The sequence below is a fragment of the Solanum verrucosum genome, unplaced genomic scaffold (genome assembly GCF_900185275.1).
Source record: "Solanum verrucosum unplaced genomic scaffold, falcon-dt-bn FXZP01000115.1, whole genome shotgun sequence".
Taxonomy (NCBI): domain Eukaryota; kingdom Viridiplantae; phylum Streptophyta; class Magnoliopsida; order Solanales; family Solanaceae; genus Solanum; species Solanum verrucosum.
In genome coordinates this window covers 46,961-119,049 of record NW_026020680.1, presented here as the reverse complement: position 1 = coordinate 119,049, position 72,089 = coordinate 46,961, and the positions used below count along the sequence as shown (strand labels likewise).

Here is a 72,089-nt window from a genome sequence, read left to right as displayed (position 1 = left end):
ACATGGCATTCATCCAAAAGTTTTTTATTGATTATCATAACTCATGGATATTATGAAGAGCGTCTGATTATCAGCCATGAAAAAATTCATTTGCAACTCTTTATAAAAGAGGTTTCCAAGCAGTACCTGTTTGACACCCAATTTCGGACATCCACAATGCAAAATAATCATCGAGTTTCTTAAATTTCAAACGATTTAAAATAATTAGTTTTATAAAATTTCAAAAAAAAAAAAAAATACAGTTTGCAAGTTATTTTAAATAGTTGTATCATTTTTTTAAACTTTTAAATAATATATGTGTTTTATATAATTATGTATATAATTAGTATAGTTTTATAAATATTTGAAAGGCATAATACATAAAGAGGACCTTTAACTTGACATCAATTCACAACTATGACCCTAAACTTTGCCAGTGCACAAGTAGGCACTTCAACTATCCAAAAATTTAACAATTAAACACTCTAATCCTACATGGCAAATTCCGTGAAACACACTTCAATTAGGCGCGTCAGTGGTAAAAATAAAGGCCTCCAACGGTAAAAAAAGGCATAAATGACACTTCTACCCTTAATGAATCTCTTTCATATATATATATATATATATATATATATTTCCCTTTTTTAAATCAAAATCTCACTTTACTCTCTTCTTTCTAATTTCTTCAACAACTTTTGCAATTTTCCTCTCTTTCTTCACAATTTTCTGCTCATTGAAATGACATCAAATTTTTTTTGTCATTGTGGAAAAAGAGCTTTAATGAAGATTTCTTGGTCCGTAAATAACCCAGGTCGCTGGTTTCTTGGATGTGAAGATGGTCGGGTAAGGTTTCATTTTAGATGGCCTTTTTTTTTGTTTAAATTCTAGCATTCAAGATACAATTTTATGATTATTTTGTTGCTTCTTAAACAGGCTGGATGCAAGTTTTTCAAGTGGTGCGAAATTGATTATAACGAACAAGCTAGAACTGTTATTTCGGGATTACAAAAAAGGATAAGACAACATAATGAAGAAAAGGAAAAAATTAGGAGAAAGTATCGAGTTTTGTTGATCGTTGTGATCCTATCTTTGATTTATAGAGAGTTCTTTATGTAGTGATTGTTACGTATGTTGATTTTGGGTACTTTGGTTGGTTGCAGGAGTCATTTTGGGATCATAATGTAGTTTTTTTTGGGTTGATAACAGCCTACTGTAAAGAAGTTTTTAAGTAAATGGAAATGAAAGATTGTAAATTAGTTGTTGAATAATTGTATGTTAGTTTTGCAAACGTATCTTGATACTCTAAAATATTTGTAGACGTAACTTCTGCTGCTAATTGACAATTTTTGGATGTAATTGGAGAAGAACAAACACTAACGAAAACAAAAAGAACTATATTGACACAGGGACATGTAATAAAGGTGCTATGATATTCTTCAAAAGCTAGTATAATTGGCAAAACAATTGGCTCTTGAAGATGTTTATGTGGAGCACAAAAGCAACACCAATGTACAATTGGCAAAACTCATGTTTCTTGCTTCAATGCTGCTGTAACCTACAGATAATAGAGCAACTTGTATGCTTTTTGTTTTAACAGCAGAAATTAAAAGGAAAATCTTATAATATAACAGCAGCTCCGCACATATTACATCGATCAGTAAAATAGATCGCATCCACATACTACATCAATAAAATAGCTCATACCCATATGAAGCTATATCTAATAAAACAACTCAAACTCACATAGTATGTACTAAACATCAATAAGGTTTTCCATAACAAACACCAAAAAGCTTTACAAAATATCAACTTAACCTCCATAAAACATGCCTCATAGCCATGATAACCTTAAAAGAGTTGTCTAAAGGCAAATATACATCAAAATATCCAAAAGTACATCAAAATGATCAAAAGTGGAATAATTTATAGGCAAATCTAAATGCCACTAGCACTGTTTTACGTGAATTATGCCTTCAAAAAATATATATCAAAATAAGCAAAAACAGAGTTGTCCAAAGTGTAACGATATCACTAGCATAATTGAACTCTCATGGTACCCATTTAGATTTGATTTGAATTTTTTTTTGTTGTTGCATTTGTTGAAGCTGATTTCCCGTCATAGCTTCTTTTCCTTTCCATTTCAAACCAGGTGGCTTGAATCCAAGATCTACATTTGTTTGTGATGCATCCTTTAATGTTGTCCCACTTGAGATAACTCTTTCACTTGATCTCCCGGGCTATATAATTCATATACATTAGGTTACCTATACATTACTCTTTATATATAAATAAAGATGAAAAAAAAGCAAGTTAAGAACACACATACATTAATGACTTGTCTTCCAGATTGTATATCTGTGTAAACACCAAATCCAACATCTCTTCTACTCTTCCTTCCAAATGAAGAAGATGCCTTGTAGAAGAACTATTTTTCTGCTTTTTTCTTCCTTCAACTCTTGAAGTTTCTGGACATAAAGAAGTGGAATGTTGAGTGCTAGACTGACTCACTGATGGTTATGAGGGTTGTTGACGAGGTTGTTGAAAAGGCTGCTGATAGGGCTGTTGAAAAGGCTGTTGAGAGGGCTATACAATAAGAAAAAGATTTAGAAGTCTAAAAATGATTATGTAGAAAAAAATAATCAAATACAGTACTTACCACTGATTTACAGGTCCTTTTATTATGCCCAACTTGATGGCATTTGGAGCATGTCATTTTTACTCCATTTTTTGATGCTTTCCCCCACTTTTTTTTTCTTGGTTCATCTTTATCTTTTCTTCTACATCTGCCTGGTCTTCCGGGCATTGGCTTGACTTCAGGGGGCTCTATTTGTGGGTTATTGGTTTCCGGCCACATTTTCTTATTAGAGATAGGCTGTAAGAAGTACTTATAAGCACGTAGGAATGTATCTTTTCGGTACCAATGCTCTACATAATTTTCTGGTTCTTGTCCAATGTGATACAAGGCACAAACTAGATGTTGGCAAGGGATACCTTTCAACTGCCATAACCTGCAACTACATGTTTTATTAGCCATATTGACTATGTGCCTATATTCTCCTTCCAGAATCTCAAATCCAGTGTCATGGTTCCAATTCAGCTTTAGCTTCCTACCAATCTCTTTGTTTATTTCTAAAGTTAGTCTTGCCATGGGTGAAATGTCACTGATCCAAGTATCGACAAACTTGATCATATCTCCATGTCTATCCATCATTTTATGTCTAATATCTTCAAGCATACTAATCACAGATTTATGCCTAGGACCAACAATCCAAGAATTGAATGTTTCACACATATTATTTTCCACCACATCACACTTGGTTCTTTCACTAAAAAAAGCCCTACACCAATATTCTTTGTTATATTTAAGCAATGACTCACAAATGTTGTCACCAAGTTGTCCCAAATATGCAAATTGATCACTCAACTTTACTTCAAAACTAGCTTTGGAACACCTCCAAAATGCTTTTCTCCTTGCTTCACCTCTCCAAGTCTTTTGCCAATTTGCCCAAATGTGCCTTGCACACATTCTCCTTTCAACATTAGGAAGCAATCCATCAACAGCTGAATCAAGACCCTAGAAAATAAAATAAATAGATGAAGTTCAACATTAAACACCAAAGTAATAAGGGCATAAAAGCAGCACCTTCAAGTTCAAACTTAAAGAAAATACACATATGCTTCAACTTTCAAAGTAAATAGACATGACAAAGGATGTTACGTCATAAAGCTTAAGTCCAATTTTAACAAGAAATAAGGCAGAAAATTTAAAAAGCTGGCAGAAATCAGCTTCTTTTTTCAAATGATAAAAAAAAATTAGAAGAAGAAGAAGACAACAACACTATGTTTCTTGAATTTTAGATAGTGTTCTTGAGGTATTTATAATTTGTTTGTTAACAACAATAGTGTTTGTTTGTTCCCATTTATTTGCCTTAGGAGACTCTAGATATTAGAGGATAGATTAATAAGAGCTTCATACATTACTGATGGGACAGAAATATGAACAAATACACATAATTTTAACAGAGTGGATATATTGATGCTAGAAAGTTGCAAGCTTTCTATGTTCAGAAACACATTTTCCTAGTAGTTTAAAATGTGGTATGGTCATTCCCTGTTTCTATACTACAATATCATACATGCCTTATTTTTCTATACTACAATATCACATATCCCTCAACTGATTCAAAATTATAAATTGTAAATAAAAGATAAAACAAGTATAAAGAAGAAGAAGGCAGAAACAACTTATATAAACAAGTATAAACAGTTTAAAACAATACCTTTTACATATCAGACATGATTTTTATGCCATTTCCGTCACCAAGTTGCAAATCTTGAATGAGATAGCTCAAGAACCAACTCCAAGAGTGTTTAGTTTCTTGGTCAACCACTGCCCAAGCTATTGTATACATTTGTTGGTTTCCATTTTTTCCAACAGCCACTAATAATTCTCCTTTACAAGCACCCTTCAAAAAACATCCATCCAATCCTATAATCTTCCTACAACCTTCAAGCCATCCATTCTTCAATGCCCCAAAGCAAACATAGAAATATTTGAACAAGTATTTTCCGGGGATTGTTTCATTATCAGTTCTCACCCAACAAGAAGTCCCAGGATTCGTACTTTTAATCATATCAGCATAGTCTAACAACTTTGAAAACTCTAGCTTCCAATCACCCAAGAACTTGTTGATAACATTCATCTTTGCCCTATAACATATTGATCTTCCCACTTTTAAACCCCACTTCTTTCGTATTGTCTCTTGAAGCTTATGAACTCTAATATCAGGTTGGGATATTATTCTTTCCCTCATCTTTCTTTCCACATATTTGGCTGAGCATAAGCTATTCATGTTCTTTGTAGGACATCTGTGAACAAGATAATAATTTTTCACAGAAAAGTTTCCTGTATCTTTATCCAAGCTAGCAAAGATTTCCCAGTTACATTTTCCTACACATCTTACCCTTACTCTATGAGGTTCATTAGGTTTAATTTTTAATTGAACCTTCTGTCGAACACCATAATCAGCAATAGCTTTTCTAAACTCAACTGCACTCTCAAATATCATACCCAATTCAAAGAAAGAAATGGAACAAGAATTATCATACCTCAATTTTTTGCTTTTTCTTCTTGAAGGTAAATCAACACCTGGTTGTGCTAAAACATCTAGCACTTCATCGCTATCTTCACTTGGTTCATCTGATGAACCAATGAACTCTTCATTACCTCCCAATCTACCAATATACTTGGCTGCCTTGTTCTTGAAAATATCCTCAAATCCTTTATCTATGCCAGCTTCTCCAATCTCAACCTCTTGATTCTTGAAAGATTTTTTAATTCTCTTTTTTGACGTTGCAGCTTCATTCCTCTTTTCTTGTCTCAGATTTTTTCTAAAGGCTCTCAATTCTTCATCAACTTCACTATCATCCTCATCCGGAACCCCATCTAAATCTTCCTCTTCAAAGGCAAGAGAGTCACTATTTTCTTCCTCATTATCATTACCATCTCCCTCGTCCTCAGGATGTGAAGCTTTAGAGGAATCCCCCAATTCTTGAATATTTTTTTCACCAGAAAATGTTCCCAAAACAGTGCTAGTAGTGGGCCCCCTTTCTTCAACAATCACATGCTTCAGATACAAATTGAAATAGGACCCACTCCACAATTCTTTAACACAATTGTATAGTTGGTTGTCACTTTCTAACTTCACAAATCTATGGATAGTAGGGTCTTCAATATAAAAAGCTTCAATTTCATCATACCCAGCATCTTTTGCATAAGATTTCATTTCGGTCAAAGAGAAGTGGTCCTTGTCTATGCTAAATATAATATTGTCCAATTTCGAAACATATCGACCTTTATAAAAGCTACCTCCATGGTGAAAAACAGCAATAATGTGACCCATATGTTCAATACTATGAAAAAAAGAGCAAATTTACAGTTGTGGTAAAAAAATCATAATTTTTATATAAAATTATCAAAAACGAATTTCAAAAGGGAAAATTAAACATACCTTAACTAAATTGAGGAAGAAGAATAGATTGACATCAAGTACGTGAAATTTCACCACAATTCTCGAACAATTTTATCTTTGATTCAAAGGATGAAATGTAGGAACTTAGGATTAGGGTTTTGTTGAGAAGAAAGAGGAAAATGTTGTTGCACGTTCTAAGCATAGGATCAAACATGTTAACTAATATTTATTTTCTATTTTTATTTTCAGTTTTTTAATTGAAAAATCCACGTGTATTTATTTTAATTAGTTGTCAGCCACGTAGAAGCATTTGTATATCACGCACTTTGCCTGGGATATACGAGTGTTTAATTGTTTAAATTTGTGATAGTTAAAGTGCCTACTTGTGCACTGGAAAAGTTTAGGGTCATAGTTATAAATTGATGCCAAGTTAAAGGTCCTCTTTATGTATTATGCCTATTTGAAAATCATCTCAAAATATTTTACATTTTTTTTAGTTAATTTAGTTTAGTTTAAGTGATGTTTATATTTTCGAGTAAATTAGTTTACAAGTAAATTAATTATTTTATTTGATTAAGATTAAGAAGTTTATTAATTAATTTATATTAATTCATCTTGTTCAACTTTTAGTTGAATTCACCAATTAATTCAAATCGGTTATGTCTTAACTTCACTTGGCCAAATTTGCAATCCATTTGATTATTTTTCAAGTTCAAATACGACCAATATATTACTCTAATTTTTGGACTATTTCTAGACCAACTTTGGTCCATCAATTTTATCAGTAATGTCAACTCTCTATTCAATACTCAACACCAACAATTCTTTACACCGACCCATGCCCAGTTCTTCCTCCAAATTTCAACCCAACAATACATTCAAAAATGCAATACCAACACAACCCAACGTCTTCTTCTCTAGCAAATTTGAGAACAACGACCCTGAACACTTTCTTTTCTTCTTCATCGCCATAGAAATTGTGTTGTAAACCTTGAAATTTAGCAATCCAAACCCACCCCCACCCCTACATCTTCTTCACGAAAAAACAGAGAAAGAAACCCAAAATCACACGCCTCTTCTTCTTTGCAAAAAATCGATACGTGACCCATATGCAAACCCATAACCCTGCAAAGTCTTTTTCCCCAGCAGAGTCGTTATTTTTGTTATGGCGTAATTTTACTATATTTAGAAAAATCAATTTCGAAATGTTCTAAGTATAAAATAATTTGATAAAGTATTTAGAAAAGAGCCGCCACTTAATTTTTTAAAGAAATTAAGAAAACTTAATTTAAAAAGACTCTAACAGATTAAGTCTTTCTAAATTTAGAGAAAATGGATAATATGTTTTTATTTACGCTTCGAAAAAGTTTTTAAGGCATTTGAAGCGCCCGCTAACATGCGATTATCCTATGACTTGGTTAAAATATTTTTGATTATTTTTTAGAAAAATAATTATAAAAATAATAATATACAACATTCGATTAACTTTGAGAAAACATTTAAATAAAGAACAATTTTCAATTTTTTTAGAAAAGAGGACATTAATTGAAATATCTAAATTAAATTGCAAATGATTAAGATTTTAAAGAAATTAGGTTAATTATAATTTATTTGAATCATTTAGAAATAACAATTTGAATCAATTTGTGTCAACTAATGCATGAAGACTATTTGAAATTATTTGAAGAATAAAAAAAAATAAAGTTTTGACTAACCTTTGGGAAAGTGACAAAGTAAAGAAAAACTTTTTTTTAAAAAAGTTTATTTTTTCTTAAAAAGATATGGACAACATTCATAGTTAAATTCATCATATTCAAACCGTCAAGAGGTCCATTACATATTCAAACTGCCGAGAGTGCCATCATATTCAAACCGCCAAGAGGGCCATTACATATTTAAACTGCCGAGAGGGTCATCATATTCAAACCGCAAAGAGGGTCATTACATATTAAAACCGCTGAGAGAGCCATCATATTCAAACCGCCGAGAGGGCCATTGCATATTCAAACTGCCAAGAGGGCCATTGCATATTCAAACTACCGAGAGGGCTATCATATTCAAATTGCCAAGAGGGCCAATGCATATTCAAATCGCTGAGAGAGCCATTGCATATTCAAACTGCCAAGAGGGCCATTACATATTCAAACTGCCGAGAGGGCCATTACATATTCAAACTGTCGAGAGGACTATCATATTCAAACCACCAAAAGGGCCATTGCATATTCAAACTATCAAGAAGGTCATCATATTCAAACCGCCAAGAGGGCTATTGCATATTCAAACTGTCGAGAGTGTCATCATATTCAAACCGCCAAGAAGGCCATTACATATTCAAACTGCCGAAAGGGCCATCATATTCAAACCGCCAAGAGGGTCATTGCATATTCAAACCACCGAGAAGGCCATTGCATATTCAAAGCGCCAAGAGGGCCATCATATTCAAACCGCCGATAGGGCCATTGCATATTCAAACTGCTGAGAGGGCCATCATATTCAGACTGCTAAGAGGATCATCATATTTAGACCGCCGAGAGGGTCATCTATATTATATTATTAGAGGTGATAATATCATTGCTGAAAGGATCAACATCATCATCTCACCAACGGATCAACATCATTCTATCAATAGATCATCATCATCGTCATTTTATCAGTGAAACATCAACATCATCATCCTATCAATAAAGCATCGTCATCAACAATATTGCATTATCGAGAAAGTCATCATCATTGAAGCATCATATCAATTAATCATCTATTGTGTCAAAACCGACGAAGGCTAACATCAAAATATTTACAAAAAAAATATGTGTTGAATACGGTAAACATGTCACTTCTCTATATAAATTACAATTTCTACTAACAAGTTTATTTTAGTCTTTGCTGAGAGCATCCAAGGGGATGAATTCTCAAAATAAACCATAGGTGCGAATGATATAAAAATGGATGTAACACCACGTGAAACTTTTTCTTAGCAGTGAATTGAGACATAGTCCAAAGAGGAATGTCAAACTCTTAGAACGCGAGCTGAGCAGCGACTTCCACCACAATCAAACCACATATCAATAGGCATGTGGATTTTTCTTTGGGCTTATCGGTTTCAGTTTCACATTCGGGAAATTTTAATTCTTGTCGGGGGTAACTTTTCAATATGAGTGACAATGCTCCAAGAGCTTTGGAAATTATGTCCATGTAAGTTCTTAATTATGGGTGTGAAGCGCGCCACATTCATGGCTAAAAAGTTGCAAGAATCTTTTTCATACTCGACTTACTTGTCACTTCTCCAAAACCAAATGTTATCTTGCATAATAGATTTCTTTTTCAATCGATCTTGTCGAACTACAAACAACCTGATTCCTAAGGTTTAAGGATATGTAAGCGGACTCAATGTTAAAAACTCGGTTGCATTCTGACATCTCTCTCAAATCTTATTCTCGAGCATTTCATTCTCTTCATAATTCGATATCGGGATAGCTGTTGAATTCTTTCATAATCTTAAGTCAAATCAATTGTATAGAACTACAGTGACCTGAATTCTCATATAGCCTGAGATATGTAGGAAACCCAATATCGAGATTTTGCCATAATTCCTAAAGTCCGTACCAAAATCCCTTTCTAAAAAATGAATATGTAGTCGGTCAAAATTGGGTTCGTCAATTTCATTTGTCTCGAATTTCTTTCATTAATTCAAGTCAAACGAGGGACATCTGTTGACACCCATTTATGTCCTCAACAATGCAAACTAATCATTGAACTTCTTAAATTTCAAACGATTAGTTTTATAAAATTTCAAAAAAAAATATAATATACTTTGCAAGTTATTTCAAATAGTTGTATTATTTTTAAATTTTTTTAAATAATATATGTGTTTTATATAATTATGTATATAATTAGTATATTTTTATAAATATTTGAAAATCATCTCTAAAGATTTTACATTTTTTTTAGTTAATTTAGTTTAGTTTAAGTTATGTTTATATTTTACAAGTAAATTAATTATTTTAATTGATAAGATTAAGAAGTTTATTAATTAATTTATCTTAATTCGTCTTATTTAACTTTCAGTCGAATTCACCAATTAATTCAAATCGGCTATGTCCTTAATTTCACTTGGCCAAATTTGCAATCCATTTGGCTATTTTTCAAGTTCAAATAGGACCGATATATGACTCTAATTCTTGGACTATTTTTAGACAAACTTTGGCCCGTTATTCTTGGCCCATCACTTTCATCAGCAATGCCAATTCTGCAATACTCAACACCAACAATTTTTTACACCGACCTAAGATCAATTTTTCCTCCAAACTTCAGCCCAATAATACATTCAACAACGCATTACCAACCCGATCCAACCCTCAACGTCTTCTTCTCCAGCAAAAATTGAGAACAACGACCTTGTACGTTTTCTTTTCTTCTTCATCGCAGCAGAAATCGTGCTACTAACCTTGAAATTTAATAGTCCAAACCCGACCCCACCATTGCATTTTCTTCACGAAAATACAGAGAAAGAAACCCGGAATCACACGCCTCTTCTTCTTTGTGAAGAAAATCGACTGTGACCCATTTGCAAACCCATAACCCTGCAACGTCTTCTTCCCCAACAGAGTCGTCATTTCTATTATGTCGTAATTTTACTATCTTTAAAAAAATTATTCTAAATATAAAACAATTTGAGAAAAATACTTCGAAAAGAGTCGTCACTTAATTTTTTAAAGAAATTAAGCAAACTTAATTTAAAAAGACTCTAACAGATTAAGTCTTTAAAAATTTATAAAAAATAAGAGATTCTTATTTACGCTTCAAGAAGGTTTTTAAGGCATTTGAAGTAAACGCTAACACGCAGTTATCCTACGACTTGGTTAAAATATTTTTGACTATTTTTTAGGAAAATGATTATAAAAAATAATTATTTACAATATTCTATTAACTTTGAGAAAACAGTTAAATAAAGAACAATTTTAAATTTTTTAAGAAAGGAGCACATTAATTGAAACATTTGAATTAAATTGTAAATGATTAAGATTTTAATAAAATTAAGTTAATTATAATTTATTTGAATCAATATGGATCAACTAAAGCATGTAGACTATTTCAAATTAATTGAAGAATAAAAAAAATAAAGTTTTGACCAACTTTTGAGAAAGTGACAAAGTAAAGAAAAATATTCTTTTTAAAAAGTTTATTTGTTCGTAAAAAGATATGCTCTTTAATTAATAACATTTTTAGGAGAACCTATTGAGTGAAACATCTCTGCTTTATGACAACAACACTATGTTTCTTGAATTTTAGATAGTGTTCTTGAGGTGTTTATAGTTTGTTTGTTAACAACACCAGCGTCTTGGTGGCTATGCCAGATTCTCATGTTAGAGTAGATATTGGTCCTTCTTCACTTGCTAAGAGATCAAGCCTTGTCTTGACATATTAAAATCATGCTTAAGAATAGAATTCTGATTTCTTTCCTATGGTGCAATTTATACATCTTAATTGTCTAGTTGTGTCATTTCCTGTTTTTATACTACAATAGCACATATGCCTCATTTTTTCTATACTACAATATCACATATGCCTGTCAAAGGGGAAAGCAAGGAGGAATTCCACTTTGAAAAGGAAAAGGGCAGTTCCAAACGAAGGACCTTCCATCCATTGACGTACAACAGTGCGTTCAAGTATCTCCCGATCACCATTAAACACCAACCCTTCAGGAAAGAGTTGTAACTCCTTAGAACTGATTCAAAATTATAAATTGTAAATAAAAGATAAAATAAGTATAAGGAAGAAGAAGGCAGAAACAACTTATATAAACAAGTATAAACAGTTTAAAACAATACCTTTTACATGTCTGATTGTTATGCCATTTTCGTCACCAAGTTGCAAATCTTGAATGAGATAGCTCAAGAACCAACTCCAAGAGTGTTTAGTTTCTTGGTCAACCACTGCCCAAGCTATTGGATACATTTGTTGGTTTCCATTTTTTCCAACGGCCACTAATAATTCTCCTTCACAAGCACCCTTCAAAAAACATTCATCCAATCCTATAATCTTCCTACAACCTTCAAGCCATCCATTCTTCAATGCCCCAAAGCAAACATAGAAATATTTGAACAAATATTTTTCGGGGGCTGTTTCATTATCAGTTCTCACCCAACAAGAAGTCTCAAGATTTGTACTCTTAATCATATCAGCATAGTCTAACAACTTTGAAAACTCAAACTTCCAATCACCCAATAACTTGTTGATAACATTCATCTTTGCCCTGTAACATATTGATCTTCCCACTGTTAAACCCTACTTTATTCTTATTGTCTCTTGAAGCTTATGAACTTTAATATCAGGTTGGGATATTATTCTTTCCCTCATCTTTCTTTCCACATATTTGGCTGAGCATAATTTGTTCATGTTCTTTGTAGGACATTTATGAACAGGATAATAATTTTTCACAGAAAAATTTCCTGTATCTAGCAAAGATTTCCAATTACATTTTCCTACACATCTTACCCTTATTCTATGAGGTTCATTGGGTTTACTTTTTAATTGAATTTTTTGTCGAACACCATAATCAGCGATAACTTTTCTAAACTCAACTGCACTCTCAAATATCATACCCATTCAAAGAAACAAATGGAACAAGAATTATCGTACCTCAATTTTTTGTTTTTTCTTTTTGAAGGTAAATCAACACTTGATTGTGCTAAAACATCTAGCTCTTCATCGCTATCTTCACTTGGTTCATCTAATGAACCAATGAACTCTTCATTACCTCTCAATCTACCAATATACTTGGCTTCTTTATTCTTGAAAATATTCTCAAATCCCTTATCTATGTCAGCTTCTCCAAGCTCAACCTCTTGATTCTTGGAAGATTTTTTAATTCTCTTTTTTGACTTTGCAGCTTCATTCCTCTTTTCTTGTCTCAGATTTTCTCTAAAGGCTCTCAATTCTTCATCAACTTCATTGTCATCCTCATCCAAAACCCCATCTAAAACTTCTTCTTCAAAGTCAAGTGAGTAACTATTTTCTTCCTCATTATCATCACCAGCTCCCTCGTTTAAGGTCCCATTTATACCATCCTCAGGATGTGAAGCTCTAGAGGAATCCCCCAATTCTTGAATATATTTTTCAGCATAAAATGTTCCCAAGACAGTGCTAGTAGTAGGCCCCCCTTCTTCAACAATCACATGCTTCAAATACAAATTAAAATAGGACCCACTCCACCATTTTTTAACACAATTGTATAGTTGGTTGTCACTTTCTAACTTCACAAATCTATGGGTAGTAGGGTTTTCAACATAAAAAGCTTCAATTTCATCATACCTAGCATCTTTTGCATAAGATTTCATTTCGATCAAAGAGAAGTGGTCCTTGTCTATGTTAAATATAATATTTTCCAATTTCGAAATATATTGACCTCTATAAAAGTTACCTCCATGGTGAAAAACAATGATAATGTGACCCATATGTTTAATACAGTGAAAAAAAGATCAAATTTACAGTTGTGATATTTTAAAAGTATAAAATAGAGATTCATTGTGGCGCTGACACGTAAATTCTATCACTATATAGATTATTATTATTATATTATATAGATATTTCAAAGATAATATATTATTATTATGTATTTATTATGTAATTGTTTTTCAAAAACTGGAAATTAAAGACTATAACATGTCTTCTAAAACTGTAACGTTTTTTAAATTAAAAAAAAACTAACAATTTTAATTGGTTAAAAAACTGTAACTTTTCTTTTAAAACAATAACTTTTTTTTTCTTTGATTAAAATATTAAATTAATTCTAGTTGATAATTTAAAAGATATTAATTGTAATGTTGATATATAGACGCTATCACCTTTTCTATTATATAGATATATAGATGATTAAGACTTCCGGTCAGTTTTTCTTAATTTTGAAATTTCTTTAAATTAATTTTCACCCCACCGTAGGAACTAGGAAGCATTGATATTAAAAAAACCGCTAAACTTTTTCTATAAACCGCTCAAATTTCTCCCGCTCTCAACCATGGCGAACCAACTTCTACTCTGCACAATCTTAGTGCTTTTCATTTCTATCTTCCCCTCTTTTACTCATCAACTTTCATTATCAGGTAATTCAAACTCCTCAACCAACACTTCTACTGTATATCAGTCAATACAGAAAAAATTTAAAACAATCCTTTGATTTTCTTTTGGCAGAAGAAGATTCGGCAATTCCTAGTTTTGCATTCAGTTGGGTGAACAACAATGATACATTTATGGATTGGTCTGTTGCAACCTTAGTTAAATTCACCAATCAATTTAAATCGGCTATGTCCTTAACTTCACTTGGCAAAATTTGCAATCCATTTGGCTATTTTTCAAATTCAAATACGACCAATATATGACTCTAATTCTTGTACTATTTTTAGACCAACTTTGGCCCATTATTCTTGGCCCATCAATTTCATCATCAATGTCAATTCTCTCTTCAATACTCAACACCAACAAATTTTTACACCAACCCAGGCCCAATTTTTCCTCCAAACTTCAGCCCAACAATACATTCAACAATGCAATACCAACCCGACCCAACCCTGCAACATCTTCTACTCCAGTAAAAATCAAGAACAGTGATCCTGTACGCTTTCTTTTCTTCTTCATCGCAGCAGAAATCGCGCTGCAAACCCATAACCCTGCAACGTCTTCTTCTATTATGCCGTAATTTTACTATCTTAAGAAAAATCACTTTTGAAATGTTCTAAGTATAAAATAATTTAAAAAATACTTAGAAAAGAGTCGTCACTTAATTTTTTTTAAAGAAATTAAGAAAACTTAATTTAAAAACACTCTAACATATTAAGTCTTTATAAATTTAGAGAAAAATGGGTAAGAGGTTCTTATTTACGTTTCAAGAAGGTTTTTAAGGCACTTAAAGCATCCGCTGACACGAAGTTATCCTATGACTTGGTTAAAATATTTTTGACTATTTTTTAGAAAAATAATTATTTACAATATTCGATTAGCTTTGAGAAAACAGTTAAATAAAGAACAATTTTCAATTTTTTAAGAAAGGAGGACATTAATTGAAATATTTGAATTAAATTGTAAATGATTAAGATTTTAACAAAATTAGGTTAATTATAATTTATTTGAATCATTTATAAACAACAATTTGAATCAATTTGGATCAACTAAAGCATGTAGACTATTTCAAATTAATTGAAGAATAAAAAAAAACAAAGTTTTGATTAACCTTTGAGAAAGTGACAAAGTATAGAAAATCATTTTTAAAAAAAAGTTTATTTGTTCTTAAAAAGATTTGCTCTTTAATTAATAACATTTTTAATCATTTTTTAAAATTGTTTTAAGTTAGAGCATTTTCTCAAATAAGTCCTAATAGTATTTTAAACCCTTCTCCACACTAGTATTCGTGCCCGTGCGTTGTGCGGATATTTAAAATACAATAATATTAACTTAATTTATAATTGGAGAATTCTTATATTTTTCATTTATTTCAGTTTATTTAAAATGCTATTTTCCTACTTCTATCGGAAGGTTGTCATAATCTAACAAATAATAAAAGAAAACAAAGCAGACACTTGACTCAAAAATATTGTAACATCTTATATTATGTACAATAAATTTTTAGTTTATTTAAAATAATTCTTATAAATTTTCAAGAATTGATTTCATAAGAAATTTACATATAGTTAGTGATACAAAAAAAACTGAAATATAATATTACTTTAAAATAAACAGTAACGCAAGAGAGTAATTGTTAAATAAATGTCACGCCCCGATCTACACCCTGGACGTGGCCGGCACTCGAGAACCATTGCTGGTCCCAAGCGAGCCATTGGCCTTACTTACTTACTCAGCGAAAGACTCTAGGCATTATTACAATGATCAAATGCACTAAACTGAACTGAATAATAAGATACTGAGAATGTTTAAAGAGTCAAACATTCAAACTAGCCAAGATGGCAACTTAAATCTCAAAACATAAGTCAATAATAAAGTAGTGACAAATAAATTAACTAACTGATTGTCTATGAAGCCTCTAAACAACTGAGATGGATGTCGGGACAGGCCCACGACATCCTAATGAACTAAAGCTAATACTGAAAGCAATGAAAATAGATCCTCCGAAAAGCAAGGAGGCTCACCACAAGACTCTGAACTGCTCACTGGATCAACAATACATTGGATGCCGATCCTAGTTACCTCTGTCTGCATCATAAGACGATGCAGGCCAACTGACATCAGTACATTGAATGTACGAGTATGCGAGTTGGAATGCTAAATACGACATAGGCTTGAAAGAAATCTGAATAACTTATCTGGCTCAACTCAACTCAATATAACTGAACTCATTTCAATATAAAGCAGTTTAAAACAAGTGCAATATAAAGAAAAGTTGTTTAAAAACATGATGTCAACTCTGTGTGTATGCAAGGATACAACATAACTCTAAAATGTATGTAAAAATATAAATAACTGTGTATATAAGAATACAATAACTTATGTGGGAATTTCTCTAACCGACAACCATTACGTAAGAGCTATTGTGATGATACATCGATTTCCCTCACGCTGCCAGATCATCCTATACCTTGCCACGGGTATAAGACCTGAACTACTAAGTGGATCCACTAGTCTATGCTAAAAATCACTAAAGGAATCTTCTAAAAAGTATGACCATTTTCTACCCATGATGGCTACATAGTTTACGGGGGTTGTGAGTTGTCTGAACTCTCCTCCATGTCGGTGCTCAATACTACTCTCAAAAATATAATATTAGCTCTTATGTTTAAAAACATACTTCTTCTGTGATTTGAGATTAGTACTCAAAAACTTAGCTCAAAGGCTATCTCCGAAATCAAAGTTTCCCCTCTTGCTTCATTTAGAAAGCGATTACTCTTTTCTGAAAATTAGCCCGAAGACTCTTTGGAAATCGAGGTTTCCTTTCTTGTTTAGATGTGAAAACAATTTAAACCCTTTAATACATAGTCCACATATTCTTTCAAAGAAATGAACTTCAAACTTTACTTTTTAATCTCTACTCAACTGGAACTTTAAGTCTTTTAACAAAGTTAAAACATTTGGAAAAGACTTATGGAAGACTCTAAGAATTTCTCTTGACTTTGATCTTAACTGCTCTTGACTTGACTCTTAGCTGGTCCTTGAATTGAATTATGAATTCAAGGATTTTGATTTGTGATTGAAAAGATCTCATGATGTTTAGAAATGATTTTAGATAGCTAAACATGAGAAAATGATCAAAATCGATATATGAGGGTAAGTCCGCGACGCGGAGAAGCATTTAAAATTTTGTTTCGAAAATGACTTTCAAGGCAGGACCCTTCGTAACGGCTCCGCGACGCGAAACAAATTTCCCAAATCTGAGGAATCAGCTCCGCGATGGGCCACCACTACCCTGAATTATCTAACGAAATTTCTTCTTCATTTTCCAGCTCTAAACTCTCTAAACTCCATGGGTTCTTTCCCCAAACACTTAGAATAGATTAAATGTTCAAAGTACATCAGATTCTACTCGAATCAAACCTAAAATCACGGATTCGGATCAAACAACTCCTCAACGACTTCAACGAATCAAGAATTTAATAGGAATTCAACAAATCCATCAAGAACTCAATTTCTAAGCTTTCAAGAACTTAAATTCGCTGAAATAAATCATGATTGGCGCGTGGGTGAACTAACCCAACGCTATGTGATCTCACATACATTGCAGGGATCACCCCCGATGAAATCCACAAGCCAATCTCGACGAATCTTGAACGAATCTTTCTTCTTCTCCTCTTTTCTCCTCTTCTTTTCTCTTTTCTCCAAGTCCTAGCGTATTTTGGTAAAAGCGTAAATTGATCTAAGATTAGACCCTAACTTAACTACCAAAAATAAAATAATTGGGCAAGGAAAAGACCAAACTACCCTTTAAAAATTCGAATTGGACTTTCCTTATTCCAACAACCCAACTTCCAAAGGGCATAACTCGCTCATACAAACTCGGAATCACGTAAACGTAGCGGCGTTGAAAAGATCATTTCAAGAGCTTTCCAACCATATCTGGAAATATCTCTAAATCATCCTGAACTAGAAGTTATGGCAGTTTGAAGTTGACCAAAACTCAACTTTTCTTAACTTAAACAAATTTCCAGATTTTCATTATTTCCAAAAATGACTATTTTCAGTTTTTAAGCTTCTTCCTAGCTATTTCAAATTGCGAGATGTTACAAATATATGTTTATTATTTTAATGAATTATTATATTTTTTGAATTCTCACAATTTACTATTTGAAACAAATTTAAATTAAATTTAGATGAAAACAACTATGGTCGCTGCATGTTTGGTATACAAATTACAATTTAAATTTGGTTAACAAAATTTCTAATATATAACTTGTATTTTTTATTTACTTCTTGATAACAGTCAATCAAATATAAAGAAGTAAGAAACACTCACCCATATACCCTAATATGAGTGGAACATGTCAGTATAGTGTGTCGTTCATTTTTTTTTATTCTTTTCGTTCATGCCAATGCTCAGATGTCCTTTAATATGTGTCTTCAAGTTATAGTTGAAATATAAATAATTATTTCTTTAGTAAAATGTGTGATTCTTATTAAAACAAATACAATCAAAATTTTAGAGAAAAAAAGATACTTAAACATCCAAGTAAACCACATACAGCCCCCATTAGGGGTGTACAAAAACGAACCGAAAATCGAACCAAATCGCAAACCGAGTCAACCCAAAAAAAAATCCAACTAGTGGTTTGGTTTGGTTTTGAAAAAAAAACCCGACTATATTTGGGTTGGTTTGGTTTTAACTAAAAAAAATCAACCCGAGACCAAACCAACCCGACATTATATATATAATTTTAAAATTTTATTTTATACATAAAAATATTTACTTTGATATAATTTTTAAATATTTCTTATACTTTTTCATAGTTTTTATCTTTTAATATATTTTTTCAGGTTTGAAACTTAGAATTATGAATGGGCCAATAAAGATTATAGTCCACAAATGTTGGTAATTATAATAAAGCTTAAATCAAAATCAAATTAATACTAATGCAAAAAGAAAATCAATTCAACACTAAGAATGACAATAATATTGAATATTTGTTCTTTAGTTTTACATTGATTTAGACAATTAAAATACATAATCTAATTTTAATTTCCTTTAATATTTAGTCATGTAACTAATACTTATTAAACTTACTTTTAGCATGATTTAGTACTTTTAAATTATGATCATTTTCATTATGACTTGTTAATTTGCAATATTTGTTTTACGCGATTTCATTATTATTATTTTTGTTGGATATTTTAGTGTCATTAATCATATCATATTGTGTTATATTTTTAAGAAACATCTTAGATAGTTGTATTTTGGTAGGACTAAAGAAATATTTGAAGTACAAGTAAATTATATATTTGTATGAATACTTTACCGGAAAAATCCGAAACAACCTGAAAAACCCGAGGTTGAAAAACCCGAGTTTTATTGATTTGGTTTGGTTTATAAATTTAAAAATCCGACATAAATGGTTTGGTTTGATATTTGAAAAACCCGAACCAACCCGGCCATGTACACCCCTAGCCCACATAATGCAATAATTATAAATTAAGATATTAGAGAAAGGATTACTTAGCAAATATTGGGGACTAAGTTGTGATTAATAGAAGTTAGAAGTATTAGTTTGTAAGTTGTAGAATCTGTTGGAAAGTTAGTTAGAAAAAGTTAGCTAAGGAATATTGTATATAAACACATGTATTGTGATAGCCAAAATCAATTCAAGTTGAATAAAAAATTGTACTTAGTATACATCATCTTTCTTCTCTGTTAGCTTGAATAGGAATACCCTTCAATGGTGAAATCCAACATGATATCAGAGACAGTTGATCTTTGAATTGAGTGATCCAATTAGGCATGGCAACAGTCGATAATAAGTTGCCAGAGAAGCTTGGTCATAATCATCCCCTGTTTCTTAGCACCATTGATAATTCTGGTGCAATGTTGATCTCGATTCAACTGACAGGGGCAGAAAACTTTTATGTTTGTAGTCGTGCAATGAGAATCGCGATTCTTGGTCGAAATAAGCTTGGATTCATAGACGACACTTGCTTGAAGGAAGGGTTTGGCCCTAATCTAACAGATCAATGGGAACGGTGCAATGCAATTGTACTTTCTTGGATCATGAACTGTGTATCCAAGGAACTTCTTGGAGGAATTGTATACTCTACAAACGCAGCTGTTGTTTGGAGTGATCTCAAAGAGAGATATGACAAAGTTGATGGTTCACGAATTTTTCAGCTCCACAAAGAAATTGCCTCAATCAGTCAAGGTACAAACTCAATTTCTGTTTACTTTGCTCGATTGAGAGATCTCTGGGTTGAATTTGATAGTATTACTCCTGTACCTGGTTGTACTTGTGTGAAATCAAGAGATTTCATTCTGTTTGTTCAAAATCAGAAGTTACTGCAGTTTCTTATGGGGCTTAATGAGACATATGAACAGGCAAGAAGTCAGATTCTTATGATGATTCCTTTGCCATCATTAAACAAAGCTTACTCTATGTTAATTGAACGAGAGAGTCAAAGATCCATCTCTCAATCTCACAAATCTGGGGGTCAACCTAATATGAATGCATTAGTGTCAATTAGATCTGGTACAAATCCTGTGAATAGGCAGAAGAGACCTTATTCTCCTTATAGCTATGATCCAAATGTTACTTGTGATCATTGCAAATGTAAGGGGCACACTAAGGCTATCTATTTTCGGTTAGTGGGCTATCCTCCTGATTTTGAGAGGAGGAGAAAGGAGAATTAGGTTAACAACTACTCAGATAAAGGGAATTATTATTCTGAGAGAGGAAGTAATTCATATAATGCAGCAACTAATGTGGTGAATAGTCCCGTGAAGACTCAAGAATAGGGCAATCACTTCTCAAGAAACTTGGACTATAACAAAGGTATGAATGTTATACATAAACAATACAATCAGATCTTGCATATGTTTGGGAAAACTAATCTGCAGGGAACACCAGATATGGGCATTAGCAGCACAGGGTCCAATCAGTGGCAGTGTTAACTCAATACAAAGCTCAAACACTGTAGGTAATAGTTTCAAGCTCACCGTAGGAACACATGATTGGATTGTAGACTCAGGAGCCACCAATCATATGACATATACGTCTGATATGTTAGAACAGAAAAAGTTCATACCTCTTAACAACAGTAATCAAATCTATTTGCCTAATGGAAACACAACCACTGTTACTCATACAGGGTCTTGCAATATCACTAAACATGACAATGTTGACAATGTGTTAGTCATACCAGAGTTAAAAAATAATCTTCTATCTGTCTCCAAACTCACTCAAGATCTCAATTGTTCAGTCTCCTTTTTTCCTGATTTTTTTTATTTTTCAGGATCTTTACAATGGACAGGTGAAGGTGATTGGTAGAAAATCTAATGGTCTCTACTTCCTTCCTGCTCCACAACACAGAAAAGAGTCTACTACTCACATTCAGTCACACAATGCTCAGGATAACACTACCTCAGCAACTTCTTCTGTTCTGTTGTGACATCAAAGGTTGGGACACACCTCCTCAAGTGTGTTAGCACATGTTGTTCCTTTTCCTTTCAAGCATAGCACAATAGAAATTCAAAATTGTACTATTTGTCCATTAGCCAAACAACACAGATTACCTTTTCCACATAGTACTTCTATATCATCATCACCATTCTAATTGTTACATATTGATGTTTGGGGTCCTTTTAAATTTCCTACATATGATGGGAATAGGTTCTTTGTTACAATTGTTGATGATTGTACAAGAATGTTGTGGTTGTTTTTAATAAAGCTGAAAAGTGATGTTTTTGTTATTCTACAAAACTTTTGTAAATTGGTTAATACTCAGTTTGGTGTGTCAGTTAAGTCCATTAGAACAGACAATGGTACATAATTTGTTAATACTGAATGTTATCACTTATGTACTTCACTGGGCATAGTACATCAAAGAACTTATGTTCATACTCCTCAGCAAAATGGGGTTGCTGAGAGGAAGCACAAACATATTCTTGAAGTTGCCAGGGCCATCAAATTTCAAGGGCACATTCCTCTTAGATTTTGGGGTCACTGCATCTTAAGTGCAGCTTATATCATTAACAGGTTGCCTACTCTAATTTTTAAATGGGAAATCACCACATGAAGTTCTACATAAGTGCAAACCGTCACTACAACATATGAGAGTGATTGGATGTCTATGCTTTGCCAAAAATATGTATATTAGTGATAAGTTCCAGTCAAGAAGTATTGTTGCAGTTCATATGGGGTACAGTGAACAAACTAAGGGCTATATTCTCTGTGAAATGAAAGACAAACATTTCTTTCTTAGTAGAGATGTTGTATTCAAGAAAACTATATTTCCTTTTTCACTTCCTCCTTCAACTGCTTGGAAACTGTTTCCTACCACTAATAGTCCTGCTGAAGTTGTTCTAGATAGTGTAACAGAACCTGAAATCCCTGAAGTCTCTCCTACTCAAACAGCCCCCACTCTGTTACACCAATGAGGTCTCTAAGAACAAGTAGTACTCCACTGTGGATGAAAGATTATGTGGCATCTGTCCAAGGAATTCCTGATCATGACAAGCCATTATACTTCATTGATCAATATTTTGGATATGATCATTTGTTTACTAATTACCAAACATATATATCCTCATTTGGGGCTGATATTGAACCATCTAGTTTTGAAGAGGCATGCAAGGATCCTAGATGGGTTGATGCAATGCAGGCTGAAATCAGTGCTTTAGAATGCAACAACACCTGGGAGGTTGTACCTCTGCCTTGTGGGAAGTCATTCATTGGATGCAGATGGATTTTCAAGATCAAGTACCAAGCTAATGGTCAGATTGAAAGGTTTAAGGCCAAATTAGTAGCTAAAGGGTATAATCAAACGGAAGGTCTAGATTATCAAGAGACATTCTCTCATGTTGTTGAGATGGTGACAGTTAGGAGTGTTTTAGCACTAGCTGCAGCAAGCAATTGGCATGTACTCCAGATGGATGTGTATAATGCTTTTCTGCAGGGAGATTTGTATGATGAAGTTTATATGACACTACCACAAGGTTTCCAGCTGCGACAGGGATTTACTGGGCAGAGGGAGAAGCCTGTGTGTAAGCTCATTAAATCCCTCTATGATCTTAAGTAAGCTCCCAGGCAGTGGAATGTTAAGCTCATTGAAGCTCAGGATTTGTACAGAGTCATCTTGACTATTCACTATTCACTAAAAGAGTTGGGACTGCTTTAGTGATAATCTTAGTGTATGTTGATGATATGATGATCACGGGTAATGACATCAATCTGATACAGGAGACTAAACAATCCTTGCAAAATACATTCAAAATGAAGGACCTTGGAGATTTAAGTATTTCCTAGGGATAGAGTTTGCCAGATCACACGAAGGGATAGTTATGCATCAGAGGAAGTATACTCTTGAGATTATTTCTGAGGCTGGTTTGAGTGCAGCAAAACCTGCTACTACACCACTTGATCCCTTTGTGCAATTAACTACTAAGGAATATGATGAGGTGAATGATAGAGGTCATACAGACAAATTGCTAGAAGATCCTAGTGTATACAGAAGGTTAGTTGGTAAACTCTTGTATTTGACTGTTACCAGGCCAGATATCTTCTTTGCAACTCAGACCTTAAGCCAGTTTCTTCAACATCCAAAACAGTCACATCTTAATGCAACACTGAACGTAGTAAGGTACATAAAAGGACAAGAAGGGTTAGGGATACTATTATCCAGCAAAGGTGGCAACAAGCTAAATGTTTATTGTGATTCAGACTGGGCTACATGCCCACATACTAGAAGATCAGTGACGGGATTCCTAGTGAAACTTGGAAACTCTCTCATTTCATGGAAGTCTAAGAAGCAGGGAACTGTCTCCAGAAGCTCAGCAGAAGCTAAGTACAGAAGCATGGTAACTGCAGTAGCTGAGGTAGTATGGATAGTTGGATTGTTCGAAGAGTTAGGAGCAAAAGTTGAAACTCCAGTGATTGTTCACAGTGATAACAAATCAGCAATTCAGATAGCTGCAAATCCAGTACATCATGAGAGAACAAAACATATAGAGCTGGATTGTCATTTCATAAGAGAGAAGATACATCAAGGAGTGATTGAAACAAGACATTTGAATACAAAAGAGCAAATAGCAGACCTACTTACTAAAGACCTAGGCAGGTCACATCATGAATATTTACTATCCAAGTTTGGTGTATTAAACTTGTTCATACCCTCAAACTTGAGGGGGAGTATTAGAGAAAGGATTACTTAGCAAATATTGGGGACTAAATTGTGATTAATAGAACTTAGAAGTACTAGTTTGTAAGTTGTAGAATCTATTAGAAAGTTAGTTAGAAAAAGTTAGTTAAGGAATATTGTCTATAAACACATGTATTGTGATAGCCAGAATCAATTCAAGTTGAATAAAAAATTATGCTTAGTATACTTCATCTTTCTTCTCTCTTAGCTTGAATAGGAATATCCTTCAATGGTGAAATCTAACATAAGAAGAACGCGTGAATTGGTGATCCCAATCTGTTGTAATACCTTCAATTTTTTGGATAGATTTCAGAACATCAACAAAGCTGATGCAGTGCTCTATATAGGAGAAAACTTAAAAGATGAATTTTGATTTATATCTTTATGCATTTCTTTCCTTTTCTTCTGTTGAAATTTTGCACGCATTTGACACAATAATGTTTTGTGTCTCCTTTGGATTAGCTTTATCTTTTTGGTATATTTGATTAGCTTATGAAGAAACTATTTGGCCCCTTTAGCACTCTTATAATTTTTTAAGAAAATGGAAAGATTATGAGAATAATTAGAAAACCAAATTAAAAATTAAAAATAAGTGAGAAAAATCGTAGGAGATGAGTTTATGATAAAATTGAGAGAAGTTGTAATTAGGTTCAAATTAGTATACGTGCCCGTGTGTTGTGTGAATAATATAAAGAATTATTAATCATATCATATTATATAGTAATATGACTTATTTCAATATATATCGTTTCTCTTTTTTTTTTTAATCAAAACTTCTTTTTTATCATTTATTTCTTAAACACACAATATAATTAAATCTCCATGAAATGGAAGAACGAATCACATGGTCATTTAATAACTTGTATATATATACTTTGCTTTTGTTTATTATTACATTACATATATATATATATATATATATTGAATTTGTTATTTAAAAAATAAAAAGTACAATTCTCTTATAATTTGTTAAATTTTATTTGTTAAAAATTAATTTTTGCTTTCTTTACATTACATTTACATCACCCTATTTTAAAAAATACTTATGTACTTTTTAAAAATGAAATAGATTTCAATCAATAAAGATAAGTATTCTAATTATAATAAAATAAGAGTCTAAAATAACATAAATGTTAATCCCATGTATAATCAGTTAGATTTTAAATATATATAAAAAAAAGTTATATTAAATGTGGTAACAGAAATTTCTTCCCATTATCTGTAGTATGCTTTTTATAATTTTATTTAACATTAAATAAAAGTATTTGTTTCTCAGGTTTGTTATTTTGAGTGGAGATAAATGAATTATTATGTGCCTACGATTTAGGAGAAGAGATCTACACGGTTAGGAGTGTTTATTTTTTAGGTAGTTATTAATCAATTACCTCAATTCTCGAAATTCACCATAAAACTACTGCACACATATTTAAATTGACCTTATCAATTTTAAAAATTAATTGCAGTAAAAAAATGGAGATATATTAATTATTTTATAATCATAGGAGATAAAAATAAAAAATTCATACAATTTTCATCCATTAAAAATATTTAATTAAATGATTTTTTAAACTAAAAATTCAAGAACAATTGTGGCTTGAACACACAACACTTTTAATGATGTGTAGATATTTGGTTGATTGCTTGATGCAAGTATTTTTACCTACTTTTATAGATTGTTGCAATTAAAAAATAAAATGTGCAATATATAAATATCATTTTTTTGAGATTCTTTTGGATTATAGCAGAAGCATCAAATGTTGTCAAAAAAGATATAATTTTTATTTTCTAAAAAACTTCATACTCTAAAATGCAACAAACTTCAAGATTTAGCATAGTCATTCCTATATTTCTTTTCTGATATAATTTTCTCATATTCAAAATACATTATAAATTGAGATAAGCAAATTAAGTAGATATTCAAATACTTTTGAGACGAAAATAAATAATAAGATGTAACAAATAAACAATACATTCAAAAGTACAAATTGAATTATATTTGAGAGAGAAAGTAAGTAGTTTATTCCTCATTTTCTTTTTAATATCACACACTCAATATATTTATGATGATGTATTTTATTATCTTTATATGAGATTTAAAGAGAAAGTTTAAAGATGAAAAAAACTTGTGTTAGATATATTACAGTAAAATCATAATCGTTAATATACTATTTTTTGTAAAATAATTTATCCTTCATTCTGAATATCTATTGTATCATGCAAAAATTATTTGTAAATTTTTAACTTTGAAGAACACAATTTATTATATTTTGAAAGTGATTGTGTCATGATAATGATAAAAATGATAAACTTTAACAGTGAAAAATATAGTTATAAATAAGTAAATTCAAAGTTTTTGTTTTATCATTATTCGGTAAATCTTTCTTCAATCTAGTACATTGAGATTCAAGCAAGTCTTTATTCTCAGTATATCTTCAATATATGTTGTATACAGAAAAGCCTCAAATATTCATGCAATGTATCTATAATATAATAAAAACTTGATAAAATTTATGATTGTAACTGAATCATCCACAATTAAAAATGTAACTAAGTCATACTTATCCAAAACGATCTCTTCATATGAATGGAACGACTGCATGCCTAAAACACTGTTTACTCTATGCAAAAATGTTGATGACTTCTTTGTGTTGCCTTACCATTGCAATTTTGCAATATAATGTGAGTATGTAAAATGTAGATGTCTATTTTTGAAAAAGAAGAAGATAATCTTTTTAAATGGATTTATTTATTATTATTTATCAATATATAAAGATAAAGGATAGATGAGTAGTTGAACAGTTTTAGATAACCACTTTTAAATTCAAATAAAAAAGTAACCACTTTACAATGTTATACTTTTTATTTTCTACGTTAAAATAATTTTTGTTCAAACTTCAGCTACTTTGCCTGTGCTTTTTCAAAAAATTTTGTCCGTGTTTTCCATTTTTACATTCTATTTTTGCAATATAATTATTATTTTCAATTTTTTCTAATAATAATTATTATTATTATTATTGTTATTGTTATTATTATAAAATTAAATAAAACATAAAAATGTATATAGCTTGAATATCTGGTTGGGGAAAATTGCAAGATGGACAAATAATATTTAGCACCTTTAGAATATCTTTCAAAAGATTGAAAGAAATCCCACCTTTTAGTTTACTTATTACCATTATCCCCTATAAGTTTACAAATCTTCAAAATCTCTCATTTTCATGCATCAGATTAGTATATCTCGCGCATCAGATTAATGTATCAGCGCATCTGATTAGTGTATCTCGCGCATCAGATTAGTGTATCATGTATAAAATGTAATGTATCTTACTTAACGATTAATGTATCTCACGCATCAGATTAATGTATCAGCGCTTATATTATTGTATCCGTTTGAGGTATTTCTGTAATTATAAACTTTTAAGGGATAGATTGTAATTTTGCCTTAAAAGTATGTGATTTCTGTAATTTGCCTTTTTTTCTTCTTAATTTATTGTATGATTTTAAGATGGGATATAATCTGTGCCATGCCAACATAAATTATCTAATGAATTTATCCCTACAAAAACATGAAAAACAAATCAATCATAAATTATTTATCACTTATTCAAATTTCTTTTAAGTGGAGTAAAATAAAATTACTTGACATTGTTATAAATTTGAAAGTAGATGCAGAACGAAATTTAAGTATTGTCATATCACATATATTTTAATGGTATCTAATCATCTTTTCGTTATTTATTTATTAATTTGATCTACATGCATATTTCAAAATAATGAATATTTGTAGGGAGAATATGCAAATTTTATTTTAGTTTTAAAAACAGAAACATTACTTGAACTATCATTCAGGAAGGTTTTTTAAATTAAAAATCACTATTTAATATATATTAAAAACTATTTCTTTTAAGTGGAGAAAAATAAAATTACTTGACATTGTTATAAATTTAAAAGTAGATGCAGAAAGAAATTTAAGTATTCTCATATCACATATATTTCAATGTTATCTAATCATATTTTTGTTATTTATTTATTAATTTGATATGCAAGCATATTTCAAAATAACGAATACATTTTTCTGCCAACAAAAGAAAAAGATAATAGCCATATATAAGTTATATACCAAAAATAAAAAATAAATAAAAAACAAAAATAAAATAACATATATAACACAACACAATATTTTATTTACACAAATAGTAAATAATATATCAAATAAAAACACTCTTGTATATTCATGGTGATTCCTTACTTAAGTTATTTGATAATTTTATTTATATTTTAGGATTCTCTATCCACTTGTTTTTTTTTTCTTCAAATATTCATTCCGTATTTAGGAGAAATTCATATTTATTGCATCTATAAAAGCTTTGTATTCCTCATTTACATATGTGACTTTGGATAACGGTAAAGAATAATAATAATAATAATAATAATAATAATTTAAAAAAAAAAATTGCCAGTTTTTAATGTATTACTTTTTTTTATTAAATAAAATTTATAAATAAAATTTATAAACTATTTTATCAATATATATATATATTAAATTGCCAGTTTTTAATGTATTACTTTTTGATTAAATTTCAATTTATAAATAAAATTTATAAACTATTTTATCAAATACCACATAGATATAGATATTTCAGTTATTTTTTATTTTGTGTTCCTATAATTTAGGTGCATTTTTTTAGGAGTAACACGATGTATGTAACTAACTGTTAAATTTGAATTTTAAAAAAATAGTAAAAAGTTAAAATAACAGTAAAAAATATTCTATTAGTATTTTCAGATATTAAATTAATCAAAATAATTCATAATTATGTTTTTCTTTAAAAAAGTTAAATTCACGGTAAAAAACTTTTGTTAACGTTTAAAAAATTTTATTTTTTATTTTTTATTTTTTATTTTCAAATGTTAAATTAATTATATATATATATATATAATAATTAATTAACTGATATTTTAAAAGTATAAAATAGAGATTCATTGTGGCGCTGACATGTAAATTCTATCACTATATAGATTATTATTATTATTATTATATTATATAGATATTTCAAAGATAATATATTATTATTATGTATTTATTATGTAATTGTTTTTCAAAAACTGGAAATTAAAGACTATAACATGTCTTCTAAAACTGTAACGTTTTTTAAATTAAAAAAAAACTAACAATTTTAATTGGTTTTAATTGGTTAAAAAACTGTAACTTTTCTTTTAAAACAATAATTTTTTTTTCTTTGATTAAAATATTAAATTAATTCTAGTTGATAATTTAAAAGATATTAATTGTAATGTTGATATGTAGACGCTATCACCTTTTCTATTATATAGATATATAGATGATTAAGACTTCCGGTCACTTTTTCATACTTTTGAAATTTCTTTAAATTACTTTTCACCCCACCGTAGGAACTAGGAAACATTCATATTAAGAAAACCGCTAAACTTTTTCTATAAACCGCTCAAATTTCTGGAGCTCTCATCCATGGCGAACCAACTTCTCCTCTGCACCATCTTAGTGTTCTTCATCTCTATCCTACCCTCTTTAACTCATCAACTTTCATTATCAGGTAATTCAAACTCCTTAACTAACGCTTCTACTGTATATTAGTCAATACAGAAAGAATTTAAAACAATCCTTTGATTTTCTTTTAGCAGAAGATTCGACAGTTCCTAGTTTTGCATTCAGTTGGGTGAACAACAATGATACATTTATGGCTGGGTCTGTTGCAACCATAATGGTGAAAGTTATTGGAAATTTTGATCCTGCCCAACTCAAGCACCCTTTCAATCCCAACATTAGTGTCAATGATAAGATGGGAAACAGTTCTTACATTTCCGGGGTTTCGTCAAAGTTTGGTGCTAATTTTGGGGATTGGAAGATTTCATTCCTTCCCATTAGGACTGGGTTGTTCAATGTGCTGATTACTGATAATCACTTCAATGTTTTTGATTCTTCATTGCATTTTCATGTCACTCCAGGTTCTTTTATTTGCGAAATTTGATACGTATTCGCATTGGTCTGGTATAAAAATAATTTTTGTTCGTTTTTGTATATGAAGGTAATATGTATCCATCTGCAAGCGTTGTGTCATGGAAGAATGGAGTGAGTGAATTTGCAGCAGGGATGCTAGCTTCACTTGTGATTCTTCCTAAAGATGCATTTGGGAATAATATCTCTTCTGCAACTGATCAAGGGCTCAACTCTTACAATTTTACATTCTCTGTATCTACTTTCAATGGTTCCGTTGCAACTATCCTCGATTTCACTAATAAAGGATGGGATATATCTGGTTATCTTGTTACCGAGTTTATTGTAGCTACAGCTGGAACTCTTTTACTTAATATACAAGGAGATAACCAAACATTGAGTGGCTCTCCACTAATCTTCATAGTGAATCCAGGTGATTCATGTAAGCATAAGGATGATAATATTACTATGCTCACACATTTATAAAGTTGTAATCGATTTTTATTTGGTTTGACAAAAAGTGATATTCACTCTATCTTTTACAAACTTTTGTGGCCCTTTGTTATAGTGAATGTTTCTCTTGGATAGTAACTGATTCCTAGGTTCATCTTGCAGGATTTTTGGTTGTTTCAAAATGTTTGCTGCAGTGGGAAGTTGAAACAAAGTACTTTCAAATATTTTCTCTGGTAGAAGGTTTTATTCACCAGCACGATCAATATGGAAATCTTGTTCCAGGGTTGTATGAATTTGATGTTGAAGTTATTGAAAATGGAACAAACTTGATTATTCCTGTGACAGATATTCAATTCAGGCAGGTTGGCCTGGGTATCCAGTTGTTCTCCTTCAGCTTAATGGAACCAGGGGATTTCAAGCTTATGATATATCATAAAGAGCAGAATAATTCCATCTCAGCTATGCCGTTTCATTTTACAGTGTATATAGGTACTTTAGCGACTATGTTTGTTTGCTTCCACTTACATTTCTCTGTTTCTTTCCTTTACGCTTATTATGCTTTTCTCATATCAACAAATTGCTTTAAAATTTTAGTTTTTGAGCGTGTTATTTTTATTTCTATTAGCTTAGGTATCTGAAAACTCCATGTATGGAGGTTGAGTCTTAGCTCAATTTACAGAGAAATTAGAGAAGAAAGAAGAGTTGTATTGAATATGATCACTGATACATTGAATCCAAGTATACCTACTAAAGTCATCCACAATAGTGATAAAAAAACCTCTTTCCATTATGAGTAGGCATTTTGTAAGGACCCCAAAGATCACAATGCAACTATTCAAATACAGCTTTGGTCCTATGAGTGCTTAAAGGAAATGGAAGCTTTACCTTCTTGGCAATAGGACACACAGTGCAATGATGGTGATCAGTACTACTTAGTGATCTAAGAGGCTCATGCCTCTTTATTACATCAATAGGAACATGTCCTAGTCTCTTATGCCAAATATCACAAGATTCAGTCTTTACAGAATTAGCATGAGCTACACTACTATTGACCAGTTGCTTTGGAGTGTAACTTGGTCCTTCATGTAGTATGTAAAGTCCATGCTCTTCTTTACCAATCCTCGGAAGAAACCTACCATACACTGTAATTCCTTATAGTAAATTAAACTTGAACTCAGGAAGAAATATCATATTTGAAATAGACTGATCAGTGAATACACAAGCGTTGCCAATATGAGAAACTGACACAGCTTTACCATTTGGCAAATGAGCTTTACTGTCGGTATGAGTGGGAGCTTCTTTAGCTTTGTCAAGTACATTAAAATTAGAAGTGATATGATGAGATGCTCCAGTATCTACTATCCAGTTTCTACCTGCATAATTACAAGATAGAGCTACAAGAGAGCTACCTGCATCAACAACAATTGCTATGTTGGTAGATGACTCTATGATATTTGAACCACCAGGTTTCGAGAGCAGTTGAAGAATTTGATGGTATTGATCTTTAGTGAAGAATGATCCATTGGATGAAACTACACCAGATACTGTTTGGCTGTTAGTGTTAGTCCTGACCTCATGGCCAACCTCATTTTGTGTTGCTACCTGATTTGCATACAAACTAGGTTTCCTCTTAGACTTAAAGTTTGCAGGATAGCCAACAATCCTATAACATTGATCCTTAGAATGACCTTTGCACCCACAGTGTTCACATATGAGAAAATATTTTCTAGTCTAGTATCCTCCTCCTGAAGAACTTGCATATCCTCCTCCTGAAGTACTGGCACCACTGCTATATCCTCCACCAGAACCTCCTGAAAAAGGACCTTTAGAGGTGCCAGCACCACTGGTGTAAGTGTTACCTTTATGAGAGTACAATGTTGTGCCTTCTATTAGCGCTGAGTTGGTGGAGACAGAACTAGCCAGATTCCTCCGACTCTCTTGATCAATTAGCAGTGCATAAGCCTTGTTAAGAGTAGGAATGGGACTCATCATGAGGATTTGACTCCTAGGAGTGGAGTAGGACTCATTTAGACCCATTAAGAACTGCAATAGCCTCTGATAATCACAATGCTCACCAAATTTCTTTGACTCAGGACAAAGACAAATAGGGCAAGGCATAAGAGCATTATATTCATCCCATAGATCTCTTAACCTAGAATGATATTCAGCAATAGGCATAGTGCCCTGACTTAATGTATGAATCTCTCTATGCAGTTGAAGGATTCTAGATCCATTTACTGTATCAAACCTTTCCCACAGATCCAGCCAAACTTTGGGTGCATCAGATGCATACACTACAGAACTTAGAAGACCAGGCCTAAACTCAATTTATAGAGAAATTAGAGAAGAAAGAAGAGTTGTATTGAATATAATCACTGATACATTGAATCTGTACATCTCTGCCTTTTATACTAGTCTAATAGTCCAAAGATACAAACTATCTAAAACTAACTTTGTAACTAACTCATGCCACCTCAGCATTCTGTTTACTCTCTACACTTATGACTTAACTAACTCAACCATACAGTTTGTTAACTCTTTGCACTAGTTAACAGTATCTGTGGAGTTATGTCTTTAAGTTGCTTCTGTTTCACCTGGTTAGTGCTCTAGCAGTTCATGTATGATTAGATTTTAGACTCGAAAGAGCTTCTCGCTGAAAAGAAATCATGTCGGAGGTTCCATTAGCAGCTAACCTTGTGAATAATCTCAAATTAGGGGAAGAATATTTCAGAAATGAAAAGTTCCCAATCTCTTCCGATTTACCAGATTGAACTTTTAACTGCTTGTTAATGCAATAATTAGCTTGCTCTGTTCTGATTATGTTCTGATACTTCATCATCTTGATATTCCTTCTGCGTATGAAGCTATGTATCAGGGTAGGTACATTTCCGGTATTTAGCTTCTGATCTACTATTTCAAATTTTTATAGGTTATTGTGATGGAATGAATAGTATTGTTAATGGGTCGGGTCTAAATGACTCTGTTGCTGGTGAAGCTGCAAGGTTCTCTGTCTTATTGAAGGATGCTTATCTATATCCTTCACTTATTGAACTAGAAAGCCTGCAAGTACTAGTAGTGAATGAATTTGATTCCTATCAACCACAAGCAAGCATACATCCAATGAAGATGGTCCATGGTATTAAAATTAGAATTCGTTTTTTGATAAACAGGATATACTTACCTAGACAATTTTTTGATAGTTTGCCTCATTATAATAGGAACTCCATGTGGTACGAATTTTAATTGCAGTGCACATGATGATGTGGAACTTGCTTTTACTCCTCTGGCTGAAACAAACCTTGATGTAAGGTTTTTTTGTAGTGTTCTTTATGTTAAGCTTTAGAATTGACAGAGCTGATAGTTAATTTTTGGTTGCAGCCGAGAAACATGAGATTTAGTGCCTTTGATGTTAATTATATACCAGAGAGGAGTGGAATCTATGAAATTAGTGTATTTTGTGGAAATATTCCATTAAATGGTGGTCATCCATTCCGAAAGGCAGTAAGTGCAGGTACGTGTTTAGCTCTCGTTTGGTAGAATGTATTAGAAAAAATAATGCATGTATTAGCCTTGTGTATTACTAGTACCTTGTTTGGTACTCTTTTTCAACCTATGTATAACTAATGCTTGTATTAGTTATACACTCTATTGTGTATTAAGGAGTGCATTGCTAATACCATGGATTTCTATGTATTAGCAATGCAATGGTTTTAATGCATGCATTAATATGATAAAAAACCCACTTACCCCTCAAAACCTTTTTTACATCTTTTCCACCATAAAAGTCAAGGGTATCTTTGTAAATAATTTTTTTAATGCCATACATACTATTTTTAATGCATCAAACCAAACAATGCATTAAAATAATCTATGTATAATTAATGCAAGCATAACTAATACATGCATTGCTAATGCAAGCATTACTAATACACTCTATTTAGCATTATTCTTATACACTCTACCAAACGACCCCTAATGTGTATGCATATTCATGAAATAGCTAATTTGTGGGAGTTGAACTAGGAAAGGAGTGCTTTCCTGCTGATATGAAGAGATGGTGCTTATATAAGAACTTTTTATTTGTCTAGAAATAGTCCTATATTTACAGCTTGTGAATTATTTGAAAAAATCAACCAATAGTCGCAACAAAATGTCTATCCAACCAAACATTTGTATACATCATACATTAATTTGTCTAACTTTACTGAGGATGATGATGCATGGATCTTCTGATTCTCAAATTTCAATGATGTTTCATTGCTTTGGTGCAGGGAAAGTTAATACATCTCTTTCGGGACTAGTGAAATCCAGTCCAAAAGTATCAAAGCTGACAAAGAATGAAATCACAGTACAACTCATGGATTCATATTCTAATCCAGTCCTCTTACAGCAGTCAAAGTTAAAGTTGGAGATTAGTTCAGTTAACAGCTCAGGTTCTTCAATATGGACTTTTAGTGATAATAAGGATGGCACGTATAGTGGAAATTACCTGGCAAAGGATGTTGGCACCTATGAGTTATGTGCTTCTTTTGATGGAATGCGTTTAATGCCATGCCCCTTTGGTTTGAATGTATACACTAGTGAGTTCTTTCCCTTGAAGCTAAAAATGAAATTATTAGGCTTGTTATAATTTCTTGCTTTTCATGACCTGACTTCATCTGACCCTAGTATTTATTCTGCCCTTCAGGTGAGTATTTCCCTAGAGTACAGAATGATTCGATCTGGGTCTGGGAGGATGATTCTATAGCTTTTGATGCTCTACAAAATGACTATTTTGCTGGCCATAACATTACAATTTTTGAATTTTCAAAAGTAGGTGTACTTCCATTATACATATATCTAAGATTATACGCTTTTTGTTTTGCATCTAAAAGTTAGAGGTACAAGAAACTTCTTGAATATTCTCCACTATTTATACCGTAGGTGTATAAAATTGTGTTTAGACATTTTTTCTTACATATGCTATCAAGTAGTCCATCTACAGCTGATCAAGTTTTTTCCTGACACAGAGTTTAGACTCTGTTTATATTTTCCTTTCCTTTTCTGGTTGTCTTCGTGAAAAGTTGCCTCAATATAATTTCTATGCACAGCCAGGTCATGGTTCAATTCTTCAATATGGGCATCTCTTTAGGTATACACCTTTCAAAGGATTCTACGGGAGGGATTCTTTCTCTTATACAATATGTGATGTGAATGGGAACATTGCCTCCGGGGGCGTGGATATATCTGTTCTAAGCATCCCTCCTCAGTTTGTTTCAGTTCCAAGTCAATTACTGGCAACTGAAGATGTTATTAGTCCAAGATTCGGGTAAAGTTCTAGTTAAGATTTTGTGTTGCTTTGGTTCTAAGAGTTTGTAATCTGGTCTGCTAACTGGATGCAGGGGTTTCTCTGGACTTGAGATTATCTATTCAGATTCAACTGAAAACGTCAGCATTACATTTAATGCACAATCTGGGATCGTCTTTCTGTCTCCTATGTTAATGCAATTTTGGCAGCCAGCCTGGAGTATTTATTCTACGTTCAGGGAGGTCGGAAAGTCTACTGAGTTAACTTTAACAGGTTGTGTAGAAGAAATCAATTTTGCAATACAGTCGCTGCAGTATTTTGGGTATGACAATTTGTACATAAATTCCTCACCATTTATTTTTCTTCTGAGTCTGTTTTTCTTCGGAAGTTAGTAAGTTAGTTATTACTTGCTTCTATAAGTGTGTCCATTTCTCAATGGGAAATCATCCTTGTGTATGTGTAGATTTTTCAAGGGGGTCTGTGGTATAGAATGTGTAGTAGGCTCTTAGCGAAAGATATTGAAAGAACAAGTAAAAGTCCAGAAGAATGATGGGTGAGAATAAACATATTAGTTTAGGAAGTAATATTATGAGCATAATTAGATAGGAATATCATATTTTAGTAAAAATGAAGGTTTTTTCTTGATAGTGCTATATTCACAAAGCAACATGATATGTGAAAATAAAAGTATATAGTTGGGAATTACTAAATTTTGGAAGTGTTTCTTTGAGATTAACTTTTGATAGACCACCAATTCAGAAGAAAATATTGTTGTGCTAGCTTTTCATTACTAATGAACCAGTTATCGATAGAGCTGGAATATTCTTGTTCTATCAACATTTAAGACAGGTTGAGAATATACGGACTCTTGATAACTTGGACAAAAGTTCTCTTCTTAACACAATTTCTTATATTCCAGACTAATTTAGATTCACATATTCTGATTACATGGCTATCTGTTTTCTCCTTCATCCTCTAGTGAGAAGTCTATGTAACGGAAGACAGATAATTCTTAACAATTATGAACTATTTTGTTGTATCAGCATATTTTACCTTTTCCTCTTCCTTTTTCCCGTCATACAACATTAACACTATCTTATTGCCTCTCATTTCATTCATTCTAGTTGTTCTTCTTGAAAAAAAAAACTATATTTAAACATTATAATAAGCCAGGGAACCTGAACAGCCTTTCTTGCTAACATGAACATAGAAATCTATTAAATGCTGAGAATGACTAATAACTTTAGAGTAGGATTAAACACGTTATGTTAACGGGTCTCATGTGTTTCATTGAATCAGAAATGAGAACTTCTACGGCACTGATACAATCCACGTCTCTACGATGAACACAAATGGGAAGAACAGTTTAGATATTCCTATATTGGTTGAACCTATCAATGATCCTCCGTTAATTAATCTTCCTCCTTTTGTTATTATGGATCAAGGGAGTGAAGAAGTATCCATTTTTAGCAGAGACAGGAATAAGTCTGCTGTTTTTGTTGGAGATCCAGATCTACTGCATTATCCTGGTACGTGAGTTTATTGATGCAGTCAACCCAATGTGGATGTAATCAATAGGTACTACTGTAATAGGAGATACTCCCAGCACCTTCTTAGGATTGTTAATAGTTAGTAAAATAAATGGATAATGAAGGTTGAGAGTCGCACTAATTTTTGCTGTTGAGTTATAGGTAAGAATCAAGGAAATCACCTACAGATTTGCAATTTATTTAATCGAAATAGATAGCTGAACTTTATATTCTAGAAAAAGACACCTGCTTTTCTGGTCAAAACATTCTATATCTGGTAGTGTGGTGCTCTGCTGAAAATGGCTTCTATTATGCAAGTCTCATAGAAACCTCTGTCGTTTATAATTGCTGATGCTTTTGCAATATGGGAGAGGGATATGATACTTTTACATCTGAAACATAGTTGCGTTCCTCCTTCAAATCTTACAGATTTTGATTTAAGTTTATTTTCAGGGAATGCGTCTCGTTTCTTGGTTATGTTCTCCGTTGAAGTCAGCTCTGGCTTCCTCTCAACAAAGCTTCCTGCTAACCTCATTAGCACAACTGAATTAAAATTTAAAACCAGCTACCAGTGGCAGCCTCTTCAGACATTTGTAACCATCTCAGAACATTTTATGGTCAAAGCCAAAGGCATTAGATTTCGGGGTACACTAGAAGACTGCAACAGTGTCTTGGAGCAATTGCTATATCATGTGTGTTCTAGAGATTCTAAGCTACTGTTATCATTTTCGGCTGATTCTTTCCCTTGTATCTTCCTTTGCTATATTATTGATGTATTGTTTCCTGATAATATGGTAGTATCGTTTACCTAGTCTGCAATAAGTGCATCAAGAACAAAGAATCTAATCAGATCTTATGCTTACTATCTGTTTCATAAGACAGCAGGTAATCAGTACAAGGTGGAGAGAATTAAGATTAGTTCTGATAATGATTGCATTGCCCTCTGAGATCACTTTTGATTTCCTGTGGCATTCTTTCAAATGTAGCCACATATGCTGTTCCTGGAACCTCCCCTCCAAACTAGTCTAATGAACTAAAGAACCAAAACAAAAATCAAGAAACAGTATTGGAAGATGTGATAAACAATAATAATAATTCAAGCAATATGATTTTCTTTCACTTCACACTCATCTTTCATATTTTTCTGTTGGTTTTCCAGTTCATTCTTTTTTGTCTTCCACAATGCCAATGGACTACCGAGAATCAGCAGGTTAGCTAATGGTATATGTACCACTACTTGAGAAGTGGCATAGGGAATGTCAAAGGCAGTGTCACGAGACATCATGAGTGATCTAAGATAGTCAGTTATGGTTTTCTGCAATGCAGCCTTTATAAGCACATTTTTCCCTTTTCTCCTTTTCTATGACTTCTTTTATGGCTAGTTGAGGACTTTGTGAACAATAATAGGGGCTTAGATGAATATTTGTATTTATATTGTATGACATATACTGAAAATCCCTGGAGATGTTAAGAGTTATATTTGCAAATGGATTTGTTATCACTTCTACATTGTACTGGAGAATTGCGGACTCATTCTTTGTCATATCTGTTGCCATCTATCATGTTCCCTTTTCATGTTCCGATCTGCATAACTACATGAGTTGCTTTGCAGGGTGATGAACATCGTGCTAGTCTTATTGTGATGGTGAATGATATGGGGAACTATGGGTGCTACCCAGGCTGCACTGATTTGATGTCAATGCCTCATTTTGTTGAGGTTTCTGTTAGTCTCATGAGAGAAAAACCTCTGAGTTCATTATTTGCACATGGTAAGTTATGCATCAGAGAGGTGCAGCATTTGTCATTATGAAGCTTTTCCTTTGCATTTTTTTCCTGAACTTTGTGGTGCATGCCTACCACAGGTGCCCACTTTTTAAATTCTTACCTTACCTAATGCCAAACTCCATTTTCACCCGCCAAATACTTCAGCTTTTTGGTTCCAAATGTGTTGCTTTTGGTAAATCCATAACTGAAAATGGTGCTTTCTTCTACCTCCCACAGATCTCAGGTAAGATTTTGAAAGGTTAAAATACGCAGTTACAGGTCTCTGATGAGACTGTCAAAGAAATTGTTTTTTCATACAAAATGCAATTCATGGAAAGGGAGATGCATGGTAACTTTTTGAAGTTGCATTAATTATATGAGAAATAGTCTAAATTTCTAACAAATTATGCAATGTTTTTAACTTTTTATCTGAAATTTCATTTGGGATAAGTGAAGCATTGACAAACTTATTAATTTATCATGGTATTAATTATCAGGATGATAATAATAAGTGCATCTGATTTGCAGTTTTTGGATCAGCAATTATTGTTGAATTCGTTATGGTGCTTTCTTTTGGTGTGATACTTCTATTCTTCATTTGCAAATGTGCATTTGTTCTCATTAATGAGAAAAGGAGGCAGGCATCCCAAGATTTTGAGTTCTCCAATGTCCAGAATTCCCAAGAAGGAACAGTAAGTATGCGATTAAATCAAGAACTGTTGTTCTCCACAAGCCAGCATTTTATCTTTTCCTTGCATCTGCGGTTGATGTTTTTCCTCAATGTAACACATCCATTATTCTTTTGTTGCATACCATACTCTACTTGATTGGTAGTAATGGAATAAGATCTTTCATAATATGTTTTTTTTGTGTACTGTTCAGTTAACCAAGGATTTATCTGATAAGATGACTCGAGTCAGAGGATGCTGTTCAAATTTCTTCACGTCTAATCTCCAGCTCTCCAAATTCCATTTGCGGTAAGTTTATAGTAATAAAATGGCTCTAGTTTGTCTTTTTTTGGAAAGCTGGAATCAAAAGTCTTTTTTTACTATGGAAAGTTGCACCATTTTGTAAGCTTTTAGAAAGTTTGGAATCTTGTGATTCGTAAACAAGTTCAACACTGTACAGACTGACTAAAGCTGAGGGTTGTGATGGTGTGAATGGAAGCTTATGAAGATGAAGAATATTTTTAATTGTGGTAAGGAGGATCATAGAGGATACAACACATACAGTGTTAAGTGTTTTTGAGAATGAGCATACTGTGTTAAATTTGTAAAATGTACTACCAGCAGAGAGTTATTTCTCAGCAAAAGCAAACTAGTTAGTTGCAGTTCAAATATGCAGAAAGTCTTATTCAACTGTATTCTCTTGCACTAAAAATTAAGTCGTTGGTCTTATGCGGTTCTGTTCTACATGGTTAAAACATAAACTACATATTTTCAGGTCATGCCTACAGCTTGGAATTGGAGGATTTCCTAAAGCCACCAATACTTCTTCAAGTGATCAGCTTGAAATGACTTCTCCTTCTGGGCTAAGTGCTGCAACTTCTGCAAAAGATGAGCAACTGGAAGAGCTTCCCTCAAGTTTATTAAGATGATCAACTTCTTTTTCATATTCTGCTTGTGGACATTGTACTATTAATTATATGGTGCACTACATTATTATTACCTATAGCCAGCACTTGTCAATACTAATGTTGCAGGAAGTAAAGCTAGTTATTTGTATAGTCCGTTGGGGTGGGCATAGTTCGGGTCAACCCAAAAACCAAACTTTTTGGATATTTGGTTTGGATTTTAATTTTAAATTATGAATTTCGGATTGGATATGCACTATAGTTGTACAGTTTTTTAAATATCTGAATTTTTTATGTCTTATATTCAGCTTTACCCATAGTATATTTGTCCAATGCTAATAGTAAGTCTAATTTTCTAAAGGTCCAATAGATTAGTACCACATAACTTTACCCATTATAGTACTCAGTCCAATATGGAATTATGCGGCATGGGCAGCAAGGAAGCCTTAATCCTTGTTGACGGTAGAAAGTTCAGCATTTTAAGAAGTAAACTATTAGGTGAATTGAGGTTGTTAATTGTTATGGTCTGTTTTAGAGAGAGGCTCACAAGCCAAAACTAAAAGTTTACGATATCCAAACTAAGAAAAAAATAATCTTATCAAATCCGAGTTTATTTGAATTGGATTTGGACTGTAATTTCTTCAATCTGAAAACTTAAATTTTTATATCAAATCCAAACACTTTCTGATTGAAACAAGTGTTTCAATTCCTTATAATATGCAACTGAAGTAGGTTTTTGATAATGACTTTTTTTTAAAAAAAAAACAAGGGGAGGAGAGAGGGGTGAAAGCTCAAATATATCAATGAACTTTGATCATTTATGTCATGTTGGGCTCAATCATGTCACTTCCGTTACAAAAAGGATTCATTTGTGCTATTATATTTTAACGGATAGCTTTGATGGTTTTGCAAAACCATTCTTTCCACATGGCCTCGTAATTGATTAGATGTCCATGTCACGTAAATTAAACTGGTAATTCAAATGGGAGGGGTGTATTTAAGCTTAGTTCATTAAGTATAAATGTGTTTTTAATCCTGTTAATAGTTCAAAAATAAAACCAATAATTTGCGCTAAGTTTGAGGTGTTTTTAATACTTATATACATATACGCGCGTCTCTCACTCACTGGAGAAAGATTGGAAAAAGTACTTCAGAACATCGCCGCCGGTGTCTGGATTCAACTCAGGCCGCCACAATTTTACATCACCGGTGACTAGAATTGTAAAGATGACGAAAGGAATAGGGAAGAAGAAGATTGACATTAAAAAGATCGCCAGTGATTCATCAAGAAAAGTCACACTCTCGAAAAGACGCACTGGTCTTTTCAAGAAAGCTCGAGAACTCGAAACCAAGTCCGGCGAACGAATTGCTCTATTAGTCTTCTCACCGTCCGGCCGACTCTATACTTCCGGCGATGTTTCTCTCTTCGAGAATAATGGGTTTTCTTCAAACCTCCATCTTTCTACTGAAATTGCTTCGAATTCATACGTAAAACCAAGTACTCTGCGTTTGAAAAATCTCAATGTTGAAGGATGTAGTGAAATTTTCTCGCCGGCCGGCGTATTTTATAGTGCCGGCGAGATTCCCATCGTCGAAGACAACTTGAAGAATAATGGGTTTTCTTCAAATTCCGATCTTTCTTCTAATTTTAGTTCGAATTTCTATGAAGATTGGAGTACTCTGTGGCTGGAAAATTTCGATGATGAGGAATGTAGTGAAATTTTCTCGCCGCCCGGTGGCTTTTTCAGTTCCGGTGAGTTTCCCATTGTTGTCGACGACTTGAAGAATAATGGGTTTTCTTCAAATTCCGATCTTTTGACTGAAATTTCATCGAATTCATATGCAAAACCAAGTACTCTGCATCTGAAAAATTTCAATGTTGAAGGTTGTAGTGAAATTTTCTCGCCGGACGGAAGATTTTACAGTTCCAACGAGTTTCCCATTGTCGACGACAGCTTGAAGAATAATGTTTTTTCTTCAAATTCCGATTTTTCTACTGATTTTGGGTCGAATTTATATGAAGATTGGAGTACTCTGTGGCTGGAAAATTTTGATGTTGAAGAATGTCGCAGTGTTGAAGAACTTATGTTATTGAAGGAGAAATTAGAAGAAAACAGAGATGAACTTATTTTGAAGATGGAGGCTGAGTTTATTGATTCATTACTTGTTTAATTTTGATATGAAGTTTCATTTAATTAGATTACTGGTGTCATCAGTTACTTGGAAAATATTAACTTACACAACTAAAAATTTATATCAAATACAAAACAAAAGACAAATCATAAACAGTTACAAAATAAAATAAAATAATGTAATATTATTTTTATAATTTTAATCATTAAAACATATCAAATGAATACACAATTTTTACATTCGAGAACGATTTGTAAACTTGTTCGTATGTTTCTGTTTTGTTTTCGGTATAAGTGTTCCTTATAGTGAAGTATCATAATTGCCCTCGACAGCAATAAAAAAATTGTTTGTATTAGTCATCACAGTTAATAAAAGAACTAAAATAATTGATTTTAATTAATTAAAGGTTAAATCTAAAAAGTAAGAAGTAAGATATCATAGAAATTAAAAACAAAATAAGGCAATAATATAGGGACGAAAATAATTATATTTCCTATATTATATACAGATTCATTGATTACATCCTTTTGAAAGATTCATTCGATATATATGTGAATCAGAAGTTTTACCCTAGTTATCCTTTGTTTGAATGTTCAATGCTAAACATGAACAAGTACTAAAAATTTAATATTAATACAAAGATTGCAATTTTATATCAGGATTTTTTTTTTTTGAGATGTTTATCTGCAAAAACACTAAAATGGAAGATCATTTCTATAATTAACCAGTAATTAACCACTAAAATGGAAGATCATTTTTTTTGAGATGTTTATCTGCAAAAACACTAAAACCTTTGATTTATTACTCAACAATTCCATCCAAAACCTCCTACAAAAGCAGTACATGATTTGCCTACACATGACGATGAAGAAATTGTGACATATAATAGGTGTTGAATTTTAGCATAGCACTATAAATTTTTGGAAGTAATTAAAAATAAATGTTGGAAATTAATTAAGTCTTTTGAGAAAGATGTTTATAAAATTAATTAAACAAAGGTGTAGATTTAAAAAATTAACCGCATATATCCTTTAGCTAGCACAGGTTTCAGACCCATGAATCAATTTTGTGTATGAGTATATATATTTAATACATGTATCAGTCCATAGAGGTTTAAATTTTCAACTCATAATATTTTATATTAATAATAAATATTTATAAAGAATTATTACAAAAAAAAATCAAAATAGAAAGTAAACCACGATTTTTTTATTTTATTGTAATGAAGCCAAAAGTGTGTGAAATTATACCATTAATTTATTTTTTTTGGTTTTCTGAATTTCAGAATATCAGTTAGAAAAAATAAATAGTGCTTGTGCTTAAATAGTGGTACGTCAAGCTTTAAGGACGGTTCCCAGGAAACCAAATTTTTGGGAAAGAAGCAGCAGCAAAGCAAAGGAGAATTTCTCTTCATCTACTACACATTGTTGGTCTCCATTTCCATTTCTTGCAGACTTTTCATACACATATATACTACTATGTATGCGAAAATTCAAACATTCACCATTGCCCGAAACCTAGTGTGCAGTAGCGGTAGAGCAATCGCTAAATCATTTTCATCAAGGAACATGGCCACCACCGGCGCCGCGACGGCAGAACATCAGAACCTTATCAGCGTCGGAAGTAAGATCATCGCCGTCGGTCGTAACTACGCCGCTCACGCCAAAGAACTCGGCAACGCCGTGCCTAAGGTTATTCTCCTTCTCTTTCGCTATCTCTGTCAACTCTTATCTCTGATTGATGCTTTGTTTAAACAGGAAATTTTTAGTGTACTATTTTTAGGTGTAATTTTTTTATTTAACTACCTTAGGAGGCAGTGATTTTATGAATCTAAGTTTATTTGATGAACTGATCGGTCACTGATGATTTAAGGTGATATTCGATGTTTTTAATAAGTGTAATTGTTGATTTAAAATTGAAGGAGCCAGTGTTGTTTATGTAACCGATGTTGTATTTATTGAACTGACTGTAATTGATGCTTTTGAGTAAGCTGATTGAGCATAATTGATCAGCACTCGGGTGGTTTTTGTGTAGTTATGATTTAGGAAGGAGCTGGTGTTGCCCTAAACTTGAAGGAGTGATCTATGAATAATTTTTAGCTTCTGAAAGATATAGTTTTCTCTATGAAACCAATAGTGTGATATTTAGAATACTGATCTGTGATTGATGCTTTTCTTGAAGTTGATTGAGCATGATTATTGTACTAGGTGTATTTATGTGTAATTTTGATTTAATGTTTGAAGGAGCCAGTGTTGTTTATGAAGCCCACATCGTCGTATTTAGAGAATGGAGGGACAATAGAAGTTCCTCATCCATTGGAATCACTGGATCACGAGGTGGAGTTGGCAGTTGTCATCAGCAAAAGAGCTAGGGATGTACCTGAAGCCACTGCTATGGAGTATGTTGGAGGTATTATATTCGCAATTGATGTAGCATACTGTACATTTTTCAAACCTTGGCAAACTGTACATATTCATAAAGTTGATCATTTGAGCTGAATTTGACTTTATTTTGCAAGTCTAGCTCTCTAATTTTGTTTGATATAATGCATATGTGATTGTTATTGGGGTGGCCCAGTGGTTTGGGCTTGAGACTTCCATGTTGGAGGTCTCAAGTTCGAAACCCCCTGCCAGCGAAAGCAAGGGGTTTGCCTTCTGGGTCAAGCTCGTCGCACCGGGCTTGCCTAGTGCGGGTTACCTCTTCTATGTGGTTTGCGAGCTATTGTATAGGAGCGGGGGTTTTACCCTGTGTGCACCCAAAGGGTAGCGGCTGCGGGTTTCCCTTATCATAAAAAAAAAGAATAAAGTGCCTCAATAGTTTGTTGACTAGTGCAATTTTTGACATCCAATGCCATTTGTTAGGTTACAATATGATGTTGATCTTCTATCATGATTTTTCATTTTGTCCATTCAATTGTGTCTACTCTCTAAGCTACTAAAGCATCACATATAAGAGAAAGTTACTGCTGGGAGCTTTCTTTTGACTTGCGTCTTAATTGATAAAGCAGAGAATTAAAAATTAGAGTGCTCATCGGAGATACTTGCTTCTGCCACTGAAAATGACTTTTACTTTTCCTGATGCTAAGTTTTAGTTCCAGGGGTGTACTGGATTGCTGTTACTGAATGGTGTGTTTTTCTTTTCTTGATAGATTTATCAGCATAAATGCTTTACCAATCCTGAAGATAAAAGAAATCTTTAGAGATGTTAACTTGCTTTTTTGGTTGGAGATCTTTGACAAGCTACATTAAATCTTTCCCTTTAACTAGTGCTCAGATAATATGTTGTTCCCCCGACCTATCAATTGCATGACTCAATGTAGCTTTTGCACTATTCACTGGTTTAAGATTATAAATAGAAGATATTTAAACAGTGAACCTTACCGCACAGTAAGCACTCCTGATATTGGGTGTATAGAGGTTCTAATTACCCTGAAAATCTAAAGAAAAAGAGGGGGTAAAAGAAATAAAGAATTCCTCTTCTTTGAGGTAATCTCCAGACTCCATTTGATCTCTTATCACCTATTAGTTAAATTCCACAGTGAACCAGTTAAAACCTCTATGATAAATCTACAAATGTCAATGTAATAATGTAAAAGCACACTACAGTCAACCTCCTCTTTTAACCCTCGTTTAATCACATCAGTTCCTACCACCTCCTTGTCATTATTTATTTCGTCAATCTCCTAGTTCTTTTTAAGCTGAAGACCCTAAAGGCTGTTGTGTGGATTTGAGTGAAAAAGCTGTTCTTTCTTCTCTGGTGTTCTATTTTGCATACTTTGTCCCACACTCTTAAATTAGAGTATATAGTCAGGAGCTTGGATTTTTAGAAAGAATTGCTAGTGTTATTAAGGATGGAGTTGCTGAAATAGAGATCTGGAAAGGGAAGGAAGTGCAGAAGTCACAGTTGAGTAGTGAATTTATCTTTGTGAAGTAAATGTCTAATGTCCTTTACTTGCATTATAGATCACTAAGATTTCTGAGGTAACTTGAATAAGTATTCTTAATTCAGAAAGAGAACAACTGAACAGGTATAATGTGTAAAATTGAAGTTATTCAACAACTTCAGCAGCATAGAAAGTTTCAGGTGGAGATCCAAGTTTCATAGACTTCATGTCTGAGGCTTTTGTTGATTGTTGATTCAACAAAACTTAACTAATACGGTACAAAATACCATGGTAGAGTCAGATCAAAGACAATACCAAGTGGCAAAAAGGATGGAGAGATTGAGTTTGATTTCAATGGTGGGATTGTTTTCTGCAGTAAAAAGAGAAGAACGAAGAAGATGTGATTCAGAGGGAAAAAAACGATGGGATATGAGGGGTGTGGGTGTAAAAACTTTTTTTAATCTATTTTGGCTCAAGATCTTTCTTTTGGACTATTTGGGATGCCCACATATCATTGTTTCATTGGTTTCTCTTCCACATCACTGCGTGATAACTTCACACATTATTTATTTGCCTTTCTTGGTAGCTTGTGTTCAATAGATACATATTTACCTAACAGTAAGTGTTCAATAGGTCAGACCCTTAGTTGAGATGTCTGAAAATTACGGGCAAATTTGAGGGTTTGTCCATGTCTTCAACCAATCATGTTCAATTTCTATTTTAAGTATTTTGCAAATAAAATGCAGTTACTGAATGTAATAAATCATGAAAGCGAAGTCATGAGTTTGTTTGCAAACCTGGAAAGTAAATTCCTGTAATAAGACAATATGTGAGCTCTATTGTAAATGATGTAATTCTTTTCATAATATTTCGTCATACATTCTTTCTCAAAAAAAAAAAAAAAACTCTCAAAAGAATTTCATCACACAGAATAAGTATGACAATGATCTTGCACTTTATGAAAAAGGACGGTCTTCAAAATGTATATATAATTAATTCTATTTTAGGAGAAATAAATGTAGAACGGGGATGAAAATAGCTCCACAGAAATGTAATTTCCTTTTAGAAGTAGTACCAGTTAGTAATGATAATCTTGGGTTTATGGGTCAGGCAAGCAACAATGATGATAATAGTACACTGAGTAGCTAGAAGTTGAGTAGATGATATGAAAAGGCAATTTGCTACAACAATTAATATGTCATAGCAATGTATACGTGATACAGTATATGATATCATTGTCTTCTAGTTACTTATGTAAAGTTTCATCACTTTTGGTTGTACTTGAGCAAGTAATCATGATGTAGAGACAATTGTATAATCTTCACAAGTTTTTATATTAGTAATGCTTACCAATTAGTATGCAAGTGCCTTGTAATCACTATTACAAATATATGTTTTCATATGACATGCAATAGTTGTTCAGGTGGCAAAGGCAGTGAAATGCAATCAAGCTTATAACAGGAAAACATGAAGTTTCACTTTAATGAAGCAAGATAGCATGATGTGTCAAGCTAATAGTGATACAAAAATAGCATGAGGTGTCAAGTTAATGTTACACCCGTAAACTTAAGCTTTCATTTAGAATAAATATAGGCATTCAAAAACCATATGTAGCTAAATTTCCTACTAGTATAAGTAATATTGTTCTCTAGCAGACCCAAGTTGAAGCAAGCGAAGAAATTATATTGCTCAAAATGGTTATAAGTAATGGTACTTAGCCGTGCCATTTTCTCTGTCTGAAGACGTGTTTTGAAACTTTTGGTATAAAGTTGCATTTTGGTGGTGTCAGATTTGGCACTAAATTTGAGTCATTTGTTTGCCCGAATAATCAGAACTTCTTCCATGCGAAGAACTGATAAGAAGAGATCAATAGATTTAGCGGTTAGGACCCCACAGTGGATGCCAAACTGTTGAAAGATTATCTATGGTTAATTGGTGAAGGAGTACCAATAGCATAAATGTGAATATAAATCGTAAAGTAAATGCAATAAATGTAAAGAGACAAAAATATACAACTAAAATGGAGAGGAGTAGAGATCTTATTGATCATGTATTTTTTTTTTTGATGACCGTGTATTGATCATGTATTATTGAGATACAACGAGTGTTATATCAAAATGAAAATGTAATAGTAGTCGAGATTACGTATCCACCTTTGTTGTTGGAGAGTTGTGGGGGGGGGGGGGGGGGGAGGGCCCCCTATAATTGGTTGTAATATTCTCCAAGTGTATGCTAGGAGATGTCCTCTGTTGGAATGCCTTTGCAGCGAGCTGAGAGCTTTTGTATATAGTGGTCTAAGAGTTCAACTAGCTACTACTTTGGTTGGTGGTAGTTGAGTAAAAAATGGAGTCCTATCTTAGAAGTGGGAAAGTAGCTCCTTTATTTATGCAATAGTTGCTGAGCCATGTCTTAGAGAATGAGAGAGTAGCTCTTTACCTAGTGATCAGACAGTTACTTTTTTTTATTTCATCTTAAATGATCGTATTGCCCATCCAAGTATGATCATGTATAGAAGATTGTATCACATGTTACAGGAACGATTGTATGGCCTGTCCAGGGACGAGCGTATAGTCTGTACAGGGACAACTGATTGATCCGTCCAGGGGACAAGCGCATTGGCCATTTAAGTAAGTACGTGTCTAAGTGACATTGTGGACAATTTAGGAACTATTGCTCAACCATGGTATCGCTAATACAATAAATTAGATACCAGCGTCGAGTCATTAGGCAGAGTAAGGTCGTTAGGGGATGCCCAAGTAAGCCCATGGCAGGCACGTGCTATTTTTGAATACTATAATGACAGACTACAATAAATGATTTTCGAGGCTCAAGTTGCACGAAGTAGATTATTGGGCAGCAAGGCATTGATTGAAATAGATTAGAAGTAATTAATTTGGATTCAATTTTGTTTGCTTGCTTATTTCCTGTTTCTGTTTTGTTGGAGAATTTTCACATTCCACCCCATGCCACAGAATGTTGCAGAACATTGGCTGCTTTTGAGAGTTTTTTTTTGTCTCTATTTGAGCACAAAATCAAGTTGAGGCTTGCCATGACATTTGTGATCGTTGTGAACATCAGCCAAGCTGTGTGGGTAGCACAACCACTTCTTGGGCAATAGATTTAAGACCTCACTGAATTCCACCTGAACAATTTTGGGTTGCTGGTCCTTGGCTTAGGTAAATACTGGGTGTCTATCTGGCCAAGGTTCACTTGTCTGCTTTCAACTTTAATCTACTTTTTTGCTGGAAATAAGTTTATTTAGAGTTATTCAAGTAGCTTATTAAGCTATGTCGATCGATTTTGTGGGATACCCTTTTTGTTTTAAAAAATGGAAGCAGTGCAACAACAAAACAAGGTTATTTTATTTGGGGATTGTTTTCCTTCTTTCTGTGTCTCAGTTCTTTAGACAATATTCATCCATTCACTTTTCTTCTGAGCCTGCATTAGATTGTTTGTCCCAATAAATATGTGAACTATAATCAGGTGGTTGAACATTCCGTGTTTCAGGCTATGCACTTGGTTTGGATATGACTGCGAGGGAGATCCAAGCTACTGCAAAGGTTTTGCATTCCTTTACATCATATACTTTGAATACCAATGTCCATTTGTGTTATTTATTTCTGTTCTTCAATTATTACTGTTTGACCTTCATTGTCATTCTCAAGGATGACGATACCAACTTTTACCAATTCAAACTGACAGTCTGCAGGCCTGCCATGGACTGTTGCTAAGGGCCAAGACACATTCACTCCTATCAGCTCAGTTGTAAGAAGTTTTGGCTATGTCATCTGTTGGTTATCATTTTCTCTTTGTTTTTCCCTTAAATTTAGACGGTTTTATATGTCATTGTTGAGATTATTTGATGGTCATCTTTCCTTTTTTTCTTGCAGTTACCACTGTCGACGGTGCCAGATCCCCATGACATAGAATTGTGGCTGAAGGTGATAATTTTTTCTTGTTGCCTGCTTGATGTTGGTCTTCACAACTGCAGCTGATCATGATCTGCTACTCTGCAGGTTGATGGAGAACTTCGGCAAAAAGGCTCAACAAGAGATATGATATTTAAGATCCCATATTTGATTAGCCACATAAGTTCTATCATGACTCTTCTCCAGGGAGATGTTATTTTAACTGGTAAGACGATTCATGTTACTTCTTTGTTCAATTGATAAATAGCCTTCAGCATAAGTTCTTTTTCTTTTTGAATTCTCATTGCAGTTTATTATAATTAAGAAGTCATTGAAACATTTGCAATTGTTAGGTCTGGATTAATAAACTGAGGTCATTAGGCTTCTTCTGCTGTGAGCTTGGTGTTTTCTTGATATATATGTGTCTGATTTTGAGAAGAGGAGCGTGTTTTTGTTGGTCTGCTACGTTATTGGATCTCTCTTGGCTTCCCTCCATTGGCTGTTCTTTAATAATTTACTTAAAGGCTCAATGTTTGTGTATAAATTGAGAAACAAAGGAAACTGATTTGGTTTACACTAATCTTTTTTCTAAAAGAATGCTGCAAGCTGGTTCTGTTAATAACTAATTTGGTAACCCAACCCATTGTTTTCTATATTTCACTGAGCAATTAATTTTGTTACTTATCGAGATCTGTTTCTAAATTTCAGCAAGTTCACCTTGTTTGTTGGGAACATTAAAACGTTCTTGTTCAAGTAATACAATTCTTGTTACAGTTAGTTGATTCAATGTTTCGATTTGCTGAATTTCTGTAGGGACTCCCAAAGGAGTTGGTCCTGTTAAGGTTGGTCAAAAGATTGATGCTGGCATAACAGGCCTCCTGGATGTGCACTTTGATGTTGGAAGACGCCCAGGAGCAAATTAAAACAGCAGTGATTCACTATAAGTTATATTTTTTTGTTTGTTGTATACTTGAACCACTTGTTTGTGGATATTCTTAATTTTCCCTCCCATGATTACCCAGATATGTTGTACAATAATAAATCCACCAACTATAAATTTACAAGTTGAAATAGATGCTTGATTTTTCTTCAGTGATATGCTAATCTGTACCCTTTTTAGATGAAAAATTCCTTGTGTGAATGCAATCAGATTCTTTTGATTATTGTTATCAGTATCCCACTGGTATTTGTATAAGAGCATCTGGTTTCAGCAGAGCTTAATCAACAATGTCGATTTCTGTGTATTACTTCCCCCCTCAAGTTTAGTGTCTCTGTTTTAGTGTTTATATATATATACTCCCTCTGTTTCAATTTTTTTATATATTTACTTAATGATAAGGGTAAATATTGGAAGAAAATAATAAATTTCTCTTAATTTGCTAAAATGGACAAGTAAAAATGAAAATTTGTTTCAAGTATAAAGGTCAAGTAAAATGAAGCGGAGGGAGTATACTGTTTCTTTCTATTCCTACCTTTCAAGTTTTGGCAGTAAAGAAAAAGACATTCTGAATGGGAATTGGAAACCAACTTTATTTAGGTTAGGTGATACTATTTGGAAAAAGATACATGGCGTTGATACTATAATTTATTAAAGCATATGAAATGATTCTTGTACAACTCCATTTTCTGGTTTTGTGCAACTTCAAAGGAATATCAAAGTGCAGAAGTTTCAGAGGAAGAAAAGCTCTGGAAGAAGACATGGATGTGTTCGTTAACTTCATCAGGCTTTTCTTGTTGAAGAAAATGTGCTACCCCTTTCAAGATAACCACATCTTCTAGCAAAGGTACATTTTTCTTTAACCCACCATTGTTGATATAAAACTTGACTCCTGCTGAATTATAAGTTAGGTCCAAATCTCCCACTATGAACTTAACTGGTACTTCTATTTTTGCCCCCGTCCATGGTGCTGTCAGTTCCCAGTTTCTGCATTTCAAGAATACGACGAATCAATTATGAGGTGAGTAGCTAGTGGTAACTCTATCATAGATAATAAAGGTAGGAACTTACAGATCAAGTGCTCTGTAATAATTCAATCCACCAGTGAAGCCAGTGTGCTCATATTTGGTAGCATAGTAATCAACATCCTTTTCAGTGAGCCAAGGGGGTAATATGACTGGAGAGTCGTCAAATGGCTTTCCTTTGGGCAACTTTAATGGTTCAGGGTCTCGGATAGTCAGCATCTTCTCCAATACTGTCTTGGTTCCTATTTGAGCAAACTCTTCTTCTATTTCTCCTGGCTCCTTCACAATTATATTAGTATGAAAGGTTGATTAACTAGACCATCAATAGCCAAATCGAGTATTCAATTTAGATGGAGAGAAAAAAGAAGAAGATGATATAAACCTGGAATCTTATAATGTAGTATTCATCTCCATAAATAGCGCGCAGAGCTACAATGGGCCTTATAATGGGGTTTCTTGGGAAGAATGGAACACTCATATTCACAAGGGCCTTGATCTTATCTGGTCTATACAAACACATAGCCCAAGCAATCATTGCTCCCCAGTCATGGCCAACTAGAAACACCTTCTGGTCAGGGGCAATGATGTTAAGGAGTTCCACAAGGTCACCAACAACATGGAGGGTGGTGAACTTCGTGAAGTCACCTTTGGGTGCTCCCGTGGTATCTCCGAAACCTCGGAGGTCCGGGGCTACCACACGATAGCCGTGAGCTGCCATGAACGGCATTTGGTGGCGCCACGAGTACCATAGTTCCGGGAAGCCATGAAGGAATAGAACTATTGGGCCTTGACCCATTTCTGCAATGTGCATGTTTATCCCATTCACTCGCATTGTCTTGTGTTCAACCTTCTCCATCTCACTCTTTCTGTCCCTCTACTTGATTTTTTTTTTTCTTTAGATGATCATTCTTTAGAGTTGAACTGCTTTAATTTATAAAGTAGGTGAAGTGGAGCAAATACAAGATAAGAAAAAGTTGGTATACATATACTTCCACAAGTAAGAGTTATTGGACTCTTAACTTGTTTCTTAACTCACGCAAGAGGTTCTTCCCAGTTTGCTCATATCGTTAGTTACGTGCCTTTTACAAACTTGTTTTAAATTTTATGTCTTATTTCTTATAAGAGATCTCCAGTTTTACCCAAAAGATTTTCATTTTAACACATAAGAGACCAGAAAAGATTATTTTCTTCTATTCAATTTGTGAATAGCCTGTAGAAGCAGAGGAGGAGCCAGGATTAGAAGTTTGGGGGTTCTAAATTTCCTTTAAAAAAAGTGGAAATCATTTACATTCTTTCAATCAATTTTGTTAGAGATTCACAAGTTAATATACATATTATTTATTTAATTTTCTAGTATAAATATAGGATCTACGGAAAAGCTATTGGGTTCGTTCGTACCCACGAACCCCTACCTAGCTCCGCCTCTACGTAGAAGATGAGCACTTGAATGTTGTTCTTTTCAAATGATGTCTTTCCAACTTTTGTACTACTAAGAAAGTAAGAAGATACTAGTTTGTATTTTCTCCTCTTGGCTTTTCCATGTGAGTCATATACTGGTGTCCGTATTACTTAAAAGGAATAATTAGTTACGTTTCCTTTTTCTTTGTGCCTTAATTTATGCATGATTTTTTCTTCATAAAGCACAAGAAACTCCCTGCTTAATATTTTCTCAAGAATTGGAAGAAAAGTGCAAGAAACTCCAACTCCAATAAAGAACAACAAACCGAAGCTCACATCTGGTATCACCATTATTTGCACACCAATCAAACAAATTAATAGTAGTACATGAGTTGAAGCAGAGAAAATAATTAAGTGATCTAGAGAATAGCACAGACGTTGGAGTGATTTTTAGAGGATGAAATTTTGCTAATGTAGTTGTAAATATGTTCATTAATTTCTTTAGGCTTTTCTTGGTGTATAAAATGTCCAACACCTTGTAATACCACAACATCCTCCAAGAGTGGCACCAGTTTTTTGAAACCTCCTTTGTGTAAATAATCCTTGGCACCAGGAGCATTGTAAGTAATGTCAAGATCACCTACAATGAATTTCACTGGTACTTGTATTTTAGCTCCTGTCCATGCTGCTGTAACCTCCCAATTTCTGCAATATTAATTATTCACAATCCAACTATCAATCTTCTAGACTTCTTCATGTGTTGTGTTTTAACTATTGTTTGATAAAATAAAAGTTCAATTAAAGTATGGTGTTACCGGTCTATTGATCGATAATAGTTCAATGCTCCAGTGAAGCCAATTTGTTGATATTTGTTAGCATAGAAATCAATATCTTCGTCAGATAACCAACAAGGCAATTCATCAGTAGAAGAAGCATCTTCAAATGGTTTGCCTTTCTTCAAGTAAAGTGGACCCGGGGTTCTATATGTTAGGAATTTCTTCACAACATTCTTGATACCCAGCTCCTCAAATTCACCTTCTATTACTCCAGGTTCCTAATAACAATATATAAAATAATCAAACAAACTGCTAATTAATCAATTAATTTACTGTATGTTAAAAAATGAATGTTCTCGAAAGAGAATTTTTTAAATAAGATTTCATACTCTATTCGTTAATCTAAAAAGTTCTCCGTAAAAGATCATTTCGATAAAGCAAAAACTTCAAGTACAAAGGTTCTAGTATTATCGGAATATAGGTCTTTTACAAACAACTGTTTCCTTTTTCTTTTCTTTTCTTTGTTTCAATTGCTACACTCAAGTTATATTCCATTTAATTTAGTACTATTTTTTTTAAATTTCAATTTATATAATATTTTTCGTTTTTCGAGAATTACTTTCTTTGTTTCAATCTATCAACTTCCTCCGTTTCTATTTACATGTTATTTTTATTAAAAATAGATGTTTCTTAATATTTCATCTGTTTCTATTTATATGTTGTCCTTATTAAAAATAGATGGTAATTAATACTGGTCACTTCACAAATTCAATACATAAATAATATTATTCTTCCTATTATTAATAGCCTTGAAAGTACTATATTTAACCAATATAGGAAAACTAAATGATTAATTCATGTTTATTGGTCAATTTAATTATTTGTCATATAAGATATAAGAGTTTGACCATAAAAAAATTCGGGAGTTCAACTCTGCTAATCTTCAAAAATCAAGCAAAAATTAATTTCAAACGCCTACAAATGAAATGAAACATGATGAAACACCATAAAATTTGTAGGTTTCTTTTCTTCCTACTTTCGGTCATAGGGAGTAATCAAATTCGATTCAAACTGTGGTTCAAACAGTACAAGAAAATTTGTTTTCATATTCTACTGACTAATTAGTTATTAATTAATCTAAAAAGTAGTAGACGTTTTTAATAAAGCAAAAGCTTAAAGTACAACATTTCCCTTAGTTTTTTCACTGCTACACTCCAGGTATATACCATCAAGCTAGTAGTAGTATTTATCCTTTTCTTTGTAATAAACAAATAGGAGTATACCAACAAGGGTTGTGGTGGAAGGGTTTCGTCTTTGTTAGGGAGTGTTTTACCCCTAATGTGGGACTTCCTGGCGCGAATCCGGATTTAGTTGGACTCCAATATGGGTACCGGACACCGAGTGGGAACCAAAAAAAACAAAAAGGAGTACTAAATTTTCCTCAAAATCATGAAATTATGGATCAAATTGTAACAACTTATTAATCGAAACAAAAATACAAACATATAGCTAACAAAAATATCAATAGCACAATCAGTACTATTCCAATTCAACTTCAAAACTTATTGACATATATATACTTTGCTAATATAATGAAGTATATCTCAATTATCAATCTAAAAACATTTTTGTTGGATCAAATAATTAAATCTCTTGCTAGTAAAAATATATCAACACAATCGGAAATCTTTGAAACAAATCAATGTTACTATGATAAATTTGTTCGATTCATAACCAATTTAATATAGTAAGATCCAATATCGATACACAATAATTAAGATAAAAATAGATGAAATGAAGGATCGCACCTGAAATCTAACAACATAGTAGTCATCTCCATAAACCTTACGCAAAGTCTCAAGTGGTTTCTTGACAGGGTTCCTAGGATTAAAAGCCACACTCAAACACACAAATGCCTTAACTTTATCAGGTCTATACAAACACAAAGCCCATGAAACAACAGCACCCCAATCATGTCCCACAACAAACACTTTCTCCTCTTGTGGTGCAATATTATTCAACAGCTCCACTAAGTCACCAACAATATCTAGGGTTGTGAACTTGTTACAATCATCATTAGGTGCACCCGGGGTGTCTCCGTAGCCACGTAAATCCGGAGCCACTGCGCGGTAACCTTGTTTAGCCATGAATGACATTTGGTGTCTCCATGAGTACCAACATTCTGGGAAGCCATGAATGAAGAGGACTATAGGGCCTTGACCTATTTCAACAAAATGCATGTTTATTCCATTAACAGCTATTGTTTTGTGCTCTACTTGACCCTCCATTTAATTTTCTCAAGAAAATATGTTTGTTTTAGTGTGAAGAAGAAGAAGAAGAAGGAGAATGAGATTTATGTGGATTGTTTGCTTTGTGATTGTCATAATATATATAGCTTATAAGGCCCATTTTGGGACTCCGCTCCTATTTACTTGTCAAATATTTTCTAACTTATTTTGTCTTTTTACTTGTCATTTTTTTGACAAATCAAAGGAAGAATAATCTTCTTTTTCTTATTACCCTCAATTTATTAACATTGAGTTAATGTCTTCGAAAAACATAGTGAGTAAATATGTTTGGAATCCTATCAATTATTAGTAGGGCTAAAATGATAAACTCACTATACCAATAATTATTTTCTTAGTAAGTGTGTCAAGTTAAAATTTGACAAGTAAATAGAGACGGAAGAAGTATGTAATTAAATTACATGTTAAAATAATCTTACTCCCCTTTTACATACACTTTGTTTGACACTATTTTCACTAATTTTGATTCTGAATTCTTAATGAGTTAATTATTGTAATATCAATGTTTATAACTTGTTTTTAATTATAATCATGCAAGTTGTTTGAGTTTTATGCTTTTGTATGTAGAGACAGTGATAAGGCCACTTTGGTGGACTAATTAATTCTATTGACATATTTATTAAATAAAATATCAGGATGACTTAAAAAGTTAAACCATCTGTTATTATAAGTCCAGTCTTTATTAATTAAGATGGAATCAAATATGGGGTATAATTATAAGCTGGCTACAAAAACTCTTGGTACCTTTACAGGATACACATGATCATACTTTTTAGGGAAAACTATATTCCCACCGTTCCATATTAATCGATCACTTTTCATTTTACACGATATTTAAAAAATTATTAATAAGTAGATGATTTTATTAATTCACTTTTTAAAAAAAATCTTAAAAATTCTACAAGCAAATGTGAATACTTTTAAAAGAATTAATTTGTAAGGATAATATAGAAAAATATTAATTAATGTGTTCTTGATTTAATAAGGTGATCAACTAATATGAGACAACTATATTTAATATAATGATCAATTAATATGAGGCGGAGGGAGTACAAAATACACCTTAAAATTAAACTATTGCAAAATAGCCCCCTTCCATATTAATTTAAAAATGTCCAGACGGCCAAAAGTATTTATCCCAGATGCCCTTTAGTTTGCACAGACCAATGCTCTTCTTTTTTATCTTTTCATTTAATTGTTTTTGTATTTCAATGTATTATTTTTGTCAAATCATTTATTAATTTTGTCCCTTTCTCATTTATTATTTTCATTCTTACTTTTATGCTTTTCTCATTTATTATCTCATTCATTTTTACTCGTCATATTTAATTTTAACTTGACAAACTTAATAAATAAAACATATTTTTTTTAACAAAAACAAAAACAAAATATAAAAATAAAAATATTAACTAACTACTTTTAGGTTAATAAAAATTTAAAAAAATAAAAAAATTCACTAATTTATTTACAAAATTACTCATTCATTAGTGATACTATGTTGGTATATGATATATTGTGATGATATCATTGAGAAATGAATTAGTTGTACATGAATGAAGGTAGAAAACCTTAATGATACCATAGCATTATATGAATATATTGTTATGATATCATTAAAGAATGAGTGGCTTTATAAATAAATGAACGAAGAAAACCTTAGTGCTACCACAACAGTATATTCATATATTGTGATTGTATCAATAGATCATATGAAATAGTCCTTAATGATCTAATATCAATATGATATGTTGTGATGATATTATTGAGAAAACAAATTTGATTATGGTGTAAAAAATATAGAATAAAATAATTTAAATAAATAAAAATGCATAAAAGGAGAAAAAAAGAAGAAGTAATAAATGAGAAAAAAGAAAAAGAAAAAGAAAGAAAGTATATAAAATAAATATTGAGTATAAATCAAATTATGGTATAAAAAAAAGAATAAAACAATTTGAAAAAATTTAAATGAATAAAGAAACCTAAAAAGGAAAAAAAAAAATAGAGAAATAAAAAGCAAAATAATTAAAAAATAAGCTACTAAAGGTACAAAGAAATGAAGCATTTTCTATAATTAATTAGGGGACATAATGTTTAAAGAGATATATATCTTTAATTAGTTTGCTTTTATGGGTACCAACTAGGACAAGAACGACTATCGACCAAGCTTAAGTTAGCTCCGTAAGTTCGTGACTCTCCCCGAGATTCACTCACTTTCAGACAGACTCAGATTTCAATTCGTTGTCTAGGAAGGGAAAGGAAAGACAGAAAACCTGTGTGAACTTAATTTTCCCTATTTTTTTCAAGTGTATGTTAGAAAAAATGTCATATGGAAAGGAATTAACAAGACTAACAAAATGAAAATCCATTAACTGTTCTTTTTCTTTTTAATTCTTCTCCAAAAAAAATTATTTCAAATATAAATGATAAAAAGTTCTTTAGTCTCATTATTAACAATATTCACATTAAGTATCTAATATATATATCTAATATATATATAAAGAGAGAGAATCATACAATCTGATCCTACCATTTTAAAATAAACATAAGTATCATATATTAACAACAAATTCATGATCCACTTATATTTCATTCTACTTTTCATATAGTTACTTAGCTAGGTACCTATTTTAGACCATACAAACAACTTTCTCAATTAATTACACACTACTATATCCTCCTCTCTTTAGATCTCAAATTCCTCATGTTGACTCATAAATCAAGACTTCGAATAACGTACATTCTTTTCAATTAAATAATACTCCACGTAAATTAAAGAGAAGTGCTAAATAATCAGAAGATTAAAAAAAAATATAATTTTTTTTAAATTTTAAAATAAATTAATTTTTTTTCCATTTTTTAGTTAAAAGGTATTAAAGTTAAAAGGGTAAAAATGTTTAAAAAGGTAAAATAACATAGATAAAATATCTTTCTGGCTAAATTTTCTGGCCAAAAGGATTTTTCCTTAATTGAATTGTTGAGGTGTTTCACCCTTTTTAAGAAAAGAAGATTTCATTTTTACCCTTATTAATTATTATCAAAATTATGATTAAAATAACTAAACATTAATTAATAACTCATTCCAATACTAACTAATGAAGGGTAAAATTAGAAAAACATTCTAAAAGTAGTCTTGAAAATTGAACAATTAAGTTAATTTGAAAAATGAAAAATGTCTCAAAAATTCAATTACAGTAGTAAAATATAATGAAATTTTATTATTTTCTTATAAAATATAATGAAATTTAATTATTTTCTTATAGTGATGAGAATGAACTAGAAAAAATAAATCTAGATTATAAGACAATAAATGCGTTCCTACATACTCCCTCCGTCCCTTTTTAGTTGTCCACTTTAGAAATGACACACAGATTAAGGCAACAATGATTAGCATAGTGAAGTTACAATTTTACCCTTATGAATTCAAGTGAAATAAATTGGAGGGAAACAACATACACTTTTACAATTTTCAAGAAGTGTAAATAAGGGTATAATAAGAAAAAATTTGTTGTCCTTTCTTGGTTTGTCAAAATGGACAACTAAATAGGGACAACTAAAAAAGGAAATATGGACAACTAAATAGGGACGGAGGGAGTACTATTAACAGAAATATTAAATACATATTATTAAAACAATAAATGCATTCCTACATATTAATGAAAATTAAATCTTTCCATTGGTTCATGTCAATCAAGGTTGTGTTGCATTTGCAGAGGAGAGAAATAACATTAATTTTTTCACGTTTAATGGAGTGAATAGAGTGAGCACAGAAGAAAAGAATTTCCTACTTTTTGAATTTGCTTATTTTGTGCAATCAAACAAGAAAATTATATATATAAAATAAATTTAGCTTATTATTATTTATATTTGCTTCAGTTTCAAGGAAGCTGCGATGATTTTATGCCATTATATTACAGCGGGTGACTTGGGATTTTTGATAACTTCGAGGGAGTTATCTCCATTTAAATAGTATAATTCTATTGTTTAATCGCACATGCAAGTTATTTGCTTTTTATGCTTTTGCATGCAGAGATATAGAGACAAGATTAAAGCATTAATGGTATTTTGGTGGACTTGTTATAGCCATATTAAATAATATCACGATGACTTAAAAGGTTAAAGCATCTTTCATGACAAGTCAGTCTTTATTATTATATCTGTATAAAAATAATAATTGGGGTTTTAAATTTGAATGTATCTCTTAAAAAATTACTTAATCTTAAAAAGTAGAATATAATTTTACTAACTTATTTTGTATATATACATTAAAAAAATGTGATTCTTTAATAAGTTCTTGATGATAAAAAAAGAATACCATTAGTATTTTATTAATTATGTAAAACATTATGTCACTCCCCGAGCCTACACCCTGGACATGGCTGGCACTCGAGAATCATTGCTGGCCCCAAGGGCACCCTTAATCTGGCTTTCTTACTCAGCGGAAGACTTTATTCAAGATAAATACTTTTAAAATAGTACACTAAACTACTCAATAAATAACTGAGAATGTAATAAATAACATTCACTGCCAAAGTGGCAACTCAAGTCTCAACTTAATTGAAAAGGAGAAGTAAAGACTCAGAAACTAACATCAACTAACTCTGTCTATGTAGCCTCTAAACTCTGAGGGATGTCGGGACAAGACCCCCGATCATCCTAACAACTGAAATAAGCAAGCAATAAAACAAAACATAACCCAAGGGATCCTTCGGAAAACAAGAAGGCTCACCAACTGACTCTGAGTGCTCAACTGGATCAACGATGCGCTTGATGATGATCCTGGTTACCTGTGTCTGCATCATAATAAGATGCAGGCCAAATGACATCAGTACATTGAATGTACGAGTATGCGAGGGGAATTATAAAACAAAACATAAGCTTGAAAGGAACTAAAGAACTTACTTGGCTCAACTCAACTCAACATAACTGAACTCATTTCAATATAAAACAGTTTAAAACAAGTGCAATATAAAGAAAAGTTGTTTAAAACATGATGTCAACTCTGTGTGTATGCAAAGATCCATATAACTCTAAAATGTATGTAAAAATACAATAAACTGTGTATATAAGAATACAATTACTTATGTGGAAGTTTCTCTAACCGACAACCATCGCGTAAGAGCTGTTGTGATGATACAACGTTTTGCCTCACGCTGCCAGGGCTATCCTATACCTTGCCGAGGGTATAGAACCTGAACTACTAAGTGAATCCACTAGTCTATGCTAAAAAGCACTAAATGAATCATCTAAAAAGTATGACCCTTTTCTACCCATGATGGCTACATGGTTTATGGGGGCTGTGAGTTGTCTGAACTCTCCCCTATATCGGTGCTCAATACTACTCCCAAAAATATGATATTAGCTCTTATGTTTAAAAACATACTTCTTTCTGTGATTTGAGATTAGTGCTCAAAAACTTAGCTCAAAGGCTATCTTGGAAATCAAAGTTTCCTCTCTTGCTTCATTTAGAAAGCGATTACTCTTTTCTGAAAATTTGCCCGAAGGCTCTTTGGAAATCGAGGTTTCCTTTCTTGTTTAAATGTGAAAACATTTAAAACCCTTTGGGAATACATAGTCCCCATATACTTTTGAAGAAATGAACTTCAAACTTTACTCTTTGATCTTTAATCAACTTGAACTTTAAGATCTTAAAACAAAGTTAAAACATTTGGAAAAGACTTTTTGGAAAACTCTAAGAACTTCTCTTGACTTGACTCTTACTTCTCTTGACTTTGATCTTAACTTTCCTTGAATTGGATTATGGATTCAAGGTTCATGATCTCATGTTTATGGATGATTTCATGATGTTTAGATGTACCTTAGAGTGTTGGAATCAACTAGAAAACATATGTACATTGCTAAGGAACTTGTATGGAAGATTAGAGAAGAAATAGGAAGAATTGGCGACCTTGGTGCTTTGAGAGGCACGGGGAGCCAGAGCACAAACTTCAGAGCTGAAGTTGTGGCGCTCTGGCTGGCGCGTCACCTCAGAGCCCAAACTTCAGACTCTGAAGTGGGGCGCTCTGAGAGGCGCGGCGCCCCAAGCCCTTGCCCAGAAAACTCCAACTTTTCTCCTTCGTTTTTCATCTCTAAACCCTCTAATTTCACTTAGTTCTTTCCCCAAACACTTAGAATCACTACTACCCTCAATATACAATATATTAAACTCAAAATTTCACCCGGAAACATGAATCAAATCATTAAGAAACTTCAACAACACAACCTATAGGAATTCAAACGAATTTCATCAAGAACTCAAAGGATTTACTTTCAAAATTTCGCTGAATTGAATCATGATTGGAGTGTGGATGAGCTAACCCAACGCTATGTGATCTCACATACCTCGTAGGGATCACCCTTTGAAGAAATTCACAAGCTAAACTCGAACGTTCTTGACGATTCTTGATTTCTCTTCTCCTTTCTCCTCTTCTTTTTTCTCTTCTCTAAAACCCTAACTCTTTTCCAAAAGTGTAAACTGACTAGGATCAGTTTAGACTCAAATTAATTACCCAAAAACGGAATAAAATAATTAGATAAGGAAAATACCAAACTATCCTTCTAAAATCCTGATTGGACTTTCCTAAATCCAACAACCCAACTTCCAAAGGGCATATCTCACTCATACAAACTCAGAATCGTGCAAACTCGGCAGCATTGGAAAGATCATTCCAAGAGATTTCCTACAATATCTGGAAGTACACCTAACTCATCCTGAGCTAAGAGTTATGGCCGTTTGAAGTTGACCAAAACTCAACTTATTCTAACTTAACAAAATTTCCAGATTTTTATTATTTCCAAAAATCACTCTTTCTAATTCTAGCTCTTTCTAGTTCTTTCAATTTGCGAGATGTTACAATATCTCCCCCTTGAGAACATTCATCCTCGAATGAGATTACTCTAAGTAGGCTAAGGGTGTAATATTTAACATTCAGCTCAAACACCCAACAAGCAATGCAATTACAACATGCTAATCTTATAAATAAAAGCCAAGAAAAGGTTTAGTACTTTAAGTTGGATCTTCTCCGGATTCAAAGAGATGTGGATATCTCTTCTTCATATCCTCCTCAACAAACTGGTTCCTCCAAAGAACTTTGACTGATGCTACCTCTTTTGTTCTCAACTTGCGAACTTGACGATCTAGAATCTGAAGTGGAATCTCCTTATAAGATAATCTATCCTTGATCCCAATATCTTCAGTTGGTATGATCAATGAAGGATCGCCCATGCACTTCTTCAATATGGAGACGTGAAATACCGGATGAACCGCTGCTAACTCTTGGGGTAGCTCCAACTCATAAGCTACATTGTCAATCCTCTTGGATATTCTGTAAGGCCAATATACCGAGGACTAAGCTACCCCTTCTTACCAAATCTCATAACGCCCTTCATGGGTGAAACCTTTAACTACTTCAAACTCTAACTCTCTTCTCCTAACATTAACTTAGGATTTCTGACGACTCTGCGTTGTTCTCAATTTCTCTTGAATAACTTTCACTTTCTCCATAACTTTATGAACTAAGTGTGGTCCTATCAACCCTGCTTCACCAACTTCAAACCATCCAATATGAGATCTGCATCTTCTCCTATAAAGAGCCTTATATGGAGCCATTTGGATGCTCGAAGTGGTAACTATTGTTGTAAGTAAACTCAATGAGAGGTACATGATCATCCCATTTCCCTTTGAAATCAATCACACAAACCCTCAACATATCTTCTAAGGTCTGAATAGTGCGCTCTTCTTGCCTATCTGTTTGAGGGTGAAATGTAGTACTTAAGTTCACCTTTGAACCCAAGCCTTTTTGGAATGACTTCCAAAACTGTGCAGTAAATTGCGCACCTCTGTCTGAAATAATGGAGACCGAAACCCGATGAAGTCTTACCACCTCTTGAAGATACAACTTAGCATAATCTTCTACCGAATGAGTAGTCTTTACCGGCAAAAGTGGGCTGATTTTGTCATTCTGTCGACAATCACCCAAATAGAATCATGCTACCTGCAAGACCTTGGTAAACCTGTGATGAAGTCCATATTAATCATCTCCCACTTCCATTCCAGAAGTTCTATATTCTGAGTCAAACCATTGTTAGTGCTCTACTTTAACTTGTTAGCAATTTGGGCACTTAGCAACAAATCTGCAATACCCTTCTTCATACTATTCCACCAATACACCTCTCTCAAATCACGATACATCTTTGTGGAACCCGGATGAATGGAATATCTGGAGCTATGAGCCTCCTCTATGATCCTCTCTTGGAGTCCATCCACCATTGGTACACACAACCTACCTTGATATCTCAATACTCCATTTCTCCCTTGTTCAAAAGCTAATACTTTTTGCTTATGAACATTTGCCTTCAGTTTAAGCAAAATTGGATCTTGTTCTTACTTCTCTTTTACTTCTGACACTAATGATGATTCAATCTCATTCATCACCACTACTCTTCCTTCTGTGGAATCCATTAGTCGAACTCCTAGTCGTGCAAGTCTATGCACCTCTTTTGCTAACTCTTTCTTGTCTTCCTCAAAATGGGTGGTACTACCCATAGATAACATGTTCAAGGCATTAGTAACAACATTAGCCTTACATGGGTGATAAAGAATATTCATGTCATAATCATTGAGTAATTCTAACCACCTTTTGTCTAAGATTAGGCTCTTTCTGAGTAAACACATACTGAAGACTCTTGTGATTGGTGAACACATCCACATGAAAACCATAAAGATAATGGCGCCATATTTTCAAAGTAAATACTACGACAGACAACTCTAAGTCATGGGTTGGGTAATTCTTCTCATGAACTTTCAACTGTCTGGAGGCATAAACTATGACTTTGCCATTCTACATTAACACGCAACCCAAACCAACTCTAGACGCATCACAATAGACAACAAAGCCTTGAGTACCTTTTGGTAAGGTCAAAACTGGGGCAGTAGTCAACCTCTTTTTCAATTCCTGAAAGCTTTTCTCATAAGCTTCAGACCTTTGAAAATTCATTGTTTTCTGAGTCAACTTGGTTAAAGGAGATGAAATGGATGAGAACCCCTCTACAAACCTTCTATAATAGCCAGCCAAACCCAAGAAACTCCTAATATCAGTTGGAGATATGGGTATAGGCCAATTTTGCACTGCCTCTATTTTCTGAGTATCAACTCTAATTCTATCACCGAAAATAATGTGACCTAAGAATGCCACCGACTCAAGCCAAAACTCACACTTAGAGAACTTGGCATATAACTCATTATCTTTCAAAGTCTGAAGAACTACTCTGAGATGACTAGCATGATCTTTCTCACTCCCCGAATAGATTAGTATGTCATCAATGAAGATGATAACAAACATATCTAAATAAGGTTTGAATACTCTATTCATAAGGTCCATGAATGCTGCAGGCGCATTGGTCAAACTAAAGGACATGACCAAAAACTCATAATGGCCATAACGAGTTCTGAAAGCTGTCTTTGGAATATCACATTCCCTTACTCTTAACTAATGGTAGCCAGATTTGAGGTCTATCTTAGAGAAACAGGTGGCACTATTGAAGGTTATCGAAAAGATCATCAATTCTCGGAAGAGGATACTTGTTCTTGATGGTAACCTTGTTCAACTGACGGTAATCTATACACATCCTAAGGGAACCATCTTTCTTTCTCACAAATAAGACCGGAGCACCCCAAGGTGTGATACTTGGTCGAATAAAGCCCTTATTAAGGAGATCTTTCAACTCTGCTCGTGCCATTCTATATGGCAGAATAGAGATAAGACGAGTATCTAGAAGAACATCTATACCGAAGTCTATCTCTCTCTCAGGAGGGACTTCAGGTAGATCATCTGAAAAAACTTCTGGAAACTCTTTAACTATAAGAACTGACTGAATGAGAGGTATCTCAACACTAGAGTCATTAACTCGTACTAAGTGATAGATACACCCATTGGAAACTAACTTTCTTGCCTTAAGGTACGAAATAAAATGACCCTTAGGCACCATTGAACTGCTCTTCAACTCTATAAATGGTTCACTGGAAACTGGAACTTGACTACTCGAGTTCTACAATCTATTGATGCATAACAAGCATAAAGCCAGTCCATACCTAGAATGACATCAAAATCTACCATGTATAACTCAATTAAATCAACCATGGTACTCTTGTGATTGATGAAAAATGGTACAATCAAGATAGACTCTCTCTGCTAGAATAGACTCATCATCCGGTGTAGAAACACTGAAGGGCTCAAGAAGTTGCTCAGGAAAAACATCAAAATTGAAGACTTGGATCATACCAGTGACAACATCTGACGAATCCTCTTGCTTTTGGCGACTAGCGATGGCATAAAGACAGTTTCCTTCTCCGTCTGCCCTTGAAGTAGCTCATCTAGATGCAACTCTATCTGGTACATCAATTGAAGAAGACTGGGCTCTAATGTCCCCATTACCATTACCCTGCTTGTTCTTTGGACATTCTCGCATAAAATGACCATTCTGACCACACTTGAAACAACTAATGGAGCCTTCACGACATGTACCTGAGTGGTTCCTACCACACTTAGCACATTCATAAGTCTTAGTACCCCCTTGTGCCTTACTACCTTGTGAATGCGTAGGTCTAGCTTTGAAGTTCTGGAATTCTAACTATTGTACTCACATTTGTTCCTTGGTGCAGATGCACTAACAGATGATAGAGCAGGAACTTTCTGCTTATGTTGGAAAGAAGACCAATTCGCATTACTCTTTTGCTGCCCGGATTCATTTCTTAATGTCTTAGTTCTATTGTTCTTAAACTCTTTTATATCCTTCAGCTTGTCCTCCTCAACTTATTGCACATGGATCATTAGTCTTGCTATGTCCATGTCACATACTAGCATGGCTACCTTACTTTCTTTATCTAATAGACGAGGCAACCCTACATCGAATAACTCATCCTGCTCCTTATGTCAACAACCATCTATTTTCTTCTCTTAGCTCACGAGGAAAGAAACACCTCATGAAGGCACTCTCGACCAGTCCAACTCACAATTGGTTACACGTAAGCACGAGTTAGAAATAGACTTTTATAGAGATACACTATATCGCACGAAATGAGTATGAAAGAAGTGAAGGAATTCCTAAATGTTGCAGCCTCTTAATTATAAATAACTGAGAATGTAATAAATAACATTCACTGCCAAAGTGGTAACTTAAGTCTCAACTTAACTGAAAAGGAGAAGTAAAGACTCAGAAACTAACATCAACTAACTTTGTCTATGAAGCCTCTAAACTCTGAAGGATATCAGGACAACACCCCCGATCATCCTAACAACTGAAATAAGCAAGCAATAAAACAAAACATAACCAAAGGGATTGTCACACCCCGAGCCTACACCCAGACGTGGCTGACACTCGAGAATTATTACTGGCCCCAAGCGAACCCTTGTCCTAGCGTACATACTCAGTGGAAGACTTAAATATTAATACAATGATCAAATGAACTTACTCAAATAGCTCAATAATGTAACTTAGAATGTTAAAAAAATTAAACATTCAACTTGGCCAAAATGGCAACCCAAGTCTTAACATAAGATAAAATGAGAAGACTGAAGAACTAATGACTAATTGTCTATGAAGCCTCTAAAACAACTGAGATGGATGTTGGGACAAACCCCACAACATCCTAATGAACTAAACTAGAAAGCAAATTAAGGAGTCCTCCGAATGCAATGAGGCTCACCACAGACTCTGAGTGCTTAAGCTGAATCAATGAGGCGCTGAATGCTGATCCTGGTTACCTGCGTCTGCATCATAAGACGATGCAAGCCAACTGACATCAGTACATTGAATGTACGAGTATGCGAGTTGGAATGCTAAACAATACATAGGATTGAAAAGATTCTGAAAGAAATACTTACCTTGGCTATTCTCAACTCATGAATAACTTAACTCAAAATAAAGCAATGAACACATGCAATATATGAAAAGCTTTGCAAAACAGTAAAAACAACTTAGTTCGTTAAGGAAATGTAGTAACAAACTCAACTTTACTCATATAATAAAATAATATAGTTTCTGTGGGAGATTCTCTAACCGACAACCACCATCATGAGCCTAAGTGGTGATACTTCGTTTGCCCACGCTACCAGAACTATCCTATACTTTACCGTCATATAGAACGCTTAACTTAGTGGATCCACTAGTTTATGCTAAAAGAATCTTAAGGAGTCATCTAAAAAGTATGATCATTTACTACCCATGATAACTACATAGTTTATGGAGACTTGAGTTAGTATGAACTCGCATCCCCATATCGGTGCTCAATATTACACCCAAAATATACTTAGCTCATATGATTAAAAATTAAAACTTCTTTCTTTGGTTTGAGATAATTACTCAAAGACTTAGCTTAAAAGCTCTCTTGGAATCGATGTTCCCTTTTGTTGTTCAAATGAGAAAACATTTATAGACTCTTTGAGAATACTTAGTTCCCTAATAGCTTTTTATGAGAAATGAACTCAACTTTTTACTCTTTGCTTAACATGAAACTTAAGTCTTAAAACAAAGTTTGAAACGTTTGTTAAAGACTTTTGAAAACCTTTAAAACTTTGCTTGACTAGCTTCTTAGCTTCTAGACTTAACTCTTAACTTCTCTTGACTTTGATCCTCACTGCTCTTGACTTGACTCTTAAATGATCCTTGAATTGAATTATGGATTCAAAGATTTAGATTTGTGATTGGAAAGGTCTCATGTTGTTTAGGAATGGTTCTAGATAGCTAAACATGAGAAAAGACTGAAATTCAAGATTTGAAGGTGGGTGTTGACACCTAATTTTGACCGACCTTTAGCAATTTCCGTAATGCTATTTGATTAAATACGTATTGTGAAAATATTTTGAGTTTAAAATTTTAATCGATTTTATTTAAAAAATGATATATTTAGTATGCATGCTTTATAAAAAATATTGTAAATACTATTAAAATATTCTAAAATTATTAGTAAAACTCGAAATAATTCAAATGTATTAAAAATTTAAGTGACTTTAATTATATAAAAATATTATGATTTTTGTAGTATTTTAATTGAATAGTATTTCTTTAATTTTCGTCAAAGTTATTTAATTTCTAGCCCATTCTACCCTAATTCGTTTCAATTCTAACCTTTTCTTATGCACTTCAATTCAAATTCTTATTGCAATCATAGCCACTGGTTGATTTCAAATCTAGCCTTTTCTTATGCACGACAGGCCTTATGCACACGTGAGTATTACATATGGATTCTAAAAGAGGTCAAAGACAAAGAATTGAGTGAGGAAGGATACTATGGGCTCACTGATGAAAGGGAAAACATATGGGCATGCAACGTATTGAAGATCGAGCAAGAAGTCGCTCCTTATACAAGAAGTCAATTGGTACCAAGCTCTTGGAGCCAATATCTTCAAGATTTCAGATTTTTAGGATGACTTTCCCATTGTTATCCCATTTCCCTTAGTTTATTTCAATTTTTGTTTTTTCAATTATGATGTATTGTTCGAATTCTATAATAAATAAAGTATACTTATTTCTTCTAATCTAAACTCCAAATTGGCAAATAAGGCTTGAATTAATTATTGTGCATCATTTATATGTCGTCTTAGGCCTACCTCTGGCTCAACGAGGCTCCTTGCATTTAGGCACGTTTATCTTAAAACAATGTGTTTGTTATCTCAATTTATGCAACGCTCTAACTTGGATTTTTCTTTTGCTTTTACTGTTTTTTTTTACCCTTCCCCAATGGTTGATTTGTAGACCATGATTTACCACACACGATCAAATGACGCTCTTCCTTCTCTTCCAAATGAGAACCGCAAAGGAAAGAGGAAAGCAACTAATGAGAAGGTTTTGGGTAAAACCATTGAAAATGAGTATCCTCCAAGCAAGTTGATCTCACGTTTGGAAAAGAAAATAAGGGAATTAGAAGAAGAAGTGTTTGATATGCGCGGTTGGGCCAAGATGTTACTTTCTGTCGATCCCACTCTGGAGACAAACATAGATAAGTCGCCTGTCACAAGTCAAGTCACTCTCCAAGATGATCCTCCACTCACTCACCCTATTTCTCATCCTCCACCAACGTACCCCACTTCTCAAAATCAACCAAACTGCATTCAAATGCCTCCAAAGAACATTCACTTTCCAAATTACCCATATCCTCCTCAACATCACACTTATGCTTCCAGACCTTCATATCTTACTCCGCGTCTACCGAGTCCTACCTTACAAGCTCATCAATATCAAACACCTTTACACCAAGTCCCTTGGTATTGTGCGCCGCTCATACCATTTCAAATTCCTTCGTATCAAATGCCTCCATCCCAAAAGCCTCCTCTACCATATCGAAAGCCTACTTATCCTGTTCACAATGTCAAAACCCTCACTCAAAAAGATATTTGTAAAAATCTATTCAATGTTGAGAAGAGGCCCATCAAAATTTACACTTCTTTGACTGAGCCTATAGATCAATTCTATGAAAAGTTGAGGATTGCTGGCCACATCGCTCCTATCAGTGAAATAAGGATGAATACACGTGCAAGGTGGATTGAACCCGCTAATGTTTGCGCTTATCACTCAGGGATGAAAGGACATACCATAGAAGAATGTCGTGATATGAAAGACAAGATTCAGCAATTGATTGATACCAAGAATATATGCTTGGAGAACTTCGTGCCAACGGAATCCCAACAGTGAAGATGTCGAAGTTCATTTGAAGCACTCTCCAATAAAGGCTTATGCCATTTAAGCTTAAGTTCTCTACACTCATGTTTCGTCAATTTTTGACAAGGAAAGTACCCATGTTAGCATATGGGCAATAAAGTTTGGTCAGAATCTATCTTTTGGTTGTTGCTTAATATGCTTTGTTTA

At 33.1% G+C, this 72,089-nt stretch overlaps 5 protein-coding genes across 5 annotated transcripts; 3 read left to right on the top strand and 2 right to left on the bottom strand.

Moving 5' to 3' along the window:
• The first annotated feature begins 23,427 nt into the window (after window positions 1–23,427).
• On the top strand, window positions 23,428–40,914 carry LOC125812239 (protein GAMETE EXPRESSED 2). Its single transcript, XM_049491762.1, has 17 exons — window positions 23,428–24,203; window positions 29,899–30,269; window positions 30,350–30,691; window positions 30,874–31,200; window positions 33,641–33,847; window positions 33,930–34,015; window positions 34,090–34,222; window positions 34,983–35,291; window positions 35,399–35,523; window positions 35,802–36,019; window positions 36,093–36,320; window positions 37,298–37,527; window positions 37,981–38,219; window positions 39,140–39,296; window positions 39,820–39,983; window positions 40,174–40,268; window positions 40,735–40,914. The coding sequence occupies exons 1-17, from the start codon at window positions 23,428–23,430 to the stop codon at window positions 40,886–40,888; spliced, it is 4,161 nt and encodes a 1,386-aa protein (XP_049347719.1). The 3' UTR covers window positions 40,889–40,914.
• Window positions 40,915–42,091: 1,177 nt separating this feature from the next.
• Window positions 42,092–43,036, top strand: LOC125812238 (uncharacterized). The gene has a single exon (XM_049491761.1). The coding sequence runs from the start codon at window positions 42,092–42,094 to the stop codon at window positions 43,034–43,036; it is 945 nt and encodes a 314-aa protein (XP_049347718.1).
• A 1,279-nt stretch (window positions 43,037–44,315) lies between these two features.
• LOC125812319 (probable acylpyruvase FAHD1, mitochondrial) lies at window positions 44,316–51,881 on the top strand. Its single transcript, XM_049491832.1, has 7 exons — window positions 44,316–44,688; window positions 45,241–45,406; window positions 50,388–50,440; window positions 50,583–50,645; window positions 50,771–50,821; window positions 50,897–51,014; window positions 51,602–51,881. Exons 1-7 carry the CDS (start codon window positions 44,476–44,478, stop codon window positions 51,709–51,711), a joined length of 774 nt encoding a protein of 257 aa, XP_049347789.1. The 5' UTR covers window positions 44,316–44,475; the 3' UTR covers window positions 51,712–51,881.
• Window positions 51,882–52,302: 421 nt separating this feature from the next.
• On the bottom strand, window positions 52,303–53,672 carry LOC125812318 (uncharacterized). Its single transcript, XM_049491831.1, has 3 exons — window positions 53,133–53,672; window positions 52,797–53,029; window positions 52,303–52,712 (listed from the first exon to the last, which is right to left on the bottom strand). The coding sequence occupies exons 1-3, from the start codon at window positions 53,604–53,606 to the stop codon at window positions 52,442–52,444; spliced, it is 978 nt and encodes a 325-aa protein (XP_049347788.1). The 5' UTR covers window positions 53,607–53,672; the 3' UTR covers window positions 52,303–52,441.
• An 891-nt stretch (window positions 53,673–54,563) lies between these two features.
• On the bottom strand, window positions 54,564–57,271 carry LOC125812317 (uncharacterized). The gene is made up of 3 exons (XM_049491829.1): window positions 56,733–57,271; window positions 54,964–55,202; window positions 54,564–54,853 (listed from the first exon to the last, which is right to left on the bottom strand). Exons 1-3 carry the CDS (start codon window positions 57,210–57,212, stop codon window positions 54,568–54,570), a joined length of 1,005 nt encoding a protein of 334 aa, XP_049347786.1. The 5' UTR covers window positions 57,213–57,271; the 3' UTR covers window positions 54,564–54,567.
• Window positions 57,272–72,089: the final 14,818 nt, after the last annotated feature.

Coding starts and splice junctions, on each gene's coding strand:
- LOC125812239 (XM_049491762.1), top strand. CDS start 23,428: ATGCATCAGAGGAAGTATACTCTTGAGATTATTTCTGAGGCTGGTTTG. Junction 31,201..33,640: donor TCATTTTACAGTGTATATAG/GTACTTTAGCGA, acceptor AAATTTTTATAG/GTTATTGTGATGGAATGAAT. Junction 34,223..34,982: donor CCGAAAGGCAGTAAGTGCAG/GTACGTGTTTAG, acceptor GCTTTGGTGCAG/GGAAAGTTAATACATCTCTT.
- LOC125812238 (XM_049491761.1), top strand. CDS start 42,092: ATGACGAAAGGAATAGGGAAGAAGAAGATTGACATTAAAAAGATCGCC.
- LOC125812319 (XM_049491832.1), top strand. CDS start 44,476: ATGTATGCGAAAATTCAAACATTCACCATTGCCCGAAACCTAGTGTGC. Junction 50,822..50,896: donor ACATAGAATTGTGGCTGAAG/GTGATAATTTTT, acceptor GCTACTCTGCAG/GTTGATGGAGAACTTCGGCA. Junction 51,015..51,601: donor GGGAGATGTTATTTTAACTG/GTAAGACGATTC, acceptor GAATTTCTGTAG/GGACTCCCAAAGGAGTTGGT.
- LOC125812318 (XM_049491831.1), bottom strand. CDS start 53,606: ATGGAGAAGGTTGAACACAAGACAATGCGAGTGAATGGGATAAACATG. Junction 53,030..53,132: donor ACTACATTATAAGATTCCAG/GTTTATATCATC, acceptor ATAATTGTGAAG/GAGCCAGGAGAAATAGAAGA. Junction 52,713..52,796: donor TATTACAGAGCACTTGATCT/GTAAGTTCCTAC, acceptor CTTGAAATGCAG/AAACTGGGAACTGACAGCAC.
- LOC125812317 (XM_049491829.1), bottom strand. CDS start 57,212: ATGGAGGGTCAAGTAGAGCACAAAACAATAGCTGTTAATGGAATAAAC. Junction 55,203..56,732: donor ACTATGTTGTTAGATTTCAG/GTGCGATCCTTC, acceptor TATTGTTATTAG/GAACCTGGAGTAATAGAAGG. Junction 54,854..54,963: donor TATTATCGATCAATAGACCG/GTAACACCATAC, acceptor TTAATATTGCAG/AAATTGGGAGGTTACAGCAG.